The following is a 66,058-nucleotide window of genomic DNA, read 5'->3' on the forward strand; positions in this document are numbered from 1 at the left end:
ATTTTGATTAGCAAGTTTCAAATTTTGATCATTTTAACTATAAAAAATAAAATTTTTAAAGTAATTCAAATTTTAATCTTTAAACAGGATCATGCACTCACTAATTAAATCAAATGCTTAAATGCGAAACAAAATAGTTGTTGATCAAAAACAAAAAAAAAAAATTATCTAATTCAAATAGGAAAAGTATATTTACTTATGATATTAACTCAATACTCAATTTAGAATAGAAAGTTTAAAAGTTTTTCCAATTAAATATATTATTTTTAATTTAATTCAATCAAAGATTAAATATTTTTGAATTAACTCAAAATATGACCCCATAACAATAATGAATTACATGTGCTCTTTAGTAGAGCAAAACATACTATGTGTGAAATGCACTTGAATTTTAAGAAATGTTTTGTGTGTAATCTGAGAAGAATTTGTGTTAAAAGATTAGGGTTGTTATCAATTGACTTTTCTAAAGTGATAATAATTGAGGTATTTTTCATTGTTATCAATATATCAAAGCAAAGAAGAAAAATTGAGCAGAAAATTCAAAAGCTGAGGAATACCTATTAATTTAATCTAATCAACTTAATTTGCATACCCTTTCGACTCAAAATTTGAGAAATTGCAAATATTTGAGTTTAAGTGCTTACTTACTGTTCCAAACGTAGATTAACACCACTAGCAATTGCCAGAAAACTCTTTCATGGAAAGCCAAAAAAAGGAAAACAAAAGAGTAAAAAAAGAAAACTTTTTTTTTCATTGGCGTCGCAATTTTCAAGCATTTTTGGTAAGAGTGAATTAGATATCTCTTTCTCTAAAAAAAAAAAAAGAAAAAACTTTCATTTCCCTCTAAACCAAAAAGCTAGTTCTTATTTTAAACCTAAAAAATCCACATCATTGACCTTTTGCTGCCAGTCACCACTGGTCAAGCCATCGCACGCTGTCATTGCTACAATTATGTTGATTACAAGCCTCTTCCGTTGCTACTGCTTCTATCACAAATAGTTGCATGGATGGTGCCTTTTTTTTTTTATTTCTCTTTCTTTTCCTTTTGCCTAATCTCCTCTCTTTCTTCTCTTTTTTTTTTTTTTTATAAACTAAAATTGAAAATGATATTGATTTTTTTTTTGTTTTTGCAGGATATGCTTGGCGTTAAAGTTCCTATCTTCGGGGACGACTGTGATATATATTTTTTTATTTGTTTTTCTTTTTTTTTATTGTGATAGATTTCAAGTGGGTTTATCTTTTTCTATGTTTTTTTTGTGGGTTTTTTTGTAGGTTGGTTTGGAAAGGTTGTTTTGGTCTCAATAGTGGAAAAATGAAAAGGATAGGATGTGGGTTTTTTTTTTTATGTTTTTGGTTTTGGGAGGTGATTGGTCGAATATGGGGTCTTTAGAGGGGCTGTTGGTGGTTTTTATCTTAAGGATAGTTTTGGCTGGGGTTGAGTTCTTTGACCAGGTTTGGGACTATAAAAGGGCCGATTTGGGTGGTGGTTGCTAGTATTGGTGCTAAGAGTTAGAGTCTTAGCTGGGGTTGGTGACTTGGGTACCAGTGAAGAGGAATAAGGACTTAGATTTTCTTTCAGCGATTGGGGTGGTGGTGGCTATTAGTGTTTGGGTTGCAAAGATAGGATTTTACAATTGGGGTTAAAGGCAAAGAGGGTAGTGGTTAGAAGGCGAGGCCAAATGCTAGTGTCAGATTTTTACAAAGACTGGCGTAGGGTTTGGGAAAAGTTGGAGTTAGGTGGTGGAGCTAGTGCTTATGGCTAGTATAGATAAGTTCTGATGTTAGTGAGAATGTCAGTTAAGGCTAGGTTAGGGTGTTTTAGAAGGGTTGATGCTCTCTTTATGATGAAGTTCTTCCCCTTTTTTTTATTTGTGAATGGCTGTAAAATAGTCCAATGTTGGCAACGTAATAAAGTAGGGTATTCAACAATTTGGCTTGTTATAGCAGTAAGTTGTCGATCATTTCTTCATGTTTTGCATTTTTTTTATTTTTTAAATTAATTCAATAAATAAAAAAGATAAGAACAATAACAAACATAAAACAATAAAAATAAAATTGAGTTTTAAAATTTAATTTGGACTTAAAATAAAAGTTTGGGCATTTATCGGGCCTTCAAGTCCAAATAATTAAAATTTGAATTAATCCCGATTAAATTAAGCCTTAACTCAAATAAAATTAGATTTACAATTAATTCGAAATAAGCTCTAAATGAGTTAATCTAATTCAAACGTCTTAATTGGTCTAAATTGAATTATTCATATGAAGTTTTAAAATAAAATAAAGCTGAATCGATCAGGACAAAATTAGATATCTATAACTATCATTTTTTTTTACCTTTCATGTTTTTTAGTTTTTTTTTTTATTTCCATAAATTTTACAACAAAAAATCGACGAATATGTATGGCAAAAAAATTTTGTTGACTCAAGACAACGCATTTGTATCCACCAGTAATAGTTAAATTTTGCTCATGTTTGAACTTTACTAGGAGTTCCACGTGTAACAATTTTTTGTGTTTTGCCTTTTTAACTATTTTTTTTTCTTTTTATCCTCTTTTCATATTTCTTATAGTTAATTAATATTTTTTAAAGATTAAAATTTTAAAAGTTAGACTTGCTTTATACCAATTTATTTTTGCTTTTTTTTTTTTTAATTTTGATAAATATCTTTTAAGATTTAAATTTTTTTTATGTGAAACCCACATGATAGCAAATGTAGGTGATGTGTTTACTAGTTTCAATTTTTTTTTCAATTATTTTTTATATACCTAACAAATATTGTTCAAGATTTTATAATTTTTTTGTCTAACACACGCTAGGCATCAAGGGATATGCTATATCTCAAATCATTTGCTTTATTTAAAAAAAAAAAAATTTCTCTTTACTTTTTCTTTCTTTTTCTCTTTTAAATACTTATTGAATTTTTAAATATTTTAACATTTTTAATGTTGGGCCCATTAGATATTATTGATTAATTTTTTGTGTTTTTTAATTTGATAATTTTTAAAAAAATTATGGAAGTGTCGATGTCACATTCGACTATGATTTCTTGTCTTTTTTCAATTCTTTTTTTTTTTTTTGTTTTTTAAAAATCATCATTGTTAATGTAGTGTGACAACTCAATTTTCTTTTTTTTTTTGTTTTTGTATTTTTTAATTTTTTAATTTTTTTTAAATTAGATCATTTTTTTTTAAAAAAAAAAGGTGAACGGGTATGTACACATGGCATCATATTTCTTTTTTTTTTTTCTTCACTTTTTTGTTTTTATTTTTTTTAATTAGATAACTTTTTCAACAAAAAGAACTGATAAAAAATTTTGAAAAAAATGTTAAGAAAGGTATGGATGACAAAACAATTTGTATTCGAAAGATTTTGATTCATCATGATCCAATAATTTCATTTTTTTTATGTGAGATCGATCAAGGTTTTTTTAAAAAAATTGGGATCAAGTTGATTCGAGTTTTGGGTTTTCACCTTGCGCAAATATATATAAATATAGGTTTTATTATTTATTTAATTTTATATTTATATATATGTATTATATTAATAAAATTATTACTAAATACCATAATATAATAAATCCACGTGTTGTTCTCATTTGATTTCATTTTCTTTTCTTTTTTTTTTCTCCATTTCATTCTAAGAAATTTTTTAACTTTAAGACAAATGTATTATGTTGTTTAAAATAAATTATTTGTCATAAAGAAATTGATTTAAAATAAATAAAATAAAAGGGCAAAAACTAAAATAAATGAGGATATTTTTAATATTTAAAGTAAATTTTGAATAAAAAAAGTTTTAATGGAATCATAATATTAGTTACTTTTTCAAGAGAGATCAAATATGTTTTCAATGTAAGTTATTTTCAGTAAAATCTTGTAGATGATAATTTTTTTTTTCTTTTCCTTTCTTTTTTTTTTAATCAAATTTTTTATATCTAACAATATCTTTGAGGGGACCTTTTGTTAGGAAAAAGTTAGATTTTTTTTTTTTGAAAAAATATTTGGAGGAGAATCTTGACTAATTTCAGGAAATGTTATGCATTTTGGTAAAACTATAGTTGATATAGGGAATGAAAAATTATCTAATAACATCATTTACTGTATGATCAGCAATTGAAAATGACATTTTTTGAAGCTATCATGTCCTCTACATAAACATATCAGTGAACGAGCATTAAGACATGTTCACTATGGCTAGAAGCAGTCCATACAGCAGTATTTTTTTTTTTTTCTAATAAATGGAACAGCTACACCAGCCTTAAAACATGAGCTCCCATTACAGAACATTATTTGGGAAAAATCAAGTTACTCTCCTTAACAAGTTTTGGGTGCCTTTGCTCTTCATATGACGAGATTATATATTGAGAGAATAAATTCTTACCAAAGTCTCTTCTTTCCATCTTCATTAGTTACAGTCAAATTCATAAATTTAGGTTACAACTTACAAGTGTCTTCATACTCCTACGATATGTTATATTGGTTGAAAATACTTTTCCTTACATGTTAGATTCGTCTATTGGTAGTCTAACTCAGGGAGAGCTCCTAGCTAGATCCAACCGTGCCTAGCTAGCAACACAAACCGTAGATTCTAGGACTATCTCATCCCAATCTCCACTCCCTTTTGACTCTTTCATCGATTCTCATGATATATATTCCAAATGTCATTGCAGATCAGTGTCACCAGCTCAACCTGAAATTCCAATAACACATCATAATCTAATTGCTTTTGAGCTTGCTTGTGTTTCCAATATATATAACACATGCATGAGAAATCCATGGGTTCAAATTCTCAAAGACATTCTAGCAATCCTTCGGTTCAAGAACCAGCTCCACAATCTCAGCTAATGCCAATACATGGACTCGTTTCATCTACTACCGATCCAGGACGACCACAACTACACTTGAATAAACATCCAATCACCAAACGTAAAATTTAGGGCTGGTCTCATGCATTATAACTCTATTCATTCATCATTATATAGCTTTTGAGTTTAGAACATTCAAAGCAACCTTAGCTAACCCAAGTTGGTGCCAAGCAATGGAAGATGAACTACGAGCACTCTTCAAAAATAATACATGGACTCTTGCTCCTTGTCAATCTTCCATGAATATTATTGGCTCAAAATGGATCTACAAGACCAAGTTGAAAACTAATGACACTTTAGAACAACTTAAGGCCAAGTTGGTTCCGAAAGGCTTCAATCAATAAAGAGCATTGATTACGGAAGAAACTTGCAGTCCAGTCATCAAACCTCAAACCATTTGTATTGTCCTTGCAATTGGCTATTGCCAAAGGTTTTGGCCAATTAGAAAGCTAGATATTCAAAATGCATATTTTCATGGATATTTGAAAGAACCAGTTTATATCGAGCAACCTCCTGGTTTCCATGGTCATACTCATACAGATTATGTTTATCGGCCGAATCATGCGCTGTATGGTGTGAAATAGGCACCTCTAGCTTGGTATGAACGGCTCAGCCAATTTTTACTTCAGCTCAGTTTTTTATGTAGTCACAGACTCACAGTGATACTTCCTTATTCATTCTTCATCACACTCAAGGCTCCATTTTCTTCTCTTAAACGTGGATGACATTATTCTCACCTGGAGTAATTTACTTCTTTTTACCACATTTATCACACAATTAAGCTCAGTATCAAGCTCTTGCTGCTGAAATTGGATTGCCTCTTAACTTATGGCGGGATTTGAATCTTTATCTCTCCCAACCATCTATTCTATATTGTGACAACATCAGTGCTCTTTACATGTCCTATAATCTTGTATTTCATGTCCAAACAAAGCACATTGAAATTGACTGTCATTTTGTTCGTGAAAAGATCGCTCAAGGATTTTTGGTAGCTCACATTGTGCGTTCCGTGCGTCAGTTAGCAGACACATTGGCCAAGGATCTTACTCATGGCAGATTTAAACCTTTATGCAGCAAGTTGAGTGATCTTTTCCCTTTCACACCTCAACATGTGCTACAACTTAATCTGATGCATCATTAGAGGATAAAGTTTAGTGATCATTCACTGATAGTCTTTTGTTTCCTTGATTTGCGTTTGGGTATAAATACCTAATTACACAATTATCTTATCACCATTGAGTAGTGTAAATCCATAAATTTGTTTTCTTCAAACCTCAATTTTAGATATTTGTATCTTAAATCTTCAAAAAAAATTTCTAAAAGAAATGCACTATTTTATAGTTTTTTTTTTTTAAGTTAATATCTTTAATTCTTTATCTAAATCTCGTTTCAGATCATGTTTTTTAGGAATCATCTCAGGTCATCTTCGTCATGCCAAAAATACAAAAAAATTTTTGGTTCAATGGAGGTTGAGAACAAAATATATATATATATATATATATATATAAATTATAAGATTTAAATTTCAAATTTGATGAATATAATTTTTTTAATCGAGATAAATTTACAAAATTTTATGATAATGAAATGGAAGCCCTCAAATATTTTCCATTTTTCAGCCTGAAAAAAGGAGGAGACTCGATACAATTAGTAAGTAGCTTTCAATCGAGTTTTTGCCTAGTCTCTACTCTCTAGTTTGATTTCTGGTTTGTAGTGAATAGCAGAAACGTGAATTTCGCTGCCTATTCTCTAGTTTCTCGGGTTTCCTCCTCTTGCACTTTGTTAACATCTTTAGGCCCATTTCTCCTTTATATTCTGTCTTGAAAACTGAAGATGGACATGACCTGGGCCCTGAACATGGTCGATGAGGCCTAAAAAACGAAAGAATTCCCTTTTGTTTTTTGAAAAAAAAGACGAAATTAAGTGAAATGACTAACTCATCCCTCAATCTTTGGATAAAAATTGTTTGGGACTGGAACTCTGCAAGAAACAAGGTGGAGGTTGTTGCAGCAGGTAACATCTTAAAGCCATTGAAGTTGCTTTAGTTACCATTTGAACTTTATTTTGTTGTCTTTTTTCTATTTTCTTCTCTTCACAAATTTTCCCTTCTTCTTTCCTTTTTAATGGTGAAGTGGGTTTTCTTTGTTACATGTTTTCCTTAAAATCTATGATGTTCTCCCCTGAATTTTATGCAGTAACTCTTAGCTTTTCCTAGGCAGTTTAGTTTTCATTTGTTCATATTTATAGGGTTAAGAGGTATAGTTACTCAAATTTGTACGTCAATTTTTTTTAACAAAATCAGTCAAATTTTGGATATGATACTTGTATTTCAAAAGAATATGAGAAAGAATTTGAGAATTCTGGATTATTTCCCCTGAAGTGAATGCTCTGGGCAGGGCATGGGATAGCACAGGCCAAGATACTGTAGCTGTTATCCAAATTGGTTGAGATACTGTAGCTGTTATCCAAAGTATGGCCCCTAACCTTGCAGCAAAGATCTTTGCCCCTACTGTTTCCAATGCAATGGAGACGGTCTTGAGACCTGAAAATGAATGTAAGGAACAATTTTCTACAACTTTTGAACCTTGTATATTTATGTGATTGCTTATTTCTGTTTGTAATTCTCATTTTTCTGTATTAAGGCTAGTGATTATGGGTGTAAACGAGTCAAACTATTCAGGTTCAATTAAAAAAAGGCTCTCGGCTCAACTCATTCATTATAGAGCCGAGTTCGAGCTACTTAATGAGTTGAGGCGAATTTAAGTAGTATACCAACTCAAGACACTCCATCAAGCTTTTATTTTTAAAAAATATAAGTAAATGATAAAAAAATAGTGTTTAATATCAAAATTTATAATTTTACCGAGTCTATCAATAAAGCTCAAGTGGTTTATTAAATTATGATTCAAGCTCGAACATAAAAAATAAAACTTGATCGAGTTTAGAGTTTGAAATTTTCGAGTCAAGCCAAGCTTAAACCTAAAGTGTATAAACCCGATTGGGCTAAATTGCACCCCTATTAGTGACACAAATGTTTTAAACTCTTAGCTACTTTCATTGTATTAATTCATTTTCTTCCTATCTCATATGTTAGATCTCGAGATCAGATTTAAGCATTTTATGTAAATAGTACGTAATGGAGCTTTAAATGTTTCCATCTTGATGAATTTGTTCCTCATCAATCTCCATTCTTTGTTGACTGTTTTTCTGCAATACAAAAGGTAAACGGGAATTCAGATGTGATGTTGTTAAACCATCTTTATCTGGTCGTCGTCAAACAATAGCGTGTACCAGTGCTTCATTGCTTGTTATTCTGACCTTCAACAGCGGCATAACTCCGTTACAAGTACGGGCTGAACCAGGTGACCAGAAGGAAGAGGATGAAGGAGTTGTAGGTGCCATTAAATCATTGTTTGATCCTAATGAGAAAACGAAGTCTGGAAAAGTGTTGCCAAAGGCATACTTAAAGTCAGCCAGAGAAGTTGTGAAAACACTGCGTGAATCACTGAAGGAGGATCCAAAGGATATCGCTAAATTTAGACGAACGGCGGATTCTGCAAAAGAATCAATTCGAGACTATTTGAGCAATTGGAAGGGACAAGAGAAAGTGGCTGGTGAGGTATGTATCCTACCATCCTTGACTGCTTGTTTTAAAGCATCAGATTGGTTCTCTTTGGTGGATTTTATTGATATTTTTATAATCCCGTGCATCACAGGAGTCGTACGTTGAGCTGGAAAAAGCAATCAGATCTTTGGCCAGTTTCTACTCCAGGGCAGGTCCATCTGCTCCATTACCGGAAGAGATTAAGAATGAAATATTGAATGATTTAAGCACAGCTGAAGAATTTTTGTAGTGCAGGAGCATGTTGTAGATATAAGAATGGCATACCATTTTGGTTGTTTACGTTTGAAGGTTTTTTTTTTTGGCTCGTATCTTGCTTTATATTTCAGCACGAAGATTTTAGAAGTGAAAAACTTTTAAAATTTGATTTGAAATTGTTACGTTCTATTTATTTTAAATTAATTTTTTTTATTTTATTTAAATTAAATTTAGATATTATATGTATATATATATATGTTTGGATTAAAAAGTAAAAAATAAAAAAAAAATCAAATTGAATTTTATATATTATTACTAAATTATATGATGTTACCATGTTATCAGAAACAGGTACGTTAGCAATTGCATGAACATTACTCGTACCACTTCCTTTATCTTCATCAGGAGAATCTAACGCTATTTTCTATTCCATCTCTGGAGTCTCATGACTTTCATCAGAAACAAGAAAAGATTTTCCAACAGGAAATTCACCTAGCTTGTCCCCTGACTGTGAATTGGAACAAATAGTCTCTTAAACTGTGAGCTCAGTTATGACATCAGATGCAGCAGCAACATTGTCACCTGCATGGGCAACATCCAAATCACCCTTTTCAGATGACTGAGTATTTTTCAGAGGACTGATTCTCTTGTCTACTGCACTATAGTCCATAGAGGAGGTAGCAAGATTTTTGCTGTCAGAAGCAGATTCAGCTGCCCTGTCCCCTGACTGTGAATCAGTCCAATCATCAGAGATCAGAAGTTTGGAATCAATAACACCTACTGCGCAAGTATCATCCGTACCCTCTGTACAAGACCGAGTATTATCTTCAGCAGGAGAATCCAGTCCTGCCTTATTCTCTACCTCAAGTGTATCATGGCTTGAGCTAGGGTTTACAACACATTTACTATCTGACGCAGATTCATTCCTCGTCCCCTGTTTGATAATTAGTATGCGTAGTTTCCTCAACTGAGACAGAAATATTAGGTTCCAGGGAAACATCCAAGGAACCACTATTTCCACAAGAATCATTGATAGAAACATTTGGACATTGGGAACCTGAATCTGCAGCAGCAATTTCCCCATTTATGCGACTAGTATGATGCAAACCACCATCATCACACTCTTGAGTATCATGCCCAGAGAGGGAACCAGGTTTAGATTTGTTAGCCACCTCAGGTGTGATATGTTCATTAGATCCTGATTCAGTTTGCTTTGCACCTACTCCGACAAATTTTGAGAAGTTAAAGAACAGTAAATAAACATAACTGAAAACAATGGGAATAATTGCATTAACTAAAACCTGTGACAGCAGTCAAGTTTGCCTTTGTGTTTTCTTGTTCCAGCAGTAGCTTCTGCAGCATATCTATATCAGGGAAGACCAGCATATTCATGGACCTCATTTCTTGCTTAAGTGATTCCTCTAGAGGAGTGAAACCAAAAACTGCGGTCCATGTATGTGTAAGTTCAGCAATTGCAGGGATGACTAATTTCTCAACCTCGAGAGAGCAGAGAGCCTTCAGACATGAAAAGAATAAACTAAATTAATGTTACAAGGAACAACACAATCAAGCAAAAGGGGAACAGGAAATATATATATATATATATATACATAAATGCATATATACATATATATATTTATTTATATGTAGAGAGACACACAGGCACACATACAAACACACTTATATGCTCCTCACAGCTTACCGACTCAATAGCACAGAAAAGCCGACGGCACATTCCCTGCCGCGTGTATACATGGCGAGTGCCAATGAATGGCATCTCTGCCATCTGAGTTCCATGGAACCTACATAGGTTAATGGGACATCAAATTGGTAAGCATTTATTAGAATGATAATCTAGAGTGCATCAAATCAACCCAACCAAGGATATCTACACCAAGAAGTAAGGTGCTTGTGTTTTGTTAGGTGATTCTGCTCTTCATTATGTTTCTCTGAAATTTTTATCCACCCAACCAAAGATAAATAACTGCAGAGGGGGGGGGGGGGGAGGTGCAGCATATAGATGCCAAAATGTTATACCTGATAGATGCTGCAGAAATTATTTCATCGCCTCTCTCCAGAATAGCAGTGTGGAAGCCACTATAATTCAGTCGGTTAAAGTTTGACCTTAAAAGATAAAAGCAGCAAATTGCAAACAGTTAGGTATTTGATGTTTGACAAAGAATAAAATGGCCACAGTTACTATAATCTGTATAATCCAGGAAAGGCACAGACTATAGAAGAATACACAAGATCTTATCCAAGCAGAAAGTGAGAAATGGATAGAAATATTAGCTGAAATCATAACAGAAACAAGAGTTCAATGTAATTTTAAACTGTAAAAATAAAACATAATTCAAACACACTTAAATAGGAAATTCATCCCTTGGATCCTTTTAAAAAATAGTTAGAATATACAAAAATACTGCATGCTATATCAGACAGTTCTCTTAAAGCATATCCATAGTCTGACAAGATATACAATAAAAATCATAAATGAGCATGCAAGCACATAATAGCTCAAAAAGCATACTGAAACATTCTATTCAGCCAAACTTGCAAATAAATGCTAAGGTTAATACTAATATATAAAAAAAAATCTATAAATCATAGTGGAAAAAATCGAAGAAGATAGTAAGGAAAGTAAACAAAAATTTGTTTCACAAATTATGATGAGACTCTTATAATCTACATGAAGAAACAAAATAATTAAAGCATAATCAGCTAGACAAGCACTATTAAGGAAAAATGCTAACAAAACCAACACCGCTTTAAATTCAGCATCCAAAATGCTTACCCACAATTATAAAGTACATTATTTATTAAGTTGATCCTACTCCTCCTGTCAACAATGGGCAAAAAAATTCATCCATCACAGTCACTGCAACAGCTAGTTTAGAATTACATTCAACCCTCTGCGGAAGCCCTATGGCAATTGTGTCTGAGTATGCATCTGTTCTTCGAACAAGAGACCATGAAAACCCTGCTTCTAGTTCATGTTTGACCACTAGATACTTCTGTAAATGCTCAAAGAGCTGTAGGAACAACAAAAACATTTCTGAACATGTGCTTTAACATATTTGAACTTTGTGCCTTCATAATATGATACAAAAGCAGCAAGATATGAACCAGAACAAACCCCATAAAAAAAAAAAAAAAGCAAACAGATACCAGTTTTCTTCCAGAACAAAAAAGGAAAAAGAGAAAAAAACTAGGGCTTTACAATGCATCAAATCAATAAGGCAAAAAAACCTAAAAAACAAATTCCTGAATCAAATGATGACATAATATAATCTACCAGATAACATATATTAATTACACAAACCCACAAAACAACCTTTCTGTTTAAACAACATTATAATAAAAAAGCAAACAATGCATGCACAATTTAGAAATTTTATTGCTACACTTCATGAGAACAGTTTTACCCACAGTAACACAGCAATACCATTGTATTACCCACTTTTTACATTTAAAAAAAAATACAATTTTGATTCCCAAATAAGGAAATAAAGGAATTTTGAGAGGCACTAAATGAATAAGGGAAAAAATAGAGAAACAAAATCCCATGTCAGAAAGCCCTAAGATACTATCTACCAGAAAAACACATATTACAAACCTAGATGAACTGTTTCTGTTTAACAATATTATGGCAAAAAAGTGAACACCACATACAACGAAAATTTCATATTCAATAGAGTTAATAATAACTTTTTTAGCTAGCCACAACCATAGCAACAATATGTCAATACCATCATGTCATGAAGAAACCAAAACTACTTTCTGATAAACATTAGGCAATTTGATGTAAGATAGGTTCAACATCTTTTAAATATGGTAAATAAAGGGTATGATTGCTTCTGCAATAGATTTTTCATAAGTTCTTTATTTACATCAAATCACAACATTCAGCATTACAATGCCAACAGAAGAAAAGCATATTACCTCTCGGCATGTATTCCCACAAAAAGGAAGAAGTAAACTGTCGGAGTCAATATGAACCTCATCTGTCACTTTAATGCATGGTTTGTGGTTTACAAAAATGGAAAACGATCAGAATATGATTGAAAAGAAATCAAGGAGAGGAAACTACGGCAGCAACTTCAAACTTCAAAGAATCGAGAACACCAAAACCAAGAGAATGTTTACATTTTTTCTCGCACAGGCTGCAAGTGTGAAGCACATGATCAGTTATATCATCCTCTTGAGCAATGTCACTGCCATTGCCACAAAATTTGCATATGCAATTTGGACAGTGCCAATCACCCATTGGCAGAAACTGTAAAAGAGTGTGTATAAATAAAAGCCAAGTTAAGCTAAGTTTGTGTTCAATTACTAAGCAGTATAAGTTAACAAGCACAAGGTAAGTTTGTGTTCAACTGCTAAGCAGTTTAAATCAACAAGCAAAAAAGGTCAGAAAAAGTAAATTTTCTACCAGGAGAACAAATTCAAAAGAATAAAAATAAAAACTAGCAAATACGGTAAGCAGGATAAAACTTTTTCACTTCATCTTTTGGAAGACAATTAAAAGCCAATCCTTTTCAGGTCATCAAACATACGATAGAAAGCAGTTGATATATGTAGCTGACAACTACATTTCAAAAGCACAACCATTTGAGGGAGCAGCATTAAGCCACCGACATACATTTCTTGCATAAAGATCCAAAACATTGCTGATACTAATTCAGGGAACAGGTCTTACGAACAGTCAGCCAGGAGAAAACATTCAGGAAAAGGTTTCTTCTAAAAGTTATAAATAAGACATACGCCTTTTTTTGTCAGCTAAATTACATGTCCAACACCAATCAAAGGAAGTTTAACAATGCCCTTAAATTTTGTTCAGCACTGAACAAATTTAGAGATCCCTTACCATATGCTCAATAGCTACAACCTTCAAAATGAACATAACTATCCGCTTAAAGGAAGAAATTGCATTACCTAGCAACATATTTAGATCTAACTCTGGTCATTAACTCCATTCAAGTAACACAGCTGCTATTTCTCAAGAGGGAGCAAGAAGAGACTGGGGCCATGGAGGGGGGAGAGGGAGGGAGAAAAATAAATAAATGATCCACATAAACTCAAGAATCCCAGATCCATGAACTGGAGTTTTGTTGCCCCTTGAATATCCCCTAAATTCTCAATACTCAGAAATCTCTTGAACTCTAAAACCTTCATTAACCTCTATTTAAAATAAAACTGACCGAGAAATTTGCAAGGAAAACTTGTAGGAGAAAGAAAGCAAACAAGAGAGACTGACCACCATTTGTAAATGTGAAACACTATATAGCAGGTGAGAAAATTATGCATAAATACCTCTATATTTTGGCAGCTCTGATGAAATGTTGAGGCACAACTGTCGCAACAGATCAGATCCCCACCATCTCCGCAAATGCCACAAGTATCATCATTGGGGTCATCACCATCAACATCTACATAATGGAAACCAATCTGCTCAGAATCCTCTTGTCTGTTCCATGCATCTATTTGGGACTGAAGGAGAGAAACACCAGAGTCCAAATATATATTCTGAAATGGCTAGCGCAATTTGCTTCCAGCATGAATCTCAAATTTTGAAACTGTGAGGATTTTACTACAACAACCACAATGGATACCATCCCTTGTGATCCAGCCCTCTAGCATGACTTTTGTTCTCCTAAGGTTCATATACAACACCTTTTGGCTCAACTGCACTGCTCCGGAGTCAATCAGCCAGGAAAGCAGTGTTCTTTTCCCAGAATATGGAACAAAGTCATCACCCTCTGAAATCAGACCCACATTAGAACCACGAACCAACAAAGTGCATCTGCCAAGTTTTCTACTTTTTCTTCCATGAACAAGATGATAATTGGATATAGAGGATGGTTTTTCGTAGCTATCATGCCCATGGAGAGAACTTTGACCTTTTACATTTGCACTTAAGGGACCATTGTTATTCATCCAACATTTGAATGACTTACCATGTTTAATGAAGGAACTTAGTTTCTCTTCATGACTCAAGCTATCCATACTCTCATCTTCATGCCTGGTACTTGAAGATTTCCAAGCAACAGCTTCTTGTGCATTCTCACTGTTATGGTCATCTCTTTGCTTCGTTTTCATCTCCATTTCCATCTTCTTTCGGGTTTTCCTTGTTAATTGGCTGAGAACTTCATCTGATAATGGGGCAGATGCAAAACCATCCCCAACAGGTTTGCCCTCCTCTTCCTCATCTAGCTGCTTTAGGAGTGCATCATATGCTTTGACGATGGACCAGTAAGCAGTTCCAGCAGGGTTGATGTACACTGCATCCAAGTAGTCCCTGTTCCTCCTTGGTCTATAATCTATTGTCCAGCCTGCTTCCTGAAGCATCCCCCTTATTTGTTCACGTAATTTCTGTTTTTCTGTGCCACATCCTCGCCTAACTTTTCCTTCTTTGATTTTGGTAGGTAGAAGCTGCTCAGCTTGAGTTTTTTCCTCTTTGCTAATTACCCTCTTTGTTGAGTTAGAAGCTTCCATATTCTTTGGCTGAAGCTTCAGAGAAGTATCACTATCCTCTGAATCCCAGTCAGAGGCCTTATTTTTCTTAGTTGTCGGTGTCTTTAGCAAATTCATTTTCTTTTTCTCTTTCCTACCAAGTGAAACAGGTTGCTCAAGAACTTCCGTCTCAGAGTACAAGGATGGACAGACATGCAAGTTACTCCTAATTCTATCATCAATCCTTGAACCACTCCTGTCTTGTTCAACTTCCAAGTCATCAAAACTTTTCAAAGGCTCAATCACCCTTTTCTTGTTGACCATGACCTTCAAAACACCATTTTTGCCCTGAACCCTGATGGGTTTATCCAAACCAGCCATAAACCTCTCCCTTAACAAGGAGTACTGCAGCCAAACACCATCCCTATCCTTCCTAAACCTGTCCTTATCATCATGATCACCCTGACTCATCCCATCATTCTTACCAAAATACAAAATTTTCTTCTTCTTCTTTTCAAGGAAAACATGCCTTCTTGGGCCACTCTCATATTCTCTCTCAATACTACTCCGAGCAACTGCAGGCATTGAACCCAGCAATCTCCTCCTGCCAACCTCTTCTCCATCGTAATCAAATCGGCGCCTCCTCATAATCATCTCCTGATCGAGTCCATCATACTCATTAAAGTCATACACATCTAACCTATTCCTCTTATTCTCACTCAAATCCTCCCCATTCCTACCAATGAAACCTTCCTCACTCTGCCTTATCCTCTCCTCCCTATTTCTCTTCCTACCAATTTCACTTTCTTCATAAACAGCTAAACCATTACAAACTTGAATTGTTTCGGGCCCAACCCTCCTTCGAGGTGGCATCACTAGCTCATCACTAGAACCCGAATCACTCATAATCATCCTAGGCCTCTTCTTCTGTTTTTTGGACTCGTAAATCTTTTGGGTCCCAATAGACCCGGCCCCACCCGAACCATCCCCTTTCTTCTTCACAATCAAACACTGGCTCCTATTCTTCACTATAATCCCCGAATGCTCACGAGATCTCATTCGCTCTTCCATGAAGAGCGAGACAAAACACTAAATTCCTATTCTTTTCCTCAAATTCATCACAAACTAAAAAAGAATCCGTTAAAAAAAGAATATAACCTAAATTTACCTCATCCACCAGATCTCTAGCGAAAAATTCCCAGAACAAACCAAAATGAATAATAATAATATACAAAAAGCTTTCAGTTTTTCAAACCAGATAATATCTTTGGCGAAAAACGATCCGTCGCAGTAGGCAAAAGGCGATTCTTTTGGCGCTAATTCACATTCGATCGCTGACGCAATTTTCCGGTGATAAAATTAGAGGGGAAAAGAGAGAGAAACAATGGGGAAGAGAAACAGAAATACAGATTTCGGCTTTGGATTATAAAATAGAAAAACCAAAGCCGCTGTGAAATTAATTAATTAATATTATTAGTACTATTTCCTCTTTTTTTTTCGGTTTCTTGTTGGTTGATTGATGAATTAATCTCGTCAGACTTTTCCCTCCAAATCTCGCCGTCGCAAGAATCGGGCCAGGACGAAACGACAGCGTTGATTTACACGTCAGATCGGGTCCACTATATTCACTGTTTGCTTACGTGGCAATCTCTCGTTAGCCTTGAATCCAGGTGGTTGTTATAACTGCTTTGTTTTAATAATTAACGAAATTTATAAAAGAAGGATTGGCAAGGTATGTGACGTCCAAACGCAAGTGGAAGCGCGTGAAAAGAGCCGGAGGGGTGTTTGTGGATTTAGGTGAAGTAAGGGAGTGTGACATAATCAGATTCGCTTTGGTTAGGGAATTTTAATAGCAGTTTTGGTAAAAAAATAAAATTTGTTTTTCACCCTTTTCCATGTTAAAACGTTATGGGGCTTTGCGTTTTTTTGCTTTTAACCTTCCGTCTGGATTAATGCTCGAGCTTTTACAGTCTAAAAGTTACTATTTAAAACCTTATCTATCTATAGTTAGAGCTACTTATAAGTTAAATTGGATCTGAGTTCGGATTAAATTTAATGTGATATTTTAGTATTTTAAGAAAATTCAAGGTTGGCGTGATTTAATTTTTTGAGTTTTATTTTTTGTTTAATTTTATTTTTATATGTAATAATAAAATTTAAATTTATTCAAAACATTAATATTTAAAATTGAAAAAAATAGTTTTTTTTATTATTTTATAAATTATTAATTTAATTAATTTTAATTAAATTTATAATTTATTTGAATTTTGATCTAATTTAATTTTATTGAATATAATTTAAAATTAAATCATTATTTTAATGTTTTGTATAAAAAAGAATTAGATTTTATTTTATTATAAATAATAAAGCAAATAGTTTTGTGATATTATAAAAAATAAAACTAATGGACTCATTATAATAAAAATATTTTTTTAATTTTTGAAAACATGCTTAATATTTATGTACATTACCTTTAAAATTTTTAAAAAACTCTTGGATTCGAACAAATCACTCTGCCATAAGCAGGTCTATCCATAATTTATTTATTTTAATTAATAAAAAAAGATTTTGAAAAAATTTTTAATAATAATCTAAATTTTTATTATTTTATTATAATTAATTAAATTATAAAATATTTATGTTTACTGTTTATTAATTGAACATTTATTAGATAAAAATTAATTAATCATTAATATTAATTTTCATCTAATAAAAAATTTAATTGGAATAAAAAGAATATTTAAATGTTTAATTTCATGAAAATAAAATTTAAAAGCTTAAATCATTTAAAATAAAATTTTAAAATTTTAATTAATTGTAATAAAATATTAAAAACTTAAATAATTATTAAATATTTGTCAAAAACTTTTTTTACTCTTTCATTTTAAGTAGTTAGTGTCAACCTTGTTGTATTTCTCAAATTGTTTTTCTCTTATTATTGATCAGTTATTACTGAGATTCAATAAACGATAAAAAAATTCTTAAAGTAAGTTTTAAGGGAGCATTTTCACTTGTAATTTTTTATCATAATCTTGTAAGTATTCAATTATAAGTAAAAATTATATAAAGATTTAGCTTTTAAAAGCATAGATTTTACATAATTTTAAATTATGATTAATTAATTATAAATAACTTATACCCAATTTAAAAAAATTATGTATTAACTTTAAAATCAAATCAGATGTCCTTGTTTCCAAATTATTGGTTCCCTGTATTTTATATAGCTTGATTAATTGTGAACTTCAATTTATAGACTATATTTTAAAATTTTGTTAACAAGCATCTTTAAAACGTTTGTTATTTTTAAATTAAAATATAATAATAATTAATATAAGTATTTTTTTTTTTATCATTCAAAGAATCAGAACCTTACATTAAATGATGAAAAAAAAGTTAGAGTTCAAACTCCGACCATGATATCTCCTTTAACATTCTTATAACATAACAGTTATAGTAACTCTGTTTGCTAACTCAACAAACATAATATTTAAATATTTTAATTAAACATGTTGTCGTTCATACGATATAAAAGATAAAATCAAGTAGAGTATGTTACATATTTACAACCATTTGGTTTGAAGCTGCATCAACAATTATATAAGAAAAATGAAAAACTAATAACTACTTATTACATTCCATTTTAGTTCAAGACAGTAGCATGTTGGGAGAATATTTGGGAAAACTTTTTTTGTGTTGTACAGGGACCGTTAAGGAGAACAAGGTAAAAAAAAAAAAAAAAAAGGCTACAGCAAAAACAAAAGGGGCCTTTTAAATGCAATCACCTTTTTGCTCTTTACAATAAAAAAATGGTTATGATAAAAATACCCTTAAACTGAAATACTTAATTGACCTCATAAAATTACATTTTTAACCTTTCAATTCTTTTAGAAACCGTTTAATATTTAAAAATTTTATCACATTTTTTAAAATATATATTCGAAATTTCACCTTTATCAGATTTGTACTTTCAAAAATATAAGCATTTTAATGAATAATTATTTTTAAAAAATAATAAACCAATCGAATATGCGTATTTAAAAATAAAATATCTTAATCAAATAAGATATTCATATTCAAAGAGCTTTCCTTATGAATAAAAACTAAGGATAAAAAAAAATTAAAATATTGATTCAAAATTATAATATTTTATTTGATTCGAATCGATTTTTTTTATTCGATTTAAATAGGATATTAAATGTACATATTAAATTTAAATTAAATTTTAAATTAAAAAATATATAATAAAAAAATTTGAATTAAATTGAATTATATATTTTTTAATTTTTATGTATTTTTTAAATTTTTATAAAATAAAAATAATAATTTTATATCAAAATCTATTTAAATATATTAAAATTTTATATTAAAATAATACATAAAAATTTAAAAATAATAAACTAAATTAATAAAATTTGATTCAATTTAAATAAAATTTAAATTTAAATTCAAATCATATTTTAAATTTGTATAATATTATATAATATTTAAAAAAATTAAATAAAATTAGATCCAAATTGAATTGTCGTCGCCCTTAATAAATTCCTTCTTATCTTTGTCTTTCTCTGTTACAAATTTTGATACACAGATTTTTTTTTTTTTTTTTTTTTTTGGGGTGGGTGATATATTATACCTCTACTCCTTTTTGTCCTTGCTTTATTTCTTCCTCTTCGTTTCCTTCTTCTAAATCTACTTCAACATCAAGCTCTTCCATCAAATTTCAACTTCGGATCACAGGCTTTCGTCGAAATCCTCATCCGACTTACAACGTATAGAAAGACATGTTGTTTGCATGGCTCCCGACAAAGAGAAAATGACTTGTCTCTCCCCTCTCAATTTCCCAATAGTAATTCTTTTACAAATTTCTTCGTCCTTTTCTTTATTTGAATTCTGTTTTTTCAAATCATAAATTTTCTTTTTTTTTAAGTTTTTTAGGGGACTGGTGCGTTTGGAAAATTTTCATTGAATTTATAATTTTTAGGAAGAGATTTTTTTTTCTATAAAATTCCTTTGATAGTGGGTTATTTAGGTTTGTTTAAGAAAATGAAATTGCTATATATTTTGCTAGCAGCCAATATATCCTAAAACCAGTTTAGTGAAATTGAAGGCAAATGATCTCTTTTCCAAGCATGGAATTGTGTCAACAAAGGATTTTCTGCTTCTTGAAAGTTGTAGCCTGAAACACTTGATGAAATGAAATAGAAGCCACTGATCTGGTCAAATGATGAGGCCTTACGAGAATTCATTGCTTGAGTTGTAAGATGCGAACGGATGTTCATATCCTTCTGTATTTCAAGTCACACAGATATGAATTTCCATGTGATTTTTCTATTGTACAGATACCCATTTCCGTCCAAAAAAAAAAAAAAAAACAAGTATGAGTCGTAAGGGTTTAAAGGTAATTGTGAGTTGACAATAGAGGCGATGATAAAAAATGAATAATTAATAATTGATAAAATATTTATATAAAATTTAAGGATATTTATATGAGTTGAGAGTGAGCAACATTTAATGATTATAAAAAAAAAAAAAGAACTATAATAAAATGATTAATTGATGAGACGTTAATGACAGAATGGAATGAATAACTCTTGATACGTGAGGAGTTTAAGATTAGTGAGGAACTCTAGTAGGCGAGCATGCATGACGACACAGAATTTAAATGCTGATCCTCTTTGAATAAGTGATGTGACAATCAAGAGCATATTGACTAGATAAAGCTGATTTTACTAACCAGACGTAACAGTCCTAAATTGCTTTATTCCTCTCATCGTTTTGGTGCATGAACCACGTTTTAAAGTTTTTTTTTTTTAAATATAAATAAGGTCTCAAAATTATTAAAAAAGAAAAAGAAAAAGTGATTAAAACACTAATACAGTACTATATAAAGTTACCCTTTATTTAATGAAAATACAAAGTTAAAGATGTGGTGGTACCCACTTTGTAGATAAGAGCATAACTTAGAAAATCAATGTTTTAGTGGTAAGTAGAACATAAAGCTGTCACTCATATATAAAGCTGATTGGTTTGGGTGTTTTTTTTTTATTTGTTTGAAATCTTTTTAAACGTTAAAACAAGAGTCATTTTAAACATTCTTCTTTTGTCAAGTAACCAAACCAACATAATTAGCCAAATTGCTGAATTCCCCTAAAAAAAAAATCCTAAACATGGTAAAAAAACAAAAATTAGATAATTAAATATGATATAATAATGTGATATAAAAAAAAAAAACATGAATAACACAATTTAAATTTTAGTAATAGAATTTGATAAAAATAAAAAATATATTTAGCGTTTAATGTGTTAATATAAATCTTTATATGATAAATTTAATATTTTATATATATTTATAATATTAATATAAAATAAATTTTAATAATATTATAAATATTATCAAGCCTAAATTGATAGACTAAGCCTCAACCTGATCTTGATATTTGAAAATACCAACCTAAGTGAAGTCAACACTGAGACCCTATTTTCTTGTTCTAATCTATATTATTTTTATGCCATCTATAATCTATTACATATAATAAAAACTATTCCCAATTGGTTTTATTATGAACGGCTCAGCAATGTCTTTACAAAGGTTGGTGAAAGTTGTTTTTAAGCTTTGGTTTATGTTATTTCTTTTATTCTCGTAATATATTAAAGTTATTTCTAAATATAAGATTTCTGAATTTCAAAAACACCTAAGTAAGATATAAAAAATGACTAAAGGGTTAATTAAGACATGAAATAAATTGGTTAGAGTGATTAGGAAAAAACAAAAAAAAAAAAAACTTTTGGTATTTTTCTTTGTTTTAGACACATGGTAACCAATTTTTTTCTTTGTTTTTTCTTTGGTTATTTTTATTTTATTTTGTGTTTTCCTTTTAGTTTTGTTTTTCATTTATTGATTTGTTTATTTTTATTTATATACATATTTAAAATCTTATATTAAGAATATGTTTTAATCGTTTGACAACATAAAAATCTAAAAATATTTGTTAGACAAAAAAATTAAATTTTTTTATAATTATATTTATTTATTTGCATCATATAAATTTAAATAAATGAAAAATTTTCCATAATGAAATTAAAAGAAAATTGCAAGTGATACTAGAAATTCTTGAGTGATGATTTTTCATAAAATCTTACAAAAGTAGTTGAAGATTTGGGAAGTTTTGCAATAAAAATATTTTATTTATTCTTAATAAAGTTTTTAGTAATAAGAAAGATTGGTAAAACAAAAACAAACTTTTTTTTATAAAAGTTTAAATTAATCCGATGATGAATTTTTTTTAAAAAATGAATGGACTTTTTGAATACTTTTAAAGTGAAGGAATTTTCTCAAAATTTTAACAAAATATTGAAAAAAAAATTTAAAAACCATCCAATATTTTAAATAATGACATTTAATTAAGAATAAAAGCCCATTTACATAAGACCATTTTAAAATAACATAAGATTAATTGATATTATTTTTGGATATATGTTGGGAGTGTACTAATACTTTTTGCACGTAGATTAATCAATAACATACAATAAAGGTTGTTCTCAAATGAGGATCACTCTCAATTGAAAGATAGCTCACAATTGAATTGCCAACTTACTTTTAATTTGTCAAATAGCTATTGGTTGATAAAAAAAAAGTCTATTAAGTTATTGGGCTAGGTTAGATATAAAAATAATCTCTGTACTATATACTTTTTCTCAATTTAGTAGCTAAAAAAATAAAATTGTAAGTTTGATATTTCAACTTTTATTTCATTATCCACTTTGGTATCTACGGTTAATGCCATTAGTAAACCTGTTAACATGGCATGACCATCCAATAAGTTGTTAATACATATCAACAAAGTTCCATCAATGCCACATTAATGATTACCACACCAACATCAAAAGAAATTTTCAAAAACATATTAAAATTTTAAAAAATTTTAAAAAATTTTAAAAATTAAATTTAAAAAATTTCTAAATTTTTTTTAAAATTTTAAAAAATTATAAAAAAATTTAAAATATTTGAAATATTTATAAAAGTTATAAAAAAAATTAAAATTTTTTTTTCAAAATTCAAAATATGAAAATATGATAATTTTATCAAAATTCTATTAAATTTTATTAAAAATAAAATAAAATCTAAAACTTTTTGAAAAATTTTAAAAATTTTAAAAATAAAAAATATTTTAAAAAATTATAAATATTAAAAAACTTAAAAATTAAATAAAAATCTAAAAAAATGATAAATTCAAAAAAATATAAAAATTAAAATTATAAGATTAAAAAAATTAAAAAATTAAACAAATTTTGCAATATTTTAAAATTTTTTAGATTATTTCCAAAAAATTTTAGATTTTTTTTTATTTTCAATTTTGTTAATTTTTTTTAATTTTAAGAAATTTTATTTTTATTATAATTTTATTTTTATGAATTTTTCAATTTTTTGTGTTTTTGGATTTTTATTAAAATCTTGAGATTTTTTTTGAAGTTTTAAATTTTCATAAATTTTTAAAATTTTAAAATATTTCTATTTTAAATTTTTTTATAATTTTATAAAATATTAAAAAAAAATAATTTTTTTTAAAAATTTTTGAATTTTTTAGAGTTTTAAAAAATTTCTTTAAGGCTTATATGGCAATTGATGATGTAATGTTTATTAGATATTTTTTATATGTGTCAGCATTTTATTGAATGCTTATGCTATGTCAGTAAGTTGATTGATAACATTAGTCTCAAATACTAAAATGGATGATAAAATGAAAGTTGAATTATTAAATTAATGATATTATTTTTTTAAGTACCAAATTGATAAAAAATATATAATATATGAGTCATTTTTATATTTAACCTTATTGGGTTTGACAGATCATATATTCATATGTGTTTGGCTATAATTAGATTAGAATATGATAAATTAGGCTTTAATTGGATCTGTAAAAAGAAATGTAGTGTTTGTTTGATGTAGATTGTAATTGGATTGAATTTTTATCTTTTATTATCTATAATAAAAATATAATAATAATTATAAATATAAAAAGATATAAAATAAAATTAAGTTACTTTTCTTTTTTCATTCTTTTGTTTTAAATATTTTATAAAAAAGTTCACAATCTAAAAAAAAAAATTAAGAAATCATTAAGTTTGATCAAATAATTAATAAAAAAATACAACACTCATAACATAAAATAAAAAATATCATCACAATATATGAAATACTATAAATTTTTTAATTTTAATATTTATATAATATTTTTATTTATTTTATTTTTTATTTTTTTATATTAAAATAATTAATCTATCTCAACGTAGTGAGGAATTAATTCTAGTCTATATTTAAAGAATCCCTTAAGCTTTTTACGCAAGACAGCTATATATTATTTGGGTTTAGCTGATTTTGGGGTGTAAGAGAATGTGATTATTTTTGGGTTGGATTTTATCTGAGATTGTTCGTTATACTATAGACTGTTATACTATAGACCTTCTACGCATAACAGTTTCTTTGTTTTTTCTGAGTTCAATGGGTTTTAGGATGCGAGGGAATGGAATTTTTTTTTAATTGAATTTTGTTTGGTAACTTTGTTTTAGATTGTTTTATTTTATTTGGTACATAAAATAAAATTGTAAACTTAGCTTTTACTCTCTCACCAAATGTAATATTTATTTTATACGAGTAACTTACTGTTTTTTTTTATTTGATACATAAATACAAATAAATGCAAATATGTTGCAGGGCTATAACACTAGTTTTTTTATTATTGCTCTAACCGCTTTTTTTTGGCAAGAGCTCCTTAAACTTTTTTTTTTGGAAAATAAAATGAAAGGTCCTTTTATTGGCAAAAAAAATAAATAACCTTTACATTCCATAACTTTGAGACCGACTGTTAAAAAAAAAAAAGTTCCTGTTAGATTATAATTTTAAATTTTCATGTGCCACTCATTTATATAAAAAATAACTTTTTTATCTACTTTTTTAATTATTATATCATTTTTTATTTCTTTGATTTATGCCTTACGTGATCTATTTTTAAAAATTTTGGGTTCTCAATTCTAAAAACTAATTTCTCTTAATTAGTGCACAGATAAGTTTACATTTTATATGTTCAAACTATTTCAAATGGCTTTTTCTTATCTTTTTCTCAATTCAAACTATCAGTTATTTTTCTCTAATTTCTTCATTTCTGATTTTGTCTCTTCTAATATTATCATATATACATCTAAGCATCCTGTTTGGTAAATGCAAACTAAAATTCTAGCCATAAAATGAAAGGTCCTGGTGCAGATTTCAATTTTCAACCCCCGAAAAATTCTTCCAGATTAAATCTCCATACGAACAGTTACAGTAGGTCCAGAATACAGAACTCAAATGGCTATTAAAAAAGCAAAACAACTCAGCATTTCGTTTGAAGTTCATAGCCAATAAAAGAAATGGAGGCAAATGACTAAGGTCTTAATTCTAATGCCGCAAGAAACTAGCTCATAATCTATGAGTCTCACTTTTTCTTGGCAGCATCTCCAGCCTTGGTCTGCATGCAGCCAAAGTAATAGCCGTTGGATGCAGTCACAGATAATAGACAAAATAAATTTAGAAAAGAATAGTTGAAAAGAAACATCCTGATTACCTTTTTTACACCTCTGATCTTCTTGGCCCTGTTTTTCCTTTCCTTCATCTGCTTTCTGGACTTTTCAACCTTGGTATCTAGCCCGTTCTATTATCAGAAGAAAGAACTTCAATATTAATGCACAAGGATTCACTTAAAAGTGCAAGAGGGAAGGCGAAGAAAAGAGAGAATGTGGTGAAAATTCATAACACTCTTCCCTCTTATTCAAGTTCAAGGTATTATTTTCCTTAGTTACTCGACCCAAAAGCATGAAATAGGATCCACTGCTCGGCAGCTACTAAACTAACCCCTCTGACACAATGAGTGGCTCGTTTCTACATTATGAATGCAATTCAAAGGAAAAATACCAATCCATGAGATCATAGCTAGCCTTAAGCAAGAAGCCAAAATAGCCAAAATAGCCACAATTTGATAATATAGTATTGCCATCCCATCTACATTGAATTCCTGCTAGAACCAGAACTTCAAGCACAAAATTTCCAAAAAGATAAACCTCTTTAATCTAACTTAGCATCAGAAAAGACAAACCTTAACAAAGTTTTTCAAGCTTTCCAGTTGGCAACCTATGTCTAGGACTTGACCATTCTACTCAATATGAGTTAGCTAAGCAACATCGTCAGCATTCAATGGGAACTACAACATGAATAGTTGATAGTTCTTGCAAAAGGTTCTCGACTAAATTTTCCTGCGAACTATAAGCGCCTTGCTTCTTCTATTTAATTTCTTGAACCAACTTCTTTATCCCTAACAGAACCAACTAGATAGCTACAAGAATGCCAGGAAACCACATACCAACAACACAGCTAGGCATTTATATTACTCCAACTCTCAACTGTCACCAAGAAAAAGAAAAGGAAATGTAGCAATTATTACATTACATTTCTTTTAACAAGCAAAATATAGCTTCCCCACATATATTATTAGTCCATATTCCAATGCATATTTGAAAGAATGATTAACAATTATGATACCAGTTCTCGTCATCCCTAGAACTAGTTAGAAACTAATTGTTTTAAAAGATTAATCTAAACTAAGGTTGCAAACACTAAAAGTTCTAAACAAATGCAGTGTCTGCAATTAAGCGTGTACATAAACTTGATCTTTAAAAGTCCTAAACCATTTCTTTGGCAAGATAAATCAAGGCCAAGTAATTGTTCAACTAGACTAATCAAATGCTACAACACTGTAAGGAAATTCAATTGAGTAACAAATAACATCCATCTGAATGATAATGCTTAAACTGAAATATAAATCATGACAAGAGCAGTGATTACCCTGATCAGGCGGTACTTAGGCTCATACTTCTTCGCGTTCTCAACTGAGTCATAAATAAGCCCAAACCCAGTGGATTTCCCTCCTCCAAAATGAGTACGGAACTTGAATACAAAAATTGAATTCGGGTCTTTTACTTCATACATCCTGGCCAATTTCTCCTTCAGCTCAGCCTACATTCCAATTCATATAATAAAACGGTTTAGAAGAGTATAAAAAAAATCACATTTAAACCTTAAACAAAAAAATAAAACTCATTAAGATACCTTTGAAACATTAGGTCTGCCAGGATGCAGAACATCTATGACCTGTGACAAAACCAAAAAAACGCCACAACTTTTCAGTTTTCACCAAAAAACCATTTGTTCAAAACTCTTTCTTTTCAAGTTCTTCCTACATTTTCTCAGTTGCCAAACACAGAACCAATCAGTCTAAGGAAAAAAAAGGAAAGCTAAGCTTTTCATAAGGAAATTAAAAGAAAAATAAACCCACGAATTGTTTCCTTGCGAGGAGCCTGTTGGTCATGAACTTCCTCGTTCTTATGGTAACAGCCTTGTCCGCCATTTTTCTGCACGCACAAACAAAAATTAACAAAAAAAAACAAAAAGTATACGTATTTATATCGTATAAAATGCGTAATATAAAGGTTGATTAAAGGGACGAGAGGGCTCACTTTGGTTGGGGTTCTTTGAAGTTGCTCTTTTCCTTTTGGCTTGAGGCCTGATGGGGGGTTTTAGCGTAAGGCGCCGGCGGGGAAGCTGAAGTGAAGAAGAATGTTAACTAGGGTTTTCTGTAAATGAAGGGGAAGTATTTTCGGTTTTGTTTGGTTGCTTGGAAAATTGCGTTCTTGGTTGGCCCGGGATTGTTCAACTGCCATGTAACGAATTTTTCATAAACTGATGTGCTCTTATTTATTTTAGGCTTAATATTTAAATATATCCTACACTTTTTACAAAAAATGGGTTTAAGTCCCAACATATTATTGCATACAAATTAATTTATATATTTTTATTATTATTTAAAAATATTCACAAATTTTCAAAATTAACATAATTAAATAAAATTTTGTTAAATTAGATTAAATTTGACAGCTGACATGATGACATAGTAAATAATATCCTTAATATGGCATTTTGCCAAAAAAAATTGCACTTAGGGCAAAATATTACAATACAAAAGAAATAAAAGAAATAAGTAAGAGAAAAAACAACTAATATCTTTCGTCATTCACATCCACTCGTATATCATATAACAGAAATAAAAAAAAATAAACAAGAAAAAAAGAGGTAATATCTTTGAACAGGTAATATTTTTTACCATTTACATCTGTTCATGTATCATACAATAAAAATAAAAGATAAAAAAAAAATAGCATATACCATCATCCAGACCTGTAAATAAAAAAAAAAAAACAAAATAAAATATGTAAAAATCTGGAACAAAAAAATTTATTTTACTAACATCCTTGTACAACACCATTCAACAAAATGCCGTAAATTGAAAGTAAGTCATATATAACATCATTTAATTAACCCACATTAAGCCATTAATTTGCAACTACATTTGTCGAAAGGCAATTAGCAGTTTAAATTGCTGCATAACAAATTTAAAAAAAAAAATGAAATAAAACAAATTCATGGTATTAATTAATATTGAACATAAACATTCATGTTCACTTTTTTTTATTTATCATAACGATTTTAGAGACTGCTAGATGAATTTAAAAATAACATGAGTTACTACCAATGTTTTTTGGTTAGTTGGATTGGTCACCTATTAAAACTTACTTTTTAAATAAAAAATTAAAATTTATTAAAATTTATTAAAAAAATAATTTTAGAGTCTGTTAACTAGTTTGAGTTTAAAAGGCAGTTAAGTGTGAGAAATGATTAGCACTCTTCAGTGCCCATCTAAAACAGTACTAATTAATCATATATTATTATTTAATTTCGACAAAATGGTCTTAAGTTTGTGTATTTATAAAAAATTTCCTTGATTTTGTTTATTTATTGTTTTCAATTTTTTTATATTTTATTTTTTTATTTAGAAAAATAAATTAAAACTTTATTATTAAAAGAATTCTAAAAATGTTTCAGTACAGTTGTTACATTAAAGAATTTTTTTCATCTAGAGTTTTTTTAAGCATCGTTACTCGAAATATTTTAAAATCTCATCTTCGGAGATTTATGTTTATTTAAAAAAAAAAAGATATGCAGGCAATACAAACATCAAAATATCGATGCATATATATTTTATTTTTCCTTAAAAATAATTTTTTTTTTTTTTTTTTTACATTTTACACATTTTCTATATAAGAAAACAATTTTTATTATTATTGAAAAATTTTTATATATACTTCAATATGCTGATAGTATTTAAAAAAATTTTGTTGCTTAGATATTTTTTAGGCATCATTACTTGAAATACTTTAAATCTCATTCTCAGATAAAAAAATTTTTTTCTTTCATTTTTATTATTTTTATTAATAATTCTTTTTTAGTTTTTTTTTTATTTTATAGAAAAAAAAATTTATTGTATTAAAAATTTTTTATAAATACTTTAATACGCTAATAATATTTTAAAAAAATCTTTTCACTTAAAGATTTTTTAGGCACACTACTCGAAATATTTTAGAATCTCATCATCAGATAAAAAATTTCTTTCTTACATTTTTTATTTTTTATTTTAATTAATTATTTTTTAAAAAAATGGTGAAATTTAAAATTATCAAAAATTTAAATTTCATTTTCATTTTAAAAATATATTCATTTTAGAAAAAAAACTAAAAATAGTAATAATCAAAATCAAAATAAAAAATGAAAAAAAAATCTAAAACTGAGCTAGTCAACGGTTTGATCAATGATCTCTCCAATTCATGCATGATCTGAGTGATTTTTTGGCAATATGGAGTGGTTTAGATAGTTTTATCAAGTTCAGTCCAGTTCTTTAATGGTTTGGTTGAGCTATAAAGCATTCTAATTAAATTGGTTTGGAGCTAAGGTAAGATTTGGCAAATGGGTGGCATGTGTGGACCCTAGGTCCTGGTTGAGTCAATGCGCTTATTCTTTTAGGGCAAAATGGCGTTATTTCATAACTTTTTTTTCTATACAAACCAAACTTTTTTTTAAACCATTTCCACCCTCTCTTAAAAAAAAAAATCCTAAGCCTCTATTAGAAAGTATATCAACCTAAGCCGTTGTTCTTATCAATCCGTTGCTAGTTGCTAGCCATTGTGCCAGTCGTAAGAAAACTTTCAAAAACCACAAAAATTCTCTTCAATATCCTCAACCTTTTTTTAACCTTTTTTTTTCCCTAAATTTACCTTAAAATTATTAGATTAGCCCTTAAAACTTTTGACCAAAATTTTTTTTTTTGCTATATTACTTAATCTTGGCATTGTATCTCTTCATTTCAGAAAATGTGTTTTTTTTTTTTATTTGTATTTGGTTTTTTTGGTTTTCCACATAGGTTAAAAAAAATTTTTTTTAAAGGTTTTTCTAGGTTTTGTCAAAAGCCTTTTTTTGTGTTTTTGTTCCTTTTTTATTAACAAAAAAAATTTTGGCAAAGCTTTCCCTTATGTTTTCTTCTCTTGTTGTTCTTGGAAGGAGGTTCTATTTATAGAGTTAAGAGCATACCCAAATTCTAGTCTTAGATTTTCTAAGATTTGGATGGAAATTTTGGGCCTAAAATTTGGCTAGTTGTCAAGTGATACTGCAATTGCTGGTGACTGGTTGAAATTTTAAACTTAGATAGCTTACTAACAAGCGGTGCATGTAGTGTATTTAATACACAAAGTCTTTTGACTAAAAAATTAGAGAAGGAGAATGAACTAGAAAAAAAGAAAGAAAAAATAATATAATAAAAATAAAAATAATAAAGTAAAATAAATTTTCATTTTGCATTAAAATTTAATTAGGCCTGATGGATTAGAACAAAATCAAAAATCAATTCGAATTTATTTCGAAATAACATTCACTTTTCTCAAATAAAATGGGTGTCTACATTGTTGTCAGCATATAATCCTTCACTTGTGTTGACCTTATCAATCAAAGTTTCACTTGGATTCCCAAGTTATATAGGAAAGATATAGTAAAAAAAGTAAAAGACTAGTTCATTTTTAAAAACACAAGTAGTTACCAATTTGAAAGTTTAATATGTTTACATTTAAGATTAACATTCGAGTATTTAAGTCAGTATATAAAACAATCCCAAATAGGTATGGTGACCTATTTTGTTGTTTTCTTTTTCTTTTGCCTATTGCATGTAATGCTTGTTAAGTGACACTTTCTAGTTTAACTTGCATCAACACTTTTTTGTTCATGTACACATTTATGGATCACATCGAAATGATTAAATACATAAGCCTTATTTATCCCATTGATACTTTATACAATTTTATTCATATTTAATATCGAAAAAAATATTTTTGAATAAGCTAAAGGTTATTTAATAAAAGTTAAATACATTTAACGTCAAGGTAGAAACTAGGTTATGAAAGTAACATAGAAGCAAAATTGTAAGGAATAAACAACATCATTAAAAAGTTGACAAGATACGAGGTTATATAAGAATTAGACTAGAAAAATCATCTAATAGTCATATAAAAGACATAAACTACAACAATAAACTAAAAATATGCCTAGAAAGATATTAAATGTTCAAACCAAATATAGAATTTAGGCATCTTGGTTTCTAATACAAAACAAGAAAACCTTATATTATCCGACAAATAAAAAATAAATCTAATCCAAGAAAATAAAAGATAAATCTAATCATAACATATTCTTGCAGTCACATGGAGTACCATTTGGATACTACTTAACTCTTTTTGGGCTAGTCTTGGAGCTAACATAAATATAAATATAGTATTAAAAATTATTAAAAGCAAAACAATTTTAGCAACAAGTTTTTTCCTTTCTTAAATCAAAATTTGCTCAATTTGTTCTTAAACCAATAGTAACACTTTCTTTACCAAAAATATGTTTTTCTCTTCTTTTTTTTTTTTTCTTATAGATTTAATTGGTCCTAAACCCCTACCCTTCCCCCTTCTTCTGCCTTTTCCTCTTACTGAATCACTTGACTATTTTGAAACCTAGAACAAGTAATAAAAAACAAACCATAGCAATAGTTAGAGAAAAATAAATCAAGTTTGCAAATGAAAAAAATAAAATGTACTAAAACAAAAATTTATAGTTAGATGTACCAACAAAATTACTTTTTTTAGGGTAATTAGCTTTGTAGTGTCTTGGTTATTTGCAAAGCTAGCAAGTAATGATCATGCCTTTTTCAAATAGTTTATATCTAGCTTTACGCTCATCATGTTCTAAAATTTTATTCCATTTTGACTTGCCTGACATTCTTTTCATCAAAAGAGGTTGTATGACTTTTAACTCATTTTTTGGCCATCCAATTTCACCATTGATAGGCTATAAAGTGTGCTTATAAGTTAATAAAATATTTTCTTTAAATAGTATTCATAAATGTACTAATCAAGCTAACCATCATCATAAAAATTTACACAAATAGCATGATAACAAGGGATATAGTTAGATCCTATGATTTGTAGGCACATTTTTTTTAGCAAGCTTGACTCTAAATTGCACCTTACCACACTTATATCTATCTATACCAATGAAAACAACATGCCATTAGGTTACTTTTTCCAAATTCTTGGTCAATTTTGTCATGACCAGTGGATTATGATTTCCCCACCCATTTTACCACAAACTTTAATTTCTCACTTATCCTTGTCATCATAGTCACTCTAATCTCTTCAAGCATGATGATAATAGCTTATGTCTAGCTTTGAACCAAGTGCCATTAGATGTTTCACATAAATTATTGTAACACACATCACACTTAACATCTGTTTTAAAGAAAGCTTTACACCAATATTTTAAGGATATTTTAATAAGTCTTCCTTTGTTGATCCAAAGTTATCTTTTTTGTGCAATAGGTTTAACATATCTTTATATTATCTTTCTATTGAAACATTTGCATACATAAAAAATGTTTCTTCATTATTTTACCTCATTGGCTCTTACTCCAATTTGCATGTGAAACATACCTCATATGTTTAGCATTAAGGAACATTTTTTTAATAATATTTATAAGTACCTATAAAACAACAAAAATAACACATTTATTGGAAAGCAATTATAGTTAATAGACTTCAAATATAAATCTAATTAAGTAAATGAGGTGCAAAATCATACCTTTTGTTAATTAATAATGATAGTCTAAGGTACACTACTGGTTTTATCAAGATTAGTTTTTAGAAAATCCAAAAACCACCTCTATGAATCCAAATTTTCATTCTTTACCACTTAGGATCATGAAAAGGAAAACTAGTCTTCTTTGGCAAAGATTCATCTTTCTCACCATCATCATCTTTCTCAGATTCATAACTAGAATACTTAAAAGATTTATGATACTTCATTATAAATCCATCTATGCTATGATCACTTTCAGTATTAAAAAGTGAAACTAGCCTCTTTTGCTTCCTTTTTAGATTTTCTTTATTCATTTTCTTTTTCTCAGTATTAGGTCTTGTCTCAATTGTTTGGTTTAGAGTATTAGGCCTTGCCTTATTATCATTTCCTTTTCTCTTTTTAATCTTCTTACTACTCCATTGATTGACAATCTCCTTTTCTTTTCTAACCTCTTTATCATCATTTGATAAACATGTTACACCATATAATGAATCATTATCAATTAACTTGTCATCCTTATGACCATCACCTTTATCACCACTATTTTCAACATCAGTATTGTCATCTCATCTTTTCCAACACCTAAAGTTTCACCAATCCTATTGTTGGGCTTATTAACTTTTACCCCTATTATTTTTGGTTTTAGGTCTAGGTAATAACGATGTTCTATCCATCAAAATAAGGTTATCCACCCCATATCCATATAAATTTCACAACCACCCCACTGCATACATATAACAATTAAATCAATTACAGAAGTATTATTCTCTAACAACTTTAATCAATTGCATAAGTATCTTTTAGCAACTTTAATCCGTCGTTCAAAACTCATCAAAAACCTTACAGAAAATTTTACCAATGTTTGCATAATTTTTTGTCTTTATCAACTTAACCAAGTAAGGATAACAGATTTCATTAGGATCATACTCAACATTATCGACCTTATAATTGATATATCTTAAATCAAGATCATATACAAAAATTCCCCATTAAAGATTCTTAGATTGACAATTCCTCACATGCTACCTAAAGGAAAAAGGTAACATAAGTTAATAAGGCAAACCAAACTATGGTACCGAACAACAATAAATGGCTTAAAAATCTTAAGAACGTAAATATATGAGATCATTCAACGACAAATGGCAAAACTGATGTAGAACATAAAATATTTTTCAATATAAAATTAAACATAAATTTTCACAACATAAAACCTAAATCAACAAAAATATAATATCTATACAAAAGCATTTGACTTAAGCATTTCTATTAGCAAACTTTTTATGTTTCTAGTAGTCTTTAAAAATTTCTTCCAAAAGTAGCACAAGTTTTGAACAAATTTTGAACCAAAAGTAGCACTTTCTTCATAAAACCTTAAATTGCAATACTCATTTTTCTAAAACTACAATTCAGTTGAGATTCATAATTCAAAAAACCTAAAATCAATCAAAATCATTCTATAAATACAAAATTTTCTTGTATTATGTTGAGATTTCTCTTGTTTCATTCTTCAACAGTTATTTCTTGAACATATTCATTAAAAAGATTTACCTTCATTTCATTATGAGTTTCTATACTACCTTTCATAATTCTCTCTTTTTATCTCATTTGTAATTTTACCCATAGTGAATAGTAAATTTGCAAACTCTAAAAAAATTTATTGATTATCGTATCGTAGTATGACAAAAAAAAGGTATCCACAAACAGAAAATTCAACTCTTAATTAGTAAGAGATGGTCATACTTACTATCCTATCTCCTTCTATCTAGCAACATATTTTTTATAGCTATCATTGTCTTTTTAATATTTTGAAAAGTTAATCGATTTTGGACTATCTTCAACTTATACTAGTATTATTTTATGAATGCCCGAGATAAATCTCTGTAAGTACGAATCTGGCCTCTTTCCAACCTATAATAGTAATTAGCTGTTTCTCTAATTATTATTTCTTGAAAGACATGAATAAACAATTTTTTGTTATAGGCATACCCAATCATTTTATGACAGCATTGAGTCAAATATGTCTTAGGGTATTTAGTTTCATCATACTTCTCAAATATTAAAACTTTAAACTTAGGTGAAATGATCATATTTGGAACTAGACAAATCCTTTTACATCGTAAGATTTATCCCAACCTTCAACAAATTCGAACCATTTATTCTAAGAGACTATACCATCTTTGTGCATCTGAATCATGTGCCTCTTATAATGGATTCTCTCATAAATGTTTTGAACTATGAATGTTGGAGGAACTTGCCCTCGAGATTGATTAATTCTTTGAGCAAAAGGTTTTTCCACAATCTTCTTCATTTGCCATATCCTTTTTATGTCCTACGACATCTTATTTTGCTCTTATACCATCTAATCTATCTATGCTACATGTCCCCTACCATTTTATCCTTTCAGTGTCTTTTCAATCTTTAAAAAAAAATTGCTAAGATTAATCCTAAAGAAACTTTTCTTCACTCTAGAGCATGTATGAATTGAATTTTATAAATAAATAAATGAATGAATGATAAGACTCATCGACAAAAAGTGTACAAAGTGGAACAAAAACAAGAGTTAGATAAATTTAAAACCATTATTCATACATCCAAATTGTAAAAGATAATACCATATCCAGTAATCATTTAAAACTAAGCCTGTAAAAAAAAAAGATGATCCTATTTAAATATTTACAAAACAAAAAAATTTAAGATTATCTTTGTAAGACATTTCATTTTCCTAACAACCTATAGGTTGAAGAACTTTTAAAGAAAGTATCCTATTAACCATTATACAAACCGTTTCTCGTCATCCTAATATCCCTTGTCCATTATTGTCCCCGGATCGAACCATTTGGCATGTCTAAGTGATTGTAGCTTGTGTTTAAAGGCTGCACAAACATTAATAGAATGCCCAATAATTCCACCATGGTGTTCACATCTTACATTTGGATTATACCATTTCGAATATGAAGGTTTTAATAAGGATTTCAACAGGTTAAAGATATGAATTTAGAAAAAAAATCCTCAAAGGTTGTATGAAGTTTGGGGGCCTGATCCAATACATTTGAAAATGAGGTTAAAAATAGACATTATGAGGATTTAAGTGCAGGTTTGAATTTAAATAGTTTGTGAGGGTTGAATGAGAACTTGGTGACTCTAACTTAGGCATAAGACTTTAGACTAACTTTATTTGCATGATCAATTTATCTATTCCTTTCTTGAGCTTACCCAAACTCTGATTTTTACTCAAGCCACCACATGTATTGGTATCTTTTCAAAGAGTATTAGACCTAGCAAAGATTGGTTGATCTCTACTCCATGGATTATTTGGATTTGATTGAGTTAGAAGTGATGAAAACCCTTAAGAAGAAATGAACTTGATATCATCATGACCTTTAACCATTTCTACCAATTAGGTAAGCTATTGTTTCATCTTTTGAAGCTCGTGCCAAAATTTCTCTTGATTCAGTTCTAATGTACTAGTCCTTACTTTTAATTAATTCCCTATTTTCACCCTTCTAATACTTATTAAGACAAATATTTTATTTAAGGGATTTAAATCAAAAAGTCCATGTTATTACTTTTATTAAATGCATGCCACCAAATAATACCTACTTTGCATGACATAAAAACATGTTTAATGATACATGAATGTGATAATGCCTAAAATGATGCCAATATGCTTATGAAATGAAATTTCTTATGCGGTGAATTAGTTGGATCATGGAAGTAAAGCATTGCCCTATAATTTATGTTTGGAACGTTGTTTTTGTTTTTGAGGTTATTGTTTGTAATATGTTGAAGTATGTAATAAGAAAGGTGTTAAGCAAAATGGTAAGTTTTAAATTCTAAAGATAAGTTTATTTTCCCTTGTATTTTCCAACTAGTTCTTTTCGTACTAGACAAGTCTTTTGAAAATTCATCTAAAAAGCAAAATCTATTTCTATTATCCCTTATTGTCCAGAATATTGTGTTCACTCTTTGATTTTTTAAACAACAAAGAAATATAAAATTGTGTTCGAGTTTGATCATTACAAGAAACCATTTTAGCAATGAAAAATTAGCAATGAAAATTTTTGGACAATTAAAATCGTTAATACTAATAGATTTTGATAGAAGTTTACAAATTAAAATTTTAATTTAAGTGATGAAATTCCATTAGAAAGACCTAAAGTTATGAACGAAAATTTATTCGTTCGCTAATTTCATCATCAAATGCCAAATGTTTAAAAATTATGTCAATATTAATGATGAAATTCCATTGTTAAATATAATTGATTTCAATGAAAATTAGAGACAAAATTTTCCTTGAGAGGGGCAGAGCCGACTTCATGCATAAATGTCCATAGTTTCGTGAACAAAATTTTCTTTGGCATAAATTAAGCCTTTTTTGTTATAAATAAAATGATGAATGGGGATTTGAAGATTAATTAGAGTTAAATATGTTTAAAATTGAAAGGGAAAATTATTCTTGAAGTCTAAATTTTGTTGCATGATTTATCTTTTCTTAGTGTTTATAGGGGTTAATTAATGAGTAGTAGTACAAAGTTGTATAGGCATATGGCTTGTGGCTTCCTTGTGGTGTAGCAGATAAGGTAAGTATGAAACTTTAGGTTATTGGGTTATATGGACAACTGTGAACAACAATCGAATTAGTCATTGCCTTGCTGTCATGTGTGATTATAATATTAGAAACCTTCTCGTCTAAAAGCTTTAGCAACAAGGCTTATATGGTCTAGGCCTTTAGAGTTTGACATCTCCTTTACATATAATTCTTATCATTTTCTTTCAATTTGAGTGTGTGTATGTTTTGTTATTGGTAATTATTTTCAGAAAAGAGTTTGTAACCAAATAGCTTTAAAATTTACCAATATATACAAGATCATTATTTAATTCAATAAGGATTTGTGTTGCCTTTGACTAATCATAGTCCCATAAAAATTTTTGGTAGAATAATGCAAGCTTCCAAACTTGACTATCACCTACTCTTGGACCATATATAAAGACCCAATAACATTTTAATTGATTCAGGATCTTTTAAGCTTAACATCAATTTAGTATTATTTGAGGGTTTAGGGATAGTAGGCTACATGTATGAAAAGTATGGAGAATGATTTGAGGTTTAACGTTATAAGTGCTTCATATTGAAAAGGCTAATATATTAAACTAAATTTGATTTTTAGGGAAACAAATATACCAAAAAAAAGCAAACAGAAAGGTCATTGATCATAAACTATCATATCTACATTTTCATAAGATAAATGCAAGCTACTTCTGGCATGGTCTTAAGTTTGAAAAGCAAAATAATATACTAAAACCCATAGTTAAAAACTAATTAAAGTAAGCAAAGACTCAATTATCTAGTTTTACTCAAATTACAACTGCTCTATGCTATAATGAAAAGTGAGCAAATGTGGAATTTACTATTCCTAATAATTGGAAAACATTGAGAAATCTTTATAATGATTCTACCCTATCCTGAGTGCAACAATAAATGTTAACTACATTTTTTGGTCAAATTTCTTATAGCCATTATTTCTTTTTATAGCTTTCTAAACAACTTTCCTCTTTTGGGATTCATGGACTTAACACAAAGGATAACTTGAAATATGTTTGCATGTGACTTTAGCAAGTTACTTGGATTATGTTGTTTAGAGCTTTTGCTTTATCTTATTAATCTTATTATTGTTACTTATTACTAGTTTTTCAAGTTTTGTTTCTTCTTAATAAAATATTTGATACTCTCACTAACTTATGGAATTTTCCTTATATATTTTAAGAAATATGGAATTCATTGGCATTAGATGTACTTTAACAAGCCTTTGCTATTTATTCCAACTTTTCAATTTCTCTATATAACTCCATAATGGAAGCGTTTGAAATTGATTATTATCCTTAATGCAGATTTTAGAGTTTCTTTTGTATTTGATGGCAATTTACTAGTTTGAATGTGTTTTCTTGTTAACTTTTTGCTGCTTGTGGTATTTATGAGCTAGGTTCTTATTAGCTTTTTATTCTATAAGTAAGACTTGATCTAGGTTCTTACCACATTAAACTTTCTCAAAGGTTAAACTCTTTTGAAAGTAACATAATTAAGTTTGATTGTCTTTTTCTATTATGGATTTGAGACTCTTATTGCATATGAATTTAGGCTTAAGCTCCAAGTGTTGCAAGGAGTTTTTCCTAGCATTCTAAGTAGTGTTTAGTTGCGCATAAGGCAATGTCCGCCTATTATTTGTTAAAATGCTTCAACGAGTTTTCAGCATATGTTAATTATAAAACTTGTTCTGTTTTAGATTTTGTTAATGCAGGAATCTTTTATGCTCAGGTTGGCACAACTATAGTTAAAAATTAAGAATGGGGGTTTCATGCAAGAACATGTTATTAATGGCAAACAAGTAAGTTATAGTCTGAATTTTTTTTGTATTTGAAGATTTTGCTGTTGGTTATAATTTGAAAAAATTTTAACTTTAACTGTTTTGGAGTTTGTAAATTTTAGAACTTGTTTTAACGACAAAAAAAAAAAAGTATTGAGCGATTGATTGGATGAGATATAATATTAACTCAATTGAATTTTTTAAAGAGAAACCAAGTTGGTAAATTTAGGCTCTTACATTATAAATAAGTACAAATGAGTTTAGGAATTGAAAAAAATGTAGTATTTTTAATATGTTGGTGACATCTTAGCTCAATAACTTATTTAAATAGACATTAATTGTAAATCTATGTGAACAAATTCATTGCCTTGATAGTTTATAATTTCTATGTCCATTCATAAGATGTTTTCTTACCTTTCATGGAATTAGGAGTTACTGGGGCTTCATAAATGTTTTGTACTACATTTCACTTTATTGTACCTTTATGGGCAGGTTCTGGCAACTATTTGTAGGCAGCTCCCCCTAAAGGTGTTCTTTTGATATATTTGCTAGCTTCGGGTGATCAGTTATGGCTCATGCTTACCATGTTTCTCTTTGTTCATTATCAGAATTGTAGTTGTGCAATTATTTCACTCATAATAAAATGTTTATGAACAACTGGACTTGCCTTGTCTTTTTCAAGTTTTGGAACTTGTATCAACACATCATAAAATATTATAAGGGACTTTCAGTCTCATACAATTCACTTAAATCGTTGTTTTTTACTGTAGTGGTAATAGGTGTTAATTCAAGAAAATTTTAGCTATTGGTTTTTATAAACCATGTTTCTCTTTATTCATTATCAGAATTGTAGTTGCGCAATTATCCCACTCATAATAAAATGTTTATGAACAATTGGACTTGCCTTGTCTTCCTTAAGTTTTAGAACTTGTATCGACACATCATAAAATATTATAAAGGACTTTCAGTCTCATACAATTCACTTAGATCGTTGTTTTTGCTATAGAGGTAATAGGTGCTAATTCAAGAAAATTTTAGCCATTGGTTTTTATAAAGCATGATACATTATGTGAAAATGTGATTTATCAATGAAATGAAGAAGTTTGTAAAAGATTGCTTTATTTTTTATCAATGTAATTAATTTTTATCATATTTTAAAAGTAAATATTTTCATACAAAATGTCTTTTTGTCTGAAAAACTAAAATAATTACCAACCAAAAGGGATGGAATTTTACGTCCATGTTTAGTGACGGAATCTTATTGTATAAAAGCAACGATTAATACTTTTAGTGACTAAATGTTTCGTTGCTCAAAGCATTACCAATAGAATTTAATAATTAAAAATTTTTCCAATGAAGTTATTGGTCGCAAAATGCATTAGATATAGTATTAAATTGTTAATTTTTTAAATAAACATCATAAAAGCCATATTATCAGTAGAATTTTTCGTTGGTAGTTCTAATTAGTGACAAGATTTATTTTTTAGTTTTTTAAAAAATAAAACAGGAATTACCTATGAAACTTTTGTTGCTAATCCTCAATAGCGACGAAATTATATATTTATTTCCTAGCTTTTATTTTATGGGCCATTAGAATTAAAAACGGAAAATAAATTATTAGCGATGAAGGTTCTGTCGCCATACCTTTATTATTAGTGATGTAATATAAAATCGACAAAAAAATATTTTCGACTCCAACCTTTTGATGAAGAAAAATTTGTCGCTAAAACTATTATCAGTTGAAAAAGTTAATTAGCATCAGAAAATTCTGTAGCTACAACCTTTTTTTAGTGGATATTTCAAGAACACGTTCATTGTGTTCATTTAGATAGCTGAAAGTTATTAAATTCTTTTTAAAAGCTGGTTTTCAACTGTCAATGCATAGAATCATATAGATCTTGTACAAATAAAATCATATAGATCTTCAGAATAAACTTTTAAACTGGTTTTGCCCAAATTTCATTTTTCTTTTTCACTATTTTTTTCATTTTGATTTTTTAATTTGATTTTGTCAATTTTTTTATTTTTAAATTGTCAAAAAATCCACATAATCTTTTTTTAATTTTAAAAGTATTTTAAATTATCATATTGTAAAAATCAATATCACATCAACTTGATCAATGATGATATCATCACACTTAACGAAAAAATTATAACCCCATTAAAGATTGAATTATATTTTAAAAGTTATAAAAGTTGAAGAACTCATTTTGATCAAATGAATTGAGAGGGATAAATCTGCTATTTTATTCAAGTACGGGATTGATCATATAATTTGACCATTTAACTGCATTTCACAAATAGTCCGTGACATGTATAGTGGTTGCACTAAAATTTTGATCATGTTTCAAAGCTCCACAAGAGCAATAAACAAGCTCACCCATGTACACAGAGGCTTCTTCACATTCTTGGTATCCTCTTCTGTAGTTGGGTCCCATAAATCTTCTCGACCTGGGTCTATTTGGTTCAGCCGGAGCTTTTATAAAATTTGTTGTTCGAATATAGCTCCTCTTAAAGAGCTATAAAAAAGAAAAAGAAGCTAAAGCAGGCTTTGACAAATTTAATATAAAATATTGTAAAAACGTAAAAAAAAAATTATTTGATAATATTTTAGTATATTTTTAATAAAAAATAAAATATTCAATTTTATTAAATTAAATTATAATTTTTTAGGTGAAAAATAATAATATATTTTTGTTAATTAAATTTATGATGTTTTTATATTTGATGTTACATTTTGTATTCAAATTAAAATATGTGAATAAAAATTTGATTTTATTTAGAATAATATTAAATATAATAAAAATAAGGACAAAATGTAAAATGAATCATTTTTAGAATTTCACATTTATGGTTATCAACTAATATATTTATATTTAACACTTAATTTTCAGTAAAATATTAAATAATTTTTATAATTAAAAATTCAGTATCCAATCTTTTGACACTTAGTTTTTCGGTTTATAAAATAGACGATGGATTGATTTGCTGTCACCATCACTGATGATCTCATCAACCATTATTAAAAGTTTCAAAAAAGGCTTACGCTGTGATGTAACTTTCGAAGAAAGTGCAGAGAAGCAACCTGCAAGGGCATGCCCACTCGAAAAACTCCGAGGGTATTATCTCTATAAGAAGGAAAATAATTAGCCATTTGCATCACGTTCTTTGAAGTCTTGTCTCAAGTAGCAGAGTCTCCCACCCCTTTCAATGGCTTTAATCAATATCGTTCTAGCTTCGAGGCGTCGTCGTCGAAGGGGTAATGGATCTTCCTTCTCAGTTGCCAGGCCGATAAGGTCATCGCCATCACCATCATCATCATCGTCACAACACTCAATTTTTTCCGATGAATGGCCCGCTGATTGTCAAATAATAATCATGGTAGCAGTTGCTGCATATTCTTACTTGCTATACCTTTCAATCTTTGGGTAAATCTTGTTCAAGCGAAACTAAGGTAAAAGCTGAAAATCTCCAAATTCTGTAAGGATTTTCCCCTTTCTTTTGGGCTTGAAATAGGATCATTAATGTTCATTGGCTACTATGTAACAAGCAGCTGCCTTTGTATAGTTTTTATTTGTAGCTTTAACTTTGTTTAATTTTTTTTCTTCCTTTAAATTAGTTTCCTTTATAGCTATATACCTAATACTACTATTCTTTAATAAAGAAAATCACGAAACCTAGCCACTAATATCAAAAGTTAAAGTCATTTTGCTTGAAGTTTCAAGGAAACTCATGCTTACTGGATTTTGTTTTTTTGATTTGGGAGAATAAAATTCAGATTCAATTTTTTTAGTCAGTAATTAATATATGCGATACCCTTAACTAAATCTTGGGAGTGGCTACTGTCTCATGATTATAAGAAGCATTAATTACCTCAATTTTGAACTCCTTGGCTTGCTAAACTGTCACATATTTTTCTTCCCAGCAATTGGAAATATGAAAGTAAGATGCTTAATTTCGTGAGGGTAAGGAATTCAGGATAGGTTCATTGCTTTCAATCTCAGGGGATGCCTATGATACAGTTGCTAAACACTTTTCTAACAGATTCTCTAACCACAGGATTCTTTTACCTTATAAAGCTTCTGTAATTGCATAATGTTTACTGCCTAAGAGTACCATCAATTTTTCTGTGACAAAATTGATGTTCCTGTTAGCAGCATCAACCCAAGAAGTGTAGAACTTCATGATCAGGTTTTGAGGAGGTGAATTTCACGGTATAACCTCTCAAGATCCGGACAAAACTTACATTAAATTTTTTATGTAAAGTTTGTGGAGTTTTTTTTTTTAATTATTTAATAAAATCTTTAAGAAAAATTTGTAAATCGATAAATCGATAGAATTTATTGTAAAAATCAATAATATTTAAAAAAAATATTAAAAATATTATTTATAATTCAAATTTAATCGATATTTATTTAATAATAAAATTTTTATCAATATTTTTACTAAAAATATTTATCTAAAAATATATATCAAAATTTATTAAAATTTTTTAAAATTTTACACACTTGATCTATGCAAAGAGATTTTTTAATTTATCAATTTTGAATTTCAATTTTAATTTTTATATAATCATTTTTAATAAAAAAACCTTCTAAATTTCACTTAAAAAACTTCATCTAAGTATTTTCCCTCAAGATCCTCGTAACTTTGCAGGAAATCATGAAGCTTCACCTTATTCCATGACACCTCAATTCCTTCATACTTATATCAAAATCATTGTAACTAAAAAATGAAGCAAACTAATACACACACCGTCCATTTAACCAAAAACTTTGTCATATCAAATTATTATCTTAGAACTTCCAAGAAAAAGAAACAAGAAAGAATTCATATAGACACATCTTTTTGGTCAATTTCAAGAATTAGTTAATAAACTCAAGTTGACATATAACATACCACCTTGAGTTTGAGAGGTGCTTGTTAGAAATATTTTTAAAATAGTGAAAGATAAATTGATTAAGTATAATAACTTAATAAAAATTAAAGAAACAAAGTGTTTAAAGCTAAACTTAAGTTTTGACAAGGTTTTAAACCAAGTTAAAATTGTTTAAGAAAATGAAAAAAATAGAAGAAAAAGGTTTCCTATGGGGCAATTGATTGCCATAATAGGGCAGTTGGCTGCCATTGTTTTCGGGATTAAAAAAAAACTCTTTGTTATAAATTCATCCTTGGGAAGTCAAAATGAAAGTTTTTTGTTTTTAAAATATACTATTAAGATAGTCGGATGCTCGTATAAGTAAATCGATTGCCCTAGTTTTGAAAGTTATATTTTTTGGAAATGTGAAAAATGATTTCTTTTGGAATGAAAGTATTATTATTCAATTGAACTAATATAACTTTAATGATTCATAAAGATATCTCTTTTATTAAAGGAAGTGATCTTTGATTGAAACAACACAATTAAAGGCTCACAATCTTAGGATTTAATCTCTTTAAATAGAGATTGTGAGTGTTCATTTAAGGAAGTTCAAGAATTGATCATTTAGAAACTATTTTTCTCCCATTTATTTCACAAATAAAGTAAAGTTTATTTGACATTTTTGTAGAAATTAATGTTAAAAGGTTGATGTTTTCGTTTCCATCAAAGGTTGTTTAATGGTTGATATGACAAGTGCAAGGTGAAATCAAACAAGACTTCATTGTATCTAGGAAGTATTTCAATTGTATCCTTTTTACATATCATAATTGATAGGGATGAAATAAGACTTAAGGAAAATGGAATTTGCAGCACTCCTTGAAGTCATTTTCTTGTTTTTTAAAGGGTTTATCTTAAGATCAACCAAAGCTTGAAGAGAAGATTACAACCAAAGCTACAAGTAGAAGATCATTATCAAATTTTGCAAAGTTTGTAATGCAGATGCAAGCTTTGGATTTTGAATTTTCTAGCAATCTTAAAGCTTATTTTCAACAACAAGACCTAAGATGGAAAGATTCAAAGCCATATGAAAATGGCAATAGTTGTCCAAAAATTGGAACAAGATTAATGAAGCAATTTGTGAAGAGAGGAAATGATTCACATATAAAGGTATGCCAATGAAGAGGAAAAGAAAGGTTCTTACCAGACAAATGTTGTGATGATTTCACTAAAAATCAAATAAGTCCTATCCACATTTTAATTTTTATGCATGATTTATGAACATATTAATAGTTGCTACATTTATTTATATGATAATTAGGAAACAACTATGAAAGGTTACTTAAAATGGATTTTCTTAAATTCATTTTGTTCTCATAATTCATGTATGTCTGTTGTCATAAAGTCGAAATTTCAAGAAGGCCATTGTTATGAAAGGTAACTCTTGAAGTGATTATGTTTAATCTTCAAATAAGAAAATTAGTAACATAAGGAACAAAAGTAAAACTATTATAGTCTGTTGTTCATGAGACGAAATTAAGTTAATCTTATAAAAAAAAAGACTTTAAGTTAATACCAGAAGTTTGCATGGTTTATTGTAATAAAGTCACAAAATGACTATTACATCTTTTTAGAACAAGAATAGCGCACCAAGTAAGAAGAAGTTTTAACTTGTTACATGCTTTTGTAAATAGCAGTTAATTGTCCATATAAAGGAATTTACTGCCCATAGCTTACATAAAACATGTTGACTTTCTATTTGAAAAGAAATCGACTCCTCTATACCAGGCATTCGACTACCCTTCAAACATTGAATGATTAGCTTTTGAAATGAAGGTAGCCAACCGCTTGATCAAAAGAATCTACTGCCCTTCATGAAAAGCATTTTGAAAAGCAGAATTTCCAATATCTAAATGATATGTGAGGCATGATAAGTAATGTCTAAGAGCAACAATATATGATAGCAAGAAATTTTATAAAGCATTTATATTGTACCTAATAGAATGAAATGTTACAAACATGTAATTCATTCATATTGAAACTAAGTTAAAACAATATAAATTTTATAATTTTTAGCATGCTATAAAAGTTTGGTTTCAAGTTTATATTTTATCAAAAGCAAAATTTGCTTTATTTAAATACAAATATAATTTGAAATGGAATATGCTTTGAATATGACTCTATATGAAAAAGGATATGACTAAAAACCTTATTTGCTATGATATTTTGTCAAATAATTTAGCATGATTATTATGTGTGTGAATTTGTAAAGCATATTATAATGATTCTATAATTAAGCAAAATTAATAAATATTTTTAATAAATTACATGTTTAATAAAAAGATTTGTAAGTTTTTATTTTCTAAAAATAGTCATGTTTTAATATACATTAATTGATTCATAATAATGATTATCATAGCAATTGATATGTGCTATCATTATGCTATGGTTTTGTCAAAATATGATTTTATTGTTGGCTATGATATACATAGGTATATAGCATGTTTGAATGATTCTAACATTAAACATGTAATTCACATATTTGATTTATGACATGCTTTAATAAAGAAGCTAAGAAATTACTTTCTTAAAGGAGAATCACCAAAATGCTTGAAACAATAAAATTGGATAGTTAATTTTTGTTAATAATAGATGATTTTATAATTGTTATTATGAAAATGTATGCTATGATATATATTTGCTTTTTGGAATTGTGAGATTGACTGCACATGTTAATAGCTTAAGATTAATATAAGGAAAGTTTTATAAAACTTCTATTTTTAATAATCTTCAATGTTGCTATAATTGTTTTATGCATGATGTGCAATGAATTGAATTGTTCAATTGTATTAACTTTAATTAAAAGTAGGTAGATCCTATAATTTAGAATCTACTAAAATAACACCATTTTGGTATGGTATGATGCTTGTTAAATGATTAACCTAAAAAGATTAATGTTAAACTCTTAGTTGAAGATAGGGTCATGAGACAAGGCATTTATGACATTACATCATATGATTAAATAGAGTTCCAAATTAAAAGGAAAAAGGTTGTTCTCATGAACAAAAAGATGTAAATCAAACCTAAGATTTCTAAAGGTTTGGAAACATGAACAATTGTAAAGTTTTCAAAACCCATAACCCAAGGAAGTTAAAGAGCAATAAGTGCATTTGATTATATATACAATAAGGCATATTGATTCAATTTATTGAATTTAATGGATTCAATTAAAATCAACATTGTGATTGAATCTAGGATATCATATTGGAAGAATGTAAACATTCAAAGCAATTCCTCATGTTAAATTACTCAAAAAGAAGTTCATATGAACTTGGAAAGGATTATTTAAAATAAAAGAATATAAAGACCTTGTAAAGAATTAGAAAAAAGATTGTATGTGTAGACATCTCATTTTATCTTGAGATTTTTTTCAAAATTAAATAGGCTTTGATTATGCAATTGAGCCTTAATAAAAAAAATTAATTTTGGCCTCGAAGGTTAAAAGCCCAAAAATTTTAATTTTGATTGTAATTTTGATTTTGATTTGAAATTTGTTTTTAATGTTAATTTAATTTTAATTTTGATTTTATTTCGAGTCAAAGTCAATTGTTCAAAAAGCAAAAAGAAAAGTAAAAAAAAACCCAAAAAAGAAAAAATGTGGGAAATTGATAGATTATCCTTGGAATCAAATCTCACAAATTCTCCTAGATTCGGTTTCCAAACAGAAAGGGATTCAATCCCTGTAAACAGACCAAGCACTTGGCATACAAAAGGGGGCTGGACAGCAGAATTCACAATACGGAGGCCTTGAAAAACAAAAATTTGGGGCAAAGTTTTCAAGAGAGGCAATAAGTAATTTCCCACAAACAATCAGCCACACCCAATCACTAATCCAAGTCTGCTTATATTCTGCGAAATCACATTCTCAGATAACCCAGCATATAGCCTCAAAGATCAGAAGACAGCAACAATTCAACAAGGTAAAGATCAAAGCCTTGATAAGCCACAAACAAGGAATCAATAGGTAATAATCAAGGAAGAAGCAGCAAGATCATTCAGCTAAAAATAGAGGAACCAGCAGCGAAGACACTAACAATTCCAAGCCAGAATCCAAGCTGCACCTATTCCAAAAAGTAGCCAAGCAAGAAAATCAAGATCAAGCAGAGAAACAACTAAGAAAACAATTCAGGCATCAAAGTACAATCAGCAATCGAGCCACAACTAAAAGCAAGCAAGAATCAAACAAAGGCGAACAAGAACATAAGCAACCAGAATTAGTCTTAAAGATCGACAATCACAGCAACTGAAATTCACATATGATAATTTGAGCCAGCCATCAACCTCAAGATTCACAATTAATCGACCCAGACAGGGACAAGCAATTTCTAGTAGCAAATAGCCAGAAATAAACTAGCAGCAAGAAGTAAGCAATTCAACGGGGAGGCATCAAGCAGCCCGGTTTCACAACCATCAACCAAGCAGGCAAACAGAGCAATTACTCAGAAAATCAGATCCATCTTGAAGCAAAGACAGTAATTCAAAATTAAAAATCAGATCAGTTTCAGAGAAAGTCCCAGAATAAAAAAAGAAGCAATCAGGCAAAAAATTCAACAAAAGATTGAACCCAAAAAGCAAGAAGTTGGTCTCGGCAAAGTGATCGGACAATGGCTGGAGGAAGGCCAATGGAGGTGACAGGTGGAGTAACGGTGATATATGTTGGTTTCTAGCTGTGGACATTCTGCCTTTGGGTTTCGGCTTAGGAAAGGAAGGAGTTTGAAAAGCTAGAAAAAGGAAGCGAGGAGGATCGAAGAGGCGTTTGCAGTTGCCACTGTACGGTGTTTGGTGGTGGTCGAACAACGGCAAGATTGACAGCGGAACAGGCTGGATTTTGGGCTTTATGGTGGCCAGCCAATTTCTGAAATTTGAATTTTGAGGTTGTCCGAAGAAGCTTTAAGGAGAAGAGGAAGGTCTGCAAAAGAAAGAAAGAAAAATTCGATTTCCACGGCCACCAGAGACACCGACGAATGAATAAGACTGGTGATCGATAGAGGTGCAGAAAAGTGGCTTCTTGACTAGAAATTGGGAAAGGATCTGGTGTAAAGAGACGAGAAGAGAAGAAAATTGAAGGAATGAATAAAAAACCAAAACTCACCGTTTTGGTGTGGAAGAAGAACGGAAAAAAAAAACTGCAATCCCGCATGCCTTTAGGACCCGATCTGTTGACCCGTCTGTGACCCATTTTTCAACTCGACTCTTTTGACTGTTGACTTTGGTTGACTAGGTTTGTTTTCTTTCTTTTATTTTTGTGATTTATTACGTTGCATAATTCTTAATATATTTGCATAATTAATAATTATATTTGTATTATTATTTACATGATTAATTATTATTATTTGTATATTTGCATGACAATTTTTTATGATATCATTTATTACATGATTATTAATTTAATTGCATGATTATTTTTGCATTGTTTATTTTATTTTTGATTGATTTTGGCATGATTTATTGCATGATTTTTGGAATTATTTTGCATGATTGCATGATTTGGTTTATGATAGGATTTTTGTATGACAACGTTCTAAAAGGATTGGAATTGATTTGCATGATAAAAATCATTTTTGATAAGACTTAAGTAAAATAATATATAATTAATTTGATATCAAATTTGAGCGTAAAAGGGTTCTCCGCATGTTACTGACTCCTAAACCATTATTCTATTAATGTAGACTAGAATTTATTTTTTTTAAGAATTTTTAGTTTAGGCTTAAGATAACCTTAAAGAAAATAATTCACATAAGTGGTCAATCACTTATAACTAAAAAAGATTGATGATGATTCTTTAATTTTTGTATATAATAGGTAGATTCTCCTAACCTAAATGTTATAATAGTGTGATTCAGGTTTCTTATTTAAAGAGTAAGGAATTATGACTTAGATTTCATGAAGGTTCATATTTAAAGAATAAGGGGACTTGTATATAAACATATATAATAATGTTTATTACGAAATCTAATTGCAAGTATTATTAAGATAAATAAAGTCTTAATATGTAACATTCAAGAATGATGTTATAAATAATTAATATATAATCATGGTAAATAACATTTGTATGTTATTAGATAATTTTTTTAGTGCAAATCAATAAAGGTTGCAAGTCAAATTTCATAAAAATAACATTGATAAAATTATGGACAAAAGAAAATAACCAAATATTTATTAAAGAAGTTTACACAAACATTTTTGGAATATATACACCATAGTAAGAATATAAAATTTTCAAAGAGAATGCTTATTGCATTTATGGTAATTCATCAAAATATGTGAAAATTTCATATATTAATAAGGTGATTAAAAGGTGTATATGGAATAACTTTAAAAAATTATGAATTCCAAACAAAGTTATTAAATGTGTAAATTAATTAAAATTTTGTAATAAATTTAATAAGTTTTAACGAATGACATCAAAATTGATGTGATAACTTGTAATATCATATAATATATGATATGTTTAAATGTACTCATGATAAGTTTAACGAGATGTCATCATTTGATATTATAAAAATGACATGATAATTTGATACATGTAAATGCCTTATTTTGTTTAAAGTCTTTAAGATTATTTTTGGGCCTTACAATCAATTTTGTGATTTTTGACCCATTAATCGAAATGGGCTTTTAAATTCGTTTTGCCCCTGATTAACAATTTTTTGGACTTTTCCATTTCAGAGCCCAATTAAATTAAATTGTTTTCTTTTCTTTCCTTTTATTTATTTTATTTAAAAAAAAAAAGGAAAATTGGAAAACTAAAAAAAACAGAGATAAATCCAAATTTGGGATTGAGTCCTTGATGAATTGATATTCCTGATGAATCGAAATTCAAGAAGAAATTTTATCGAAATATTTCTTGGACGATTACTACTTTCAAATTTAGGGTTAATCTCTATAAAAGACAATCGGAGAAGGGAAGATACACATAGAAAAAAAAACCCAAAAGACGATTTTTTGACCTAGCAGAACATTGCCAGCGTTGCCTAACCAAAGCCCTTGTACCCACCAGCATACCAGCCTAAGTCAATGGTCTCTATCTCCTAGCCCACTACGCACCAGTTATTCGAATTATCCTCACTACCATCGTTGTCGTCCACCATCCCACTGCCACCAACTACAACTGAAGCCTTAACCCCAGAACTACCTTGCCGAGTAGCAAGTCAAGACCAATATTTTCAGACCCTTTCCAGCACCAACTCCATCACCGCTCCTGCAATAGAAACCCAAGCAAACACAATCACATAATAATCACAGAGGCATAAGAATCAGAAATCAAGAGCATACAGAAAGAAGAAAAATACATGAAACTTTTCTAGGCAGTGGGTGTTTGTTTAGGAATTTTTCGGTTCAGTGAAGTTTAGGGTTTGATTTGGCTAAAGAGAGGTTTAGGAAAGGATTCTTGGTGGTCTCGGGTTGTTTAGACGGTGGCAAGGAGGAGTTTAGGCTGGTGGTAGTACCTAAAGCACGGTTTAGATTTGTGGCTTTGGAATAAGATTTGAAGAAATTTAATTTGAGAAAGAGAGAGAAGTGGTTAAAGAAATTTTTGGGGCGAATTTTGGTGGGTTTCAATGACCAACGAAAGGGCTACAACTGGCCGGGTTCTGGGTTGTGGTTGAAGCTACTGGCTGTGTTCTTGAATTTCTGGGGATTGTTCTTCATTCAAGAGTGAAGGGAGAGACAGTTAGGGATAGAGAGAGAAAGCAGGGGAGGAAAATGGGGACACCAACTTTATTTTGGCCTTTTATAGATACCCCAAACAGAGTCGTTTCAAAGAAGTGGGAATCTGGGTCTCTTGCAACCCCTGTGAAGGTCCGCTGTCTGACCTAGTTTGGGTCCCACCCAATGGCAAGTCAATTTTTTTTTCGTTTTTCTTTATTTGTTTTTTTTAACCCATTAAAATTTTTATATTTGTTTATTTATTTTATTTATTTATTATTTGTTCATATTTCTAACTTGTATTTTATTTATTTTAACTTTTTTAATTACTGATTTTTTATTTTTCTTATTAGAATTTTTTAGATTTTTAATTTTTTTATTTGCGGTAATTTTGTTAGTTATTATTTAACTTTTTATTTTAATTATTTGTTCCTTTTTAATTATTTATTTTTATTATTTTTAAAAATTAAATTCATAAATTTCTATCAAATTATTAGAAGATTTTATGGATTTAAAATATTTTTAAAATAATTTTTTAAATTAATTTTACTAAACTATTAGAGGAATAAATTTCAAAATAAATCTTACTAAATTATTAAAATGTTTAATTATTTTTTTAAAATAATTTTCATTCATACCAAATTATTGGAGAATTTAAATCTCAAATTAAATTTTATCAAACTATTAAAATTTTTAATTTTTTTTTGAGAAATTTAAATTTATACATTCTTTTTAATCCTATCAAACTATTGGATAATATATTTTGAAATAAAATCTTATTAAATAATTGGAAGGATTTATTAATTTTAAAAATAACAAGTCTTTGAAAAAAATCTTAATTTATGCAATAACGAAGTTTTTTTTAAGAGTAATAGTAGTTTTTTTTTAATATTTTGGATGTGAGAAAATATTTTTAAATTATTACTAAACTATTGGAATAATTTTGAAAATAATTTTCGATATTAAATTATTTGCTAAATTTTAAAAAATGTTTTAATGCTTTAGATAATATGAAATCAACTTGTACTATCTTTTAGATGGACATTATAGGGGTATTATAATCTTTTTTATATGTAACCATACTCTTGAATTTTATTTGGTTTCATAGACTAGCATCACCCTTTTAATGAACCCAAGTCTAGCTTGGGATCTATTTTTAAAAATAGACAAATTTAATTAGATGATTAATTATACCTAAATAAAAATATTAGTGGTGACGTCTAAAATTGTGTCTAATGATAAGTTTGTAGATATACAAAAAAAATTATTTAATCCTAACAAACTATTGAAGGATTTAAATACCAAAATTAAATATTATCAAAGCATTGAAAGGTTTAATGATCTTTTTAAAACAAAAATTAAAAAAATAAAATTTTAAATAAAATCTTATCAAACTATTAGAAATATTTGTTAATTTTTAAAATAATAAGTTTTGGAAAAATTTTTTAATAAATTCGACTATAGAGTTTTTTCAAACAGTGACAATAGTCTTGTTGAATACTCATAAGGTAAAAAAATATTCTTAGTTTGCTACTAAATTATTAGAGTAATTATAAGATTAATTTTTAATATTAAATTATTTGGTAAATATTTAAAAATGTTTTAAGGTTTTGGATAATATAAAATCAGTTGGTACCATCTTTTGGATAGGTGCGGTAAAGATATTATAACATTTCTTATATATAATCATACTCATAGATCTTGTTTGATTTTATAGACTAGAATATAATCTACGATTTTAAAAAACCTGGGTCAAGCTTGGATCTATCTTTAAAATGAGAGAAATTCAGTTAGATAATCAATCGCACTTAAATAAAAAAAATTGATGATAACTCTTAAAGTTGTATCTAGCGATTAAGTTTACAAACTTATACATTTGACAATATGGACTAAAAACTTATTACATACCAAAAGGTTTCTCAATGAAAACAAAATTTTGGAAGTGATTGGAAAATAAAAATTTCTACAATATGCCAAGTGAATTTGCAATGCAACTATAATATATTGATTCTAAAAGAAATAAGTTATTGTACAATGAAAAACAACATTAGTAAAAGAATGTGAATTGCATAATGAAAAATATAAAAGTAATTATATGTTTGATGTATGCTAAGACATACACGAAGTAAGACATTACTTTCGGAGTTAACAAAATGATTAGTAAATATATGATCCAAAGTTATATTAGGATGGTGTTTAAGATACTGTAATATATATTATAAATTAATTCTTCGATATTAGAAGGATAAACCAATGCAAGTTAAAAAGACAAACATGTAAATCCGAATTTGGATTGGCATACATGTATGGTGGGGGTAATGTTTCTTGAAGTTTAAAAGAAACAATTTACATTTAAAAGATATACTAAAATTTGTAGGATTAATAAATATTGGAAAAGCTAAATAAAGAAATAAGTTACATCCATAAGTTCTTTAGGGCCTAAGCCAATGTATTATAATTTACGATTAGAGCAGCTTAACCCGACTCACTCACCAATAGCTCAGGGAAAATGAACTATCAAGTCGGGTTGTGCAATGGGTTGAGCTGAATTTGACAAAATGCTAGGATATTTTGGATTTTAACTCTCAAAACATTGCCTTTTAATTATTGATATATAAGGCCAAGTGTTTTTTTTTTCTTAATTTTCTACCTTTTCTCTCTCTATTCTTCAATTTCTTTCTCTAAAAGTAAAAATTGATAGTCGGATTCTTCAAATGTCCACAAAAAAAAATTTGTCAGTCGTTGAAATCTTGCCAAAATTTGGGATTAGTCGTTGGAACATCGTTGTAGCTTGGCCAAAACTTGGGTTTAGTTGTCGGGTTTTAAAATGGTTGTTGGAAACTGGGGAATTTTGCCTAAAATCTTGAATATCATTGAAAAATTCAATCGAAAAATTTAAATTTTTTTAGAAAACTTCCAAAAAAAAATGCAAAAAAATTTGTTGCAAAATTTGACCTTCTTATGTTGTTCTTCATTCTAATTCTCTCTAATCACTTGAAAACAATCTTAAAAAACTCTCTCACAACGAAGAAACCACCACTCTACTTTGCACTCTATAATTTTTGTTCCTTTTTTCCCTTTGTGTTTTCTGCTTGCTATGTTATGTCCTTATTGTGTTGATTACTTAGTTATTTATAGAAGAAAATCGATAAGAATTTCAACTCGTCTAGGATTACAAATTAAATTATCACCAAAATTAAAATTTGTCTTAAAAGTAAATCTTAATTCCAATCTCAATTTAATTTTGATAAACCTATTTAACCTTTTTAAAATTTCTTAATATTTTAAATTTTTTTAACTTTTTTTACCTTTTGTGAAATAAAAATAAATGAGATAAAAAAATAAAATAAATTAGACAAACTAAGGAAATATGAATAGATAAAATAAAAATAAATAAATAAAGATGAAATTAAGATAAAAGAGATGAAATAAAAATAAATGGATAAAATAAACATAAAAAAAAGATATACAAGGATAAATATAAATAAAATAAAATTAAAAAAAGAAATACAAGGATAAATATAAATTATAAAAAATGATAAATGCATTTTAAAAAATATAAAAATAAACATAAAATAAAAAAATATAATAATTGGACCTTTAGGCTTGAACCTAAATTGAGCCCAATAGATTTAAACCCTAAACTAAATGGGGTATTTATAATAGTGATAGTTAAGTTACATCATCAAAGGCTAAAAGCCAAGTAAATGAAATTTAGACATATTGGTTAAAGCATAATGATGTGAAAATTGACAAATGATGCACGCAATATAGATACTTTGTCAAATTTAAGGAAACAAATCTATTTTTAATAAAGAATTGTATTAATGTCTATAGTTTCAATAGAGATGGGTGATAAGCTCATTTATTAAGTTACATATGATGGAACCCTAACTCAACATTTGATTACACATTATGTCTAGAGTTTTAATAAGTAAAGTGTATTATTTGTATATGACTAAAAGTACTTAAATTAAAACCATCCCAGTACATATAAGTATTTAAACCATATGTTATAAAAGAATGTTAAGATTAAACTCTTAATGGATCTATTATATGTCAATATAGTGTTGGAACGCTTGTATGCTTGCATTCTTGATGGAGTCCACTTATATGAATAGGAATGGTACAATTTTTAGGAGTAATGAGCTTGGCTCTAAAGCACTCATGAATATACACGACACACAATCATTGGAATTGTTTTGAAGTATTGCTAAATGATCTTTTGATAAGATATGAAAGCTTGGCTTTGGTGCATGACTAATCATATAAAATTATTGGTTCAAAGATCTAAAATCTTTCATATAATTTTGATTAGCTTAACAATACTTTACAACTATAGTGAAGATTTTGAAATCATATAAATATGATATCTTCATTTATGTATAAGATTTTCGAAAATACTGAAACTTACCGTATTTTGAAAATAAATGGAGAAATATTAGAAATATTTTCAAAAAAATGAAAGATAAATTGGTTAAGTATGATAACTTGATTAAATATTTGAAAATAAAGTGTTTAAAGCTAAAGTTAAGCTTTAGAAAGCCTTTAAACCAAGTTAAAATGACTTAAAAAATGAAAGAAACAATAGGAAAAAGTTTCCTAAGGGAGCAGTCAATTACCATAATAAGATAGTTGGTAGTTTAGCTTTTAGTATGAAAAAAAAATTCTGTTATAAATTTATCCTTGGGAAGTCGATTACCCAAAGAGGGAAGTCGATTGCCATGACATGATGAAAGCCTTCTATTTTTGAAAATACACTCAGGAAGTGGAGGCCTGTATAAGGAAGTTGATTCTGAAAGTTGTGTTTTATTGAATCGTGAAAAGTGGTTTGTCTTGGAATGAAAAAAATATGATTATTCAAATAAACTAATATAACTTTAATTATTCATAAATGTATCTTTTTTATTAAAAGAAATTTTTTTTGATTGAAACAATACAATAAAAAAGTCACAATCTTAGGATTTAATTTGTATAAATAGAGATTATGTGCTCATTTGGGAAAGTTCAAGAATTAATAATTTAGAAACTTTCTTCTTTTTCTCCCATTTTTTTCACAAATAAAGTAAAGTTACTATTACATTATTTTTGCAGAAATTAATGTTTAAAGGTTAATGTTTTTGTTTGCAACAAAGGGTGTTAGTGGCTTGATATCATAAGGGCAAAGTGAACTCAAACAAGGTTTCATTGTATCATAGAGGTATTATGGTTATATCAGTTTTGCATACCATAACTAGTAGGGACAAAATAAGTCTCAAAGAAAATGGCATTTGCAACATGATGTAAAGTCCTTTTTTTATTCTTTGAATGTTTCATCTTAGGAGCAACCAAAGCTTGAAGAGAAGACTATAACTGAAGATACAAGTGAAAGATCATTGTCAAATTTTGCAAAAGTTCGTAATGGAGAAGCAAGCTTTGGATCTTGAATTTTCTAACAGTTGCAATATAAATTTACAATTTATAGTATGCTATATAAGGTTGGTTTTAAGATTATATTTTAACAAAAGCAAAATATGTTTTATATAAATGTGAATATAATTAGAAATGGAATGTGCTTTAAATATGATTATGTATGAAAAAGATTGACTTAAAACCTTGCTTGCTATGATATTTTGACACATAGTTTAACATGTTTATTATGATGGTATGAATCTATAAAGCATATTTTTTTTTTAATTCTATGATTAAGCATGATTAATTAATATGTTTAACGAATTACATGCTTAATCAAAAAATATTTCTAAGTTTTTATTTTTTAAAAATAAAATTATGTTCTAAATATGCATAATTGATTCATAATAAGTAAATAAGTACTTGAGTCATATGTTATAAAAGGAATGTTGAGATTAAACTTTTAATATATCCATAACATGTCAATATAGTATTGAATGCTTATATGGTTGCATTCTTGATGGAGTCCACCTATATGTGTGGGAGTGGTATCATTTCTAGGAGTAATGACCTTGATTTAGAAGTACTCATGAATATATATGACACACGACCATTAAAATTGTGTCAAAACATGGTTAAATGTTCTTTTTATGAGAAATGAAAGCTTATGTGTGGTTTTGTGCATGACCAATCATTTAAAATTATTGGTTTAAAGATCTAAGATCTACCATACAATTTTGATTAGCTCAACAACACTTTATCACTAAAGTAGAGATTTTGAAATCTTGCAAATAATCTTCACTTATGTATAAGATTTTCAAAAATATTGAAACCATATTTTGAAAATAGAGGGGGGAAGGTTAGAAATATTTTCAAAAGTAGTGAAAGATAAATTAGTTAAATTTAATAACTTGATTAAAGATGTGAGCAACAAAGTATTTAAAGCTAAACTTAAGCTTTGGCAAAGTTCTAAACCATGTTAAAATGGTTTTAAAAAAATGCAAGAAACAATAGGAAAATGTTTCCTAGGGCAGCAGTCGACTGCCATGATAAGGCAGTTGGATATTTGGCTTTCGCAATGAAAAGAAACTTTCTGTTATGAATTTATCCTTGGAAAGTCAACTACCCAACTAGGAAAGTTGATTGCCCTAACAAAATTAGAGTCTTCTATTTCTAAAATTCACTAAGTCGAATGCCCATAAGGAAGTCGACTGCACTAGTTCTAAAGTTATGTTTTTTTTTTTTTTTTTAACATGAAAATGGTATCTCTTGGAACGAAAAGTATGATTATTCAAATGAATTAATATAGCTTTAATGATTAAAAAAGTATCTTTTTGATTAAAAGAAATGATATTTGATAGAAATAACACAATCAAATGATTACAACCTTACGATTTAATCTCTATAAATAGAGATTGTAAGTGTTCATGACATTAAAGAATTAATAATTCAAAAACTCTCTTTCTTTTCTCCCATTTCTTTCAAAAATAAAATTACTTTAACATTATCCTTGTAAAAATTAATGTTCAAAGGTTAATATTTTCATTTTCATCAAAGGGTGTTTAGTGGTTTGATGTCACATGTAAGGTGAAATTAAACAAGGTTTCATTTTATTTTGAAGATGTCTTGGTTATATTTTTTTGCATATCATAATTGGTATGGGTGAAATAAATCTTAAGAAAAATGACATTTGTAGCATACCTTGAACTTATTTTATTGTTCTTTAAAGATTTCATCTTAAAATCAACTGAGGCTTCAAAAGAAGATTACAATCAAAGATACAAGTGGAATATCATTATCAAATTTTACAAAATTCTTGATGAAGATGCAAGCTTTGAATTTTTGACTTTTCTAGCATTGTTAACGTAATAATTGTAATTGCAATTATACAAAATAACGATATGATTATGATGTCCACAGTTTGATTCTATTCTAAAGAAATGAAAATCTCTTTTATATAAAGAATATTATCTTACTATTCATTTTCTTGAAACATTAAACTTTATGTGATTTATAAATGATTTGACAAGATAAGAACATGAAAACAAATCGGGCTCCCAAATGGAACGTAATTATGAAAATTTTCTTATCTTTGGAATGAAAGCATGAGTATTTCCGACTTCACCTATGATAAAAGCTTATAAATTTAAGCCATTGTTTCCCATGTTTCAGACTAAATGTTAATAATTTTTTCTTCACCTGGCTTCTGTCCAAAAGTTAATAATCCATTTTGCCATGTTTTCCTTTTCAAAGCAGCTGAATTCCCTTATGATCAGCAGAATCTTAGCCAATTGGGAGGGAAGTTGCATGGACAATTCTACTTGCAATATTGTTAGCTGTTGGGAAAGCTTTACATGAATTCTGATGTTAGGGGCATATTCTAAAAGCCAGTTGTCTAAAATGTTCCCTTAACAATTTGCCCATCAAATGAAATTTGACTGTTCGATCTTTGAACAAAAAAAAAAAAAAACAAGTTTTCTGTACTCTTGACAGGTGCATTGTCCAAAACGTGAATGGAGTACAAAACTTTAAAATTTATTCTATTCTGGTTTAGCATAAATTCCCACTGTTGAGTTTCACTGAAAATGATGTTAAGAGAATCTAATCTTATATCATAATGTAACCCTTGAAGCAAAATATTTTTAATTGATTTCTGATCTTTCTCTTTCGAATTACTCTCTCGAAAACATACATAAATACTATAACTCAAAATTATCATAGACGTTAAGATTAAGATTTTTTTAATTTAAAACACATACACATTCACATACACATACACATATAATCTCTTTCTTTCAAACTTGATATTACAGGACAAAAGACTTAAAACCTAGATTCAACTGAGGTTTTAAGTTAAGCTTTAAGGCATCCATTTCACCTACAATCACATATATATATATATAATTTTTTTATGATTTAATTATCTTGTATTCAATTGTTTTAGGAGAAAAGGGTTAGCTTAAGAAACGACTTCCTCAATGGTAATATGGTCCACCAACAAGCAACTCTCCATGATAAAATCGAACATAGCTTAATTATTCATCGTCTTTTATTGTCTTGGGTGAGAATTGTTATTGACACGAGAAAATTTTCAAGTCCATTATTTTCTCAGCAAATCCTAAACTTATTTATTTTTTTGGTTGGGTTGCTATGGGGTGGAGTGGGGATATAAATGACAGGAGGATGCTCTAAAAAACAAATGCCATTAATCCAAATTAAGAAACTTTTTTAAAGTTAAGGCGCTTTTGTTTTTGGGTTAAAACAATGCATCCTATCTTAATATAAAGTAAAGAAAATTTCTTTCGAGTTAGCTAAACATTAGTAATTTCAGTGAGACCTATTATTGGATCTTGAATTTGAAAACACTTACCTAAATAATTAGTTTATTTTACTTATTTATTAAGATATTTATAACAGTAAAAGCAAGTACATATCTATACGTTAAAAATTTTAAATTAAAATTATAGTTAATGTTACGAGATTGAACTTTATAAGATCTAAAAAATAGTAATTGTTTTTCACCTTAATTTAGTGATTAAAAATATTTTATGAGAATATAAAAATTTTAATTTCGAATTAAAATTTTTTTCTTATAACAGCTATGCTTTCCCTGAAATCATTAAAAAAAACCATTACATATAAACAAAAAATTCCATATGTTCTGTTTAAATTCATATCCATACGTACAGAACACCGGTGCATGAGTTAGAGCGATATGATTTTGCATCAGTTCTTACTGCAATTACTGTTTGAGGCAAATTGCCTCGTGCGCGTGCAGAAAACGCGCGACACTCTCTCTATGTCCCAGTCGAGCTCGACTATAAAGTACTGACGCATTTATCTTTTGTGTTACCGTGTCTTACTGACTCTCTCGCCTTGTTTTCTATCGGCCGACAAAAATGGAGAGGAATAATAGCTACGATGAGAAGCCGGCAGTGATGGTGACAAACGACGATGGAATCGACGCTCCAGGCCTCCGAGCTCTCGTCCGCGTTCTCGTCTCCTCCAATCGTTTCCGCGTCCTGGTTTGCGCTCCTGATTCGTACGTAATTACATTTCTTATATCCTTTCTACATAGATTTACAACCGGGACGGGATCAACCCGTTCCGGTGCATGAACAGGTCTAATTTGGATTCGTCTTTTCAATAAATTTGTATAATATTTTATATTTTTTGTAAAATTTATAATTTTAGTATACGTATATACATGTGTATACGTTATATATACGTACACAGTTCTGATTCGCGGCTGATCGTGCTTTTTATTTGGAGTTCATTGTTCTGTTTTATTATCACATCTTACAACTGTTTGATGAAAGTTAGTGGCAGCTTCTGTAAATAATAGGATCGTCGTGGTCATTGTTGTATAAAATTTTCCTTCTCTTTGTTTTTCCCAGGGAGAAATCAGCCGTTAGTCATAGTATCACATGGCGTCACCCTGTTTCTGTAAAGCAAGTAGATATCAATGGAGCAACTGCTTATGCTGTTTCTGGTTTGTTTTTATTTACCTTTTCTTCCCTTCCAAAAATAATTTTGGGTTCCAAATTTAATTACATAAATGTTTTAGAAATTTGAGGATGATCATTCCTCAAATGTAAAACAATGCATTACCATGTTTAGTTTACATTGATATTAGTATGTGTTATTTGAAGATGTTAGTCGGTTTTTAGACATAGTTTCAAACTTGCAATTCTTTATGGATTCTCTGCAGGAACCCCGGCTGATTGTACTTCTTTGGGTATCTCAGAAGCACTCTTCTCCACAGTTCCTGATCTGGTAGTAATCTGGTTGTATTGAGTTCTACTGTGATAGATGTTTCGCATATTAAATTTTTGCAGTAATTTAGATATTGTTTTCCATGATTATGCATATTGAGGAGATACTTTCACATTTGAGACAATGTGGTTTGGTAACTCCTTTTTGGACTAAACCCTGGTGTGGCATGTCACAGAAAGATCAATAATTTTTTTTCCCTAAAATTTGTTGTTTATCACGTTTAGATTGTGTTGCTAGTTGTTAACTTTCTCCTTTTCCATACACAGGTAATCAGTGGCATAAACATGGGCAGCAACTGTGGTTATCACATGTTAGCAATCTCTTTTTCTTTATTTTCTTTATTTTCTTTATATACCTTCTATATATTAGTTAGCTCCTGATTTCATTGTTATTAGCCATGGCTCTGTACCATAGTTGTAAATGCTGCAGTTTACATAGTGGTTCTATAGGAAAAGTCTGTTTTTACTAATTGTGACCGATTTAGCCTATTATTGGAAGCAGCATCTACTCTGGTACAGTTGCTGGTGCTCGAGAAGCCTTCTTCAATGACATACCTGCTGTCTCTATATCATATGACTGGTATGTGGATATATACCCATAACAATATGCTTGTATAAAAGGATCTTTATAACTAGTCTGCAGTTTCTTCTCTAGTATGTACAAGCCTTCTTATTTGATTATTCTTGGTATGGAATTTCAGGGTTGGAGGTAAGAGCAGTGTCGATGACTATATTCTTGCTGCTGAGGCTTGCTTGCCAATCTTCAATGCAATCATAGCTGAGGTTAAGAACAAAAGTTATCCTCTAAGAGGCTTTTTGAATATAGATCTGCCGACAGATCTTGCCAACCACAAGGTAAATTTCAAATTAGATTGCCAACATTTGCCACTACAAATCCTTGAATATTTTGTGTGTCTAGAGTCCCTGTCTTTTAGATACTCAACATCTAACCTGTTGGCTATCAATTCTGATATCGTTAATCTGATAGCTGTGTCGTGTGGGGCTAGGTTGAGAAGTGTTTGATTAGTGCTAGCATTTGACAGAGGTGTTGTTTGCTCAAAAATCCCTTTTGCCAATATCTGTCTTGATTTTGTCTATTTCAGCCTTTTTTTTTTAATTCTCATCAGTCCTACATTTTAGGCTAGAGGTTATGTTCACATTATATGACAATCATTTCTCAAATACTTCATCTTTGCACTTCGCTAAAGGGCATATATTCCCCTAATTTGTTTTGCTGTGCTGTAGCTTTGTCAATTAAATTCCTTATTTCCTGTATTATGTCTAATTTCTTCAGGTGGTCTCAACTTGAAAACTTGTTGGAATTGGTTTACAAAGTTGCATCTTAAATTTTCTTTTCAAAGGACCCCACTTTTAGCAGGCATCAGGCTAGCTTTGCCTTGTTTCCTTTAGGGCTTTCCACTTTCTTGCTGCCACGCAGTTACTTCCAAATTTACTTTTTATCAATTTCTAACCTTGTTCATGGTTGTTATTGTTGTTTGTTTGCTGAATATATAGAAAATTTCTCTTAGGTTTATGATGGAAAATACTTAGGTAAATGAAAGGGCTAAGGGTTTCATTTCCTGCTTAAGTTCAGAAAGGAAGGGCTCAGCTAACATCTTTGCATGGCAGGCTGATTTTATATCTCAATTACTTCCCCCCTCAATGAATTGTTTCTCTTTGTCTATCTAGATGTGTTAAATTTCTCTGTTTCAAGTGTTTTTTCTTTTTTGTCCCCTGATTGTTAGTTTTATGATAGTAGGTAATGATTATTAATTTGCTTTGTTAAGTTTTACTATAGTAGGTAATGTTTTATTAATTTGCTTTGTTATGCAATACCTTCATTACTGGCATCTACTTCATCATATGAACATTAGTAATTCTACCATGTATTTATTCTGGATGTTTTTATAATGATTATTTTGGCCGTTTCTTCTACCTCAAAAAGGGATATAAGTTGACTAAACAAGGTAAAACTATATTCAAAATGGGGTGGAGGCAAATTACTTCTGAAAGGCAAGGAGGAAAGATGTTATCCACAATGGAAATGGAGTCAGATTCATCAGCAAGGACAGAAATTGATACATCGACAATAGCAGGAGGACATCTCTTCTTCCAAAGAGAGGTGATCCCTTATTCTCTTGGTATATTTTTTATTGTAAAAATACTTTTCTGCTAAGTTGGATTCACTTTGATTATGCAATGTTCATTAAACATTATTAACCAGCTTTCTTCCACATGAAACTATGCATAAAAAGATGGCTACTTTGAAGAAAAAGTTAATATCTTTTATTTGGATGGCTAAAATGGCTAGAATGTTGGTATGTATTATCAAGTGGGAAAGTCATTTAAAGCATGTTATTTGAAACCTGGTTCTGCATTACTTGTAAATAAGTTAGAAGTTGAATGCCTAAAGTATGATTGGAAGGGCGTTTACATCCCAAATCTTGTTTGATTTAGAAATTGTTTTTCAATCTTTCTAGGTAAGAGGAGCCCAAGTTGATGATGATGATACGGATCAGCAATTTCTTCAGGAAGGATATGTGGGTATTTCTGCTAAACTTGATGCAACTTTTTTTATTAAATAGCTTGTAATTCACATGGTACTCAAAATTTTATTTCAGATTACTGTTACTCCTCTTGGAGCCCTCTCTCAGGCAGAGACTGATTACGTGTCCTACTTTGAAGAATGGCTACCAAGTGCAGTTCAACGGTTCTCTTCTTCAGCATTATAATGCACTTTAATATCCCTCTGGTGAGTGAAATAATACTGAACATGCCTCATAAGTTACTCTGAGTACTGTCTCTGTCTCTGTCTCTCTCTCTCTCTCTCTCTATTTTGTGATAAGCATTTGCATCTTATTTTTTGTCAGAAAAATAGCGTTTCTGTCAATTTCTCTTGCACGAACTATATCTGTCAGAAATTTTGTTTCCAAGTCTTCTGTTTCAAGCATCAAGCTATGAGCAATCCTGTATGAGTGATTAGTGTTCTTTGCTCCACTTGACCCCTTACTGTGAGAAAACAGCATAGCATACTTAAATGGCCAATTAGGTTTAGATATTGTGCCAATTTGGAGTAATTTTTGCAACTAAATCAGGGGAAAAGTTAAACTTTATTTTTCAGCCTTTCCTGAAAGTTTTCCTTGCTGGATAGCTAGCTAGTATAGTTGATAAACCTGCCACTAAATTGACAGCCATCCTTGCTTTCCATCAAATTCCCGAATTTCATAATGCAATAATTTTACCACTAATAACCAAAGCGGAATTGCTCTTTATGCATGCCTGTGGGGGGTATAACTGATGTAGTGTGGCCAATACAGGCATGGATGAAACAGGCATAGCCTTGGATGCCTTTCTTTTTTGTACAACTTTGAGGTCAATTTAAATCCAAGCCACAGTCTTCCACTTAATGTTCTTTTTGTTAGGTCACTTTTATGGGTGTGTAAGTAACTTAGTAAAGTAATAATTGAGCTGAACAGGCTAAATATGAGATCATTTTTCTTTGTTCACTTTGATTACTTGCGGAGCCATTTCGTTCTACTTTTATATGCACGTCTATTCCAAAATCCAGAACCAAACTAAATGAATGAATGTATATCTTTAAAAGAAATTTTTTTGGATAAAATACTATATATATATATATATATATATTTCACTGAACCAAAATAATCAAATAGATATATTTAAAGTTATGTATTTAACTACTATAATTAGAATAGATCCTAAAATCAATGGATGGAGTTGATTTC

At 29.1% G+C, this 66,058-nt stretch overlaps 3 protein-coding genes, 1 long non-coding RNA gene and 1 pseudogene across 7 annotated transcripts in view; 2 read left to right on the forward strand and 3 right to left on the reverse strand.

Annotated features, from left to right (window-relative positions):
* The first annotated feature begins 6,828 nt into the window (after positions 1-6,828).
* On the forward strand, positions 6,829-8,897 carry LPA19 (photosystem II 11 kDa protein-like protein). 2 transcript variants are annotated; one of them, XM_022866868.2, is made up of 4 exons: positions 6,829-6,877; positions 7,261-7,418; positions 8,086-8,483; positions 8,581-8,897. In XM_022866868.2, exons 2-4 carry the CDS (start codon positions 7,337-7,339, stop codon positions 8,716-8,718), a joined length of 618 nt encoding a protein of 205 aa, XP_022722603.2. In that variant the 5' UTR covers positions 6,829-6,877; positions 7,261-7,336; the 3' UTR covers positions 8,719-8,897. The 2 variants fall into 2 exon arrangements, with proteins under 2 accessions (XP_022722603.2, XP_022722602.2); XM_022866867.2 differs by lacking the exon at positions 6,829-6,877 and having other exon boundaries at positions 7,139-7,281; positions 7,312-7,418.
* Positions 8,898-8,968: 71 nt separating this feature from the next.
* Positions 8,969-16,636, reverse strand: LOC111279800 (uncharacterized; annotated as a pseudogene). The gene is made up of 9 exons (XR_016334624.1): positions 14,642-16,636; positions 13,998-14,443; positions 12,831-12,960; positions 12,627-12,715; positions 11,479-11,716; positions 10,722-10,808; positions 10,357-10,486; positions 9,986-10,199; positions 8,969-9,903 (listed from the first exon to the last, which is right to left on the reverse strand). The product of XR_016334624.1 is annotated as an uncharacterized LOC111279800 (transcript).
* An 8,760-nt stretch (positions 16,637-25,396) lies between these two features.
* Positions 25,397-27,888, reverse strand: LOC111279600 (small ribosomal subunit protein eS24z). The gene is made up of 6 exons (XM_022866560.2): positions 27,681-27,888; positions 27,500-27,575; positions 27,274-27,315; positions 27,010-27,180; positions 25,736-25,822; positions 25,397-25,639 (listed from the first exon to the last, which is right to left on the reverse strand). Exons 2-6 carry the CDS (start codon positions 27,569-27,571, stop codon positions 25,607-25,609), a joined length of 405 nt encoding a protein of 134 aa, XP_022722295.1. The 5' UTR covers positions 27,572-27,575; positions 27,681-27,888; the 3' UTR covers positions 25,397-25,606.
* A 23,441-nt stretch (positions 27,889-51,329) lies between these two features.
* LOC149510870 (uncharacterized) lies at positions 51,330-52,182 on the reverse strand. The gene is made up of 2 exons (XR_016334875.1): positions 51,792-52,182; positions 51,330-51,700 (listed from the first exon to the last, which is right to left on the reverse strand). It is a non-coding gene; the product is annotated as an uncharacterized LOC149510870 (long non-coding RNA).
* Positions 52,183-61,293: 9,111 nt separating this feature from the next.
* The window catches only part of LOC111280009 (Survival protein SurE-like phosphatase/nucleotidase), a 5,155-nt gene continuing 390 nt past the window's right edge, over positions 61,294-66,058 (forward strand). Inside the window, exons 1-9 of one of the 2 annotated variants that reach the window (XM_022867139.2) lie at positions 61,294-61,579; positions 61,935-62,029; positions 62,249-62,313; positions 62,580-62,623; positions 62,815-62,892; positions 63,014-63,167; positions 64,258-64,434; positions 64,793-64,852; positions 64,934-65,064. In XM_022867139.2, coding sequence (XP_022722874.2) covers positions 61,437-61,579; positions 61,935-62,029; positions 62,249-62,313; positions 62,580-62,623; positions 62,815-62,892; positions 63,014-63,167; positions 64,258-64,434; positions 64,793-64,852; positions 64,934-65,044 — 927 coding nt within the window. In that variant the 5' untranslated portion in view covers positions 61,294-61,436 and the 3' untranslated portion in view covers positions 65,045-65,064. Of the gene's footprint in view, positions 61,580-61,934; positions 62,030-62,248; positions 62,314-62,579; positions 62,624-62,814; positions 62,893-63,013; positions 63,168-64,257; positions 64,435-64,792; positions 64,857-64,933; positions 65,065-66,058 lie in introns of both variants that reach the window. The other variant, XR_016334774.1, reaches the window with a different exon arrangement.

Source organism: Durio zibethinus, chromosome 27 (assembly GCF_047325235.1).
Source record: "Durio zibethinus cultivar Kanyao isolate XHJ-2024 chromosome 27, ASM4732523v1, whole genome shotgun sequence".
NCBI classification, from domain to species: domain Eukaryota; kingdom Viridiplantae; phylum Streptophyta; class Magnoliopsida; order Malvales; family Malvaceae; genus Durio; species Durio zibethinus.

Excerpts from the sequence above, each read along its gene's own strand:
- LPA19 (XM_022866868.2), top strand. The coding sequence starts at position 7,337 with ATGGCCCCTAACCTTGCAGCAAAGATCTTTGCCCCTACTGTTTCCAAT. Across the intron at positions 7,419-8,085 it reads CTTGAGACCTGAAAATGAAT|GTAAACGGGAATTCAGATGT; the intron begins GTAAGGAACAAT and ends GCAATACAAAAG. Across the intron at positions 8,484-8,580 it reads AAGAGAAAGTGGCTGGTGAG|GAGTCGTACGTTGAGCTGGA; the intron begins GTATGTATCCTA and ends CGTGCATCACAG.
- LOC111279600 (XM_022866560.2), bottom strand. The coding sequence starts at position 27,571 with ATGGCGGACAAGGCTGTTACCATAAGAACGAGGAAGTTCATGACCAAC. Across the intron at positions 27,316-27,499 it reads TCCTCGCAAGGAAACAATTC|GTCATAGATGTTCTGCATCC; the intron begins GTGGGTTTATTT and ends GTTTTGTCACAG. Across the intron at positions 27,181-27,273 it reads GCAGACCTAATGTTTCAAAG|GCTGAGCTGAAGGAGAAATT; the intron begins GTATCTTAATGA and ends ATTGGAATGTAG.